This window comes from Chlamydotis macqueenii, chromosome Z, assembly GCF_036417535.1.
Source record: "Chlamydotis macqueenii isolate bChlMac1 chromosome Z, bChlMac1.mat, whole genome shotgun sequence".
NCBI lineage: Eukaryota > Metazoa > Chordata > Aves > Otidiformes > Otididae > Chlamydotis > Chlamydotis macqueenii.
In genome coordinates, this window is record NC_141593.1 from 72,217,780 (window position 1) to 72,270,330 (window position 52,551).

General features: G+C 51.2%; 2 protein-coding genes across 2 annotated transcripts; one reads left to right on the plus strand and one right to left on the minus strand.

Annotated features, from left to right (window-relative positions):
- Positions 1 to 3,480: 3,480 nt before the first annotated feature.
- B4GALT1 (beta-1,4-galactosyltransferase 1) lies at positions 3,481 to 30,269 on the minus strand. The gene is made up of 6 exons (XM_086770615.1): positions 29,980 to 30,269; positions 17,835 to 18,070; positions 10,529 to 10,716; positions 9,028 to 9,150; positions 7,376 to 7,480; positions 3,481 to 6,812 (listed from the first exon to the last, which is right to left on the minus strand). Exons 1-6 carry the CDS (start codon positions 30,239 to 30,241, stop codon positions 6,677 to 6,679), a joined length of 1,050 nt encoding a protein of 349 aa, XP_086626741.1. The 5' UTR covers positions 30,242 to 30,269; the 3' UTR covers positions 3,481 to 6,676.
- A 12,488-nt stretch (positions 30,270 to 42,757) lies between these two features.
- SPINK4 (serine peptidase inhibitor Kazal type 4) lies at positions 42,758 to 45,776 on the plus strand. Its single transcript, XM_086771494.1, has 4 exons — positions 42,758 to 42,824; positions 43,776 to 43,810; positions 44,140 to 44,252; positions 45,722 to 45,776. Exons 1-4 carry the CDS (start codon positions 42,764 to 42,766, stop codon positions 45,774 to 45,776), a joined length of 264 nt encoding a protein of 87 aa, XP_086627620.1. The 5' UTR covers positions 42,758 to 42,763.
- The last annotated feature ends 6,775 nt before the right edge of the window (positions 45,777 to 52,551 follow it).

The window sequence follows — 52,551 nt, forward strand, 5'->3', positions numbered from 1 at the left end:
TGCTCTAAGAGTATTTCTGGAAATGGGGAGGACAACAGTCATGCTGCAAAGACATCTCCTTCCAGGCTGCCAGAGCATACCCTGCCCCTGGAATGATGCTCTGACCCCAGACCCCCTTCATTAGCTCCGCTCTTCCCTCTGAGGACTCAGTGCATTTCCCTTAGAACAGCCACTAAATCCCATGGGAAAGAGATATGGTGATGATGACTTTTTTTTAAAAAATTTTTATTTTGTTTCAAAGGGGATTTTTTTTCTGTTCCAGATTGTGGTTTGGAAAAAGAAAGCTGGGGCACTTGATTGGTGGGGTACTGCTGGAGGGATGACTTTTCAGCCTGTCTCTGTTTCACATGGGAGTCTGCCAATCTTGTGCTTTTTTTTTTTGGCCCAAGCTGTTTCTCTGCCTCTCAAGAGAAAGTTGGAGGCTGTGAAAAAAACCCCAGTCAGTGAGCAATTGTTGCAATGCCCTATGTGCCAGCAGCCAGCACCTCCACGGACGCTGGGAAGAAATTCTCCCAGACATGGGCTCAGTGTCCCTCTGCCAGCTCTGGATGAGCTGGACCCAAGTGTGGAAAGCTTCATAGTTCTTCCCTTTCTCTCTTGCAGCTGGGCAAATGCTCACAGTGGTAAACACCACGCTGAGTTTTGGCTTTTGAAACACAGCACAAAGCGGGTTTGGAAAACACAGGCATATGTTTGGCTCCATGCTCTTTCCTTGCCAGTGCCCTGCAGGATTCTCCAGGCTTGCTGGCATCATCCATGGCCTTAGCTCCTGGCCACTGAAGCAGCAGTGTCCTTCTGCACAGGGACTGCGCTCTCCTGCTGCTCTGTTGGCTCTGACTTGGTGCTCCCCAGGGGCTGGTTTGTTGCTGCATCAGTCACACAGCTGGGAAAAGCTGATCGACCCTTGAAACCTCCCAATGATGGAGACCCTCCACCACCCCAGTATGCTGTCCCAGGGCTGCACCATCCTCCTGGGGAAGGGGTTTCTCATGGTATTCATCCTGAATGTCCCAAGCCTTCACTTCTGCAGGAAGACAGGGAATTTCAGTAGTCAAGTCCTACTTGACTGAAAATGGAGTTTCTTGCACTAAAATGCAAAAATAGATGCATGTAAGAATGGGAAATACAACAGACAGCAAAGTAATATAGTGAACATTGTTTACTTGAATACTTAGAGGTGGTATCAGGCAGGTCCAAGATCACCTACAGCCCGGACTGGTTCAGGTCATCAAGAGTAGTACAACAGGACTCTACAGGCATGCTAGAAGTTGGGGAAAATGCACGTCCACTGACAGATGGAGGAGACAGCCTGGTGCTGGACAATATGGAAAGGACTACAATGATCCACTTCCGTAGCATCTTCACAGGCAAAGCCTGCTCCCAAATCTCTGCATTCACCAGCATGATCTGGGAAGGAGATGGGAGGGCCAAACGTGGGGCTTTAGGACTGCGTAGAGAAGCTGGACATGGCACTCACCCGTAGGAGCTAACAGTGCTGGTTGATGTGAATGAAGCTGCTGTCAGTCACAGTGGAATATCATGGCAACTGAGACAGGGCTAGTGGAAAAGATTAATATTATGCCCACCTTTAAGAAGGGCAAGGCGAAGGATTTGGGAAACAGCAGTCTGTAAGCAATACCTCTATCCTTAGAAATATCATAGAGCAAGACTTCTTGGAGATCATTTTCCAGTGTGTAAAGGGCTGGAAGGTAACCAGGAAAAGTTTACAGGTCCAGGCTTTGGACTTCACTCCTGTCCTTGTTTTCCCCACTCAGCTCTTCACTGCAAGATCCAGTGCAGGCTTGAGAAGCCGATCATCTCTGACTCTGCAGAGATCTTGTCCCTGTGCGCTAACATCTGCGTTGCTGGTAGTAACCCTGGGAGCAGTGGACAGAAAAGGAAAACGGGCTCCAAAAGCAGGGCTGCTGCCTCGGGTAGACAGAAAACAGAGGCCTCATATGGGTGCATCGTCCTTGAGTGCATAGACATCCTGCAAACGGGTTGTAGGCAAATATGAACGGATCCAGTGTTCGCACGGCTGTGCTCAGACACAGAGCAAGAGCAAAGGGCAATCACACCCACTTCAGACTCCTTCCAAGGGGGTGAAAGGGGTCAGAAAATTCCAGCTTAGTCCTTTTCTTCCTTCTAACAACACCCTTTTTGTTGTTGTTTTTTTCCACATGGGCTGGAGAACAGGAAGGTGTAGCAGGGTAAACACATGGGATAAATGTCAGAGACCTCAGCTCACCCATCCCGGCCATTGGCAGGCAGGTGGAGCTGAAGGTGGGAAAGGAAGCTCTGCTAGAGCAAGTAGGGTCTCACAGCAAAAGAGTGAAGGGAGCCTTTAGAAGCCACATGCTGATCTGGTCCAGGGAAGCCTTTGTGATCAGTAGGGAGAAGGGTGAGCTCCTACTGACAGTTCTCAGCTGCTTCTCTCAGCCAAGGACAAAACTTCCATACAGGGCTTCTTCCAGCCATGGAGCTGTGTGACTCCTGCCCATTCCTCACCCCACCCCTGGAGCAGAAGAGGGGATGAACAGCCCAATACACTGCAAATGGAAGTAGGAGAAAGTGGAAGCTCCCTCTCAGACCATTTTTCTGCCCATAGATACCAAACTTTGCACCAGGAGAAGAGAACACCCACAACTGCTGTGGAACACCTTGCAGAATCCAAAAGCCAATGAAAGACACCAAACCTCCCCCACCATGTCTCTCTCCAAGCCCTCTACTGTGCCTCGGTCCACTGGCAACTTCCATACAATGGTGCTCCTGCACTGTCCCCAGTGCCCCAGTAGCCAGCCCTGGAGGGATGAAATAGGCAGGGGACAGTGCCCTCTCAATATGGTCTTCAGAACATGCCTTCAAGCAACTGTAAGGGCTTGAGCACATCATCCCAGTGTGCCAGCCTGGGCCCCAGAGGCTGGTAGCTGGTACCAGCTGGGAACAAGCCCACCTCTCCCTGGAGAGCGCTGAGGACTTCACGCCAGCTGCCTGGCTTTGCAGCCAGAAAGATCTCTTCCACGGAAACTCTTTTCATGAGAAAGTGCCAAGGAACACAGGCAAATGTTTGCATCAGTTTTCCAGGAATGACTTCTCCATTTTCACACTCTAGCCAAACCCACAAGCACCTGGGGAGTGAGCAATGGCCTGTTTCCCCCAAGAAGCCGACAGTGCCTGGGTGAGGGTTTTCATCCCCTGCCTGGTTTCAGAAAGGGTTTGCATGCTGTCCCCCTACCCACAGGTAAACAAACCACTCTACGTTTTTCTGGTGTCTTCTGGGGACTCGGATCAGTTCCTCTAATGCTGGTAAAAATTTTGCAGTGCAGAGATAGAGAAATTCACTTGGGGCAGGGGGGTGCAGCCAGAGGCGGGAAAAGCTGGAGAAAGTTAATGCAAGGAGGCTCAGGCACAGTCCAGTCCACCCCATCAGCCAGAAAGCCACCTAGCTGGAGAGGTAGTTCAGAATAATGCTGCCAGACGTTGTAACTGAAAATACTTTATTTGACATCAATAGTAAAGTAGGAACATTAGATTATATATCCATTGATATATAAATGACAAAAAATGCAAAAGCAAACCATCTATAGGAAACCCATAAGCAGTCCAGTACACAAGTGACAGTCTAGGGAAAAGCTGCATGCCAGGACCCTCCCTCATCCTCACATGCAAACAATAATCCCAAAGAAGCCAAGCATTCACGTTTCCTTTGCAGTTTGTTCTGGGTTTCAGCTGTTACACACAGTATCACTTTGAGTGTTGCTATCAGTACGGGAGAGGAAAAAACACCACCCACCACAGGTCACGGCCAGAATTCACTTCTGTGGAACACGGGCCTTTGTGGAAAAGGCCCCCAAAAATCCCCGGGAGAGAAATTTCATGGCCAGGTTGACTCATGAGCATTTTGTGAGTTTGATCGATACAGTTTACACAGGGACAATGAGATTTAGAAACCACAGGTCAGCACCAAAGGGTGAAACACGCAATGAAAGGCAGCCTCAGCTTTTACATAGCTTGTGGCTTTAGCAGTAAAAGAGAAATTAAGCAACAGTTTATTGCACCACTAGTGTCACTCTGCTGAAAATGACTTCCAGGTTTCCTGGTTTTCCAGTTTCCATTTCTCTCCTCTTTCAAGGCACATGTGTAGAAACCCTTGATTGCAACAGCCAGAAACAAGTGCTCAGACCACCTCCATGATATACAATGACTTCAGCATACAGGGAAGTGAGTCGTTACACTAACTTTTTCCTAATCTTCAGAGAATCTAAGGCAAGAGGAAAAAAAAAAAAAGCCAAAACGAACCACTGAATTACAACAGGTAGCCCCTTTGCATAGCCTGTTAGCAGACAGACACCACTGCAGCTGAAGGTCCCAGCTCTCCAACTTAGAAAAGGCTCAGTACAGAATGAAGGTGCTCTCTGCAGAGACCTGGGATTTTCAGTGGAGCCTCGCCAAGTTTTGGTGCTGACCTGCCACCTGTGGGAGCGAGGCCCTGCTTCTAAGGCACCTTTGAAAAAACAAAAAATAAAAATAAAGTCCTCGCCTGTGTCTCTGTTACTGGTGCAGACTAAAGCCACACTGATGTTTTACAAGTAGATGTTTGACCTGACTTTTGTAACACATCCTCTTCTTGCACCCCTTTATATCTGCAAGAGCTGGAGCCTGACCTGCCACAAAGGAGTCATGTTTTTAATGCAACAATAAGAACAAGAGAGCAGCTCTTATTAAACACAACCCTGCTTCTTCACGCTTCGCTCCTGCTCCATGCAAGTCCACCTTCTCTCACCTCCCAGCACGACCGAAGCAGCAATTCTGGCCAGCAACAGCTTTTAAGCGAAGGGAGTGAACACTTTTTCAAAGTGAGACTGAAAAGGCAGCTGGGTATCTCCCTGGTAATTACAGTCTCCGTGCATACTTTGAGCCACTGCCAGCTTAAGAAGCGCACTGTCCCTCGGCCCCTGCAGGATCCCACCCCTGCAGAGCAAGGGTTCGGCAAAACCTTCAGGTCTCAAAAAAAAAACCAAAAAAAAACAAAATAAAAAAAGGGGTAAAAAAAAAAAGAGGCAGTGCTGAAGATGATCCCCAATACAACGAGCATCCCTGATATCAACAGCCTTCAGCACAGGCCAAGGAAGTGCAAATTGCTGTGGTCAGAGCTGGTGGCAAAGCACGTGACATGCCAGAAGGAATTCAGTCCTCAGTTCTGGCTGACAGCTTAAAATCACTTAAACCAGCTCTGAGCGTGTCAGCGCTTGAGGCTTTCACACGGTGACGGGAAGGAAACGCGGGGTGTCTGTACAGGTGGTGCTCCGGTGCACTGACAGAAAGCAGTACTCCAAAACCCGCATGTCCCTCCAAGCCCGAGAACATCAGAAGGGAGCTTCCTGACAGAGGACACACACATTGCAACAGGCTTCAGGCGAAGAAAAAAAAATGACTGGATGTCAGCCCTGCCATGAGTATCTCAGCACCGCAGGAGATTTCACAGACAAATATGCAGAGCTAAGATAATGCATGGCTTATATATAATGACACACATGAAAAGCCTACTACTCTGAAGATAAAGGAGGCCTTGAATCATATCCTATTATGCTGCACCCTTGTTTAATCTGGTATTAAATATACTGCTTATGATATACAAATTACTTTTAAAAGTTACTAAAATGTTACAACAACAACCGAAGTAACAAGTGAATTCAAGTTTTATGCATGACCTTGCAAGAGAAAAATTTGGTTTTAGGAAGCTTCAGACAACATTTACATAGCATGGTAACTTTCTACCACCGTTAACAAATGTCAGCAAATTTTAAGGCCATAATTTCATAATGCAATCAAATTCATTCGTCTTTATTTCAGGGAAAAAAAAAAACCAAAACACTCCCCCCGGCATTCCCCCACCCAAATCCCCAGGTAGTGTTATGCTAAGGCAAAAAGTCACTACCACATCCAGAAGTAAGGTTGTCTGAAGCCAGCGGTTTTTGCCGATGCCATCTGCGTAGCTCCCACCTTATGCAGAGAGCTCACTGGCAAACTGTCTCAACTCGCTCAAAGCCTCCTTTGAGACTAACAGAAATAATGACATTCACTGCATCCAGACTTGATTGTTCAACACTTGCTCTGCACACAGAGAGAATGCTTGTTTTGGTCACTATGATAAAATATATGATATTGTCTCCATTAAAAAAATCCAATGCAAAGCGTAAACTTGTACAATTTTAGCAGCATTTTACAGTCCTTCATACAGTAAAACCAGGAATGAATTAAAAGGAATGTTTTCATCCACGTCATTTAAAATATCAAGGTATCATGGGCAGTATTTGCTGATGCATCACAGTTGTAATGGTTAAAATCTGTGTCCAGCAATTAACTCAGCATGAGGAGCACTGCAGCAAATAGATCAGATTCAACATTTTCTGGCAAAGTAAATATTTACAACTCTTATGTACAGCTTCTGGACTTATAAAACAATGGAGAGCTAGAAAGTTGTGTAAAGTCAAGTTTGGAATTAAAAAAAAAAAAAAAAAAATGCACTAGACCAACCAATTTGGAGACGCTTTGGCATGACGAAAGAGGCTTTTTTTTTGTTGTTGATTGCAACTGTTATAAAACCAGCAGATATAAGGCATCAGTGAAGCCAGATGTCCCGGGCAGCATAGGCAAGGTCTCTCTGGTGTCTGTGTTAGCTCTTCGGCGAGCCAATATCCACTGTGATCTTTGTATACAGAGGGTACTTGTCAGTTCTTAACACCTTGTAGGATAGTGTATTTAAACCGTCAGTGCTCATTGTCTCCCTTGTGTGAGCGATTCGGTCAAACCTGCGGAAGGAGGAACGGGGTTGGGGGTGGTGGGGGGGAACAACAAAGAAAGAAAAAAAAATTTGAACAACCCGAACTTCGCAGGACCTTTTTACAGCCTTTCAGGCGGCGTCTCCGGTGTTTTAAGAACAACTGGAGTACAGGTCCCCATAAAACTCCCAGATTTGGCCAGCCTGAGCAGTGGGTAAAGGCATTCCTATGGGGTCAAATTTTAGCCAGGAAAAAGCAGCCAAGCTTTTAAATCACACGGGTCCTTTTCCAGCTCTGCACTAGAGCACAGGTTTTATATGCCAAAGCAAGCTGGAAAGAATTGCTGCGAGCTTAATTTGCTGCGTTTAAGGGGAAAAAGAAAAAAGGCCAAGAGGCATTTGTACGATAGAGAAATCTTGGGGAAAAGATCTGTAGTAAGGTAAATAACTGGTGAGGGGAAGGGGGCAGCGTACAGCGCTGAGAACAGGGAGGTGAGCAAGGGAGGAGATGGCCACAGGCTTTCTGCCCTCGGATTTTTCAAAGAGAAAGCCAAGCAGCCCCCAGAATTCGCTGTGGGACAGGAGGAGACGCACCTCTCGGGGTTGGGTTCATTCTTGCGGTCTCGGGAATGCCGAATCATTCTGCACTTCCCAATGATGGCATCCGGACGGGATATCCCCATGCCTTTAAACACCAGCCTGTAAAAAGCAAGTACATTAAACACTCATGACAGGCGATGGATGTGGGATGCTTTGCCACACCTTCCACAAATAACCATTTGGTTTTGCCTTTTTTTTTCTTCTTCAAGGATGTCACTAGTGTCTTTGCAGGCTTGCTAACACCAAAAACAGGGAAAGCCAGTCCCTTTCTGCGCTGGCACATCTGCATGGGGAAAAGAGACATTCCTTTGCCAACACCAAGGATGTGCTAATTCACCGTACCCTCACCTGCACCACCAGCTCCTCCAAGGCCTACATTAACCTTGCTCCAGGCTGCAGACTGGGATTTGAATGGGAGGCACCTAGTTTTCAACCTATCTGGAAATGGGCCAGAAGAGCGTTCATTTTTGGAGATGTGAAGGCTGCAGCGCTGGTAGGAGCTGAAGTGAATGGTGGTGAAGCAGCATCGGAGGGGACATGCACGGTCAGAGCAACAGTGGTCCCAGCTGGGACCCACCAAGCAAGGGACAATCGGTCTTTGTTTGCATGCTCTCTGCAAGGCACCTGCAGTTTAGGGGCACCAATGCTGAAAAAGTACCTGGTTTCTTCCTCTTTGTGTCTCCCTTTTTATTTCTACATAGCATCTTCTGCTCCTCAAAACCTGAGTGCCCCAAAAAGGGAGGACTACCACCTTGCTCCAAATGCCTTGCCCCACTGGAAGGCTCTTCCTTGCTTGGTTTCTCAAAAAGAAGTGCTGAACTTCAGGAAGGTACAAGCACTTTTAGGAAGACCCTTCCTGAAGCACAGACGAACTTGGAAAGCTCAGAGAAAAGCCCACACAGAGTGGCTTTGCCATTGAGAAATGTGAAGAGGGCTTCCCAAATCCAAGCTCCCCACAATGATTTCTCACAGCAACCGCCCTAGGGATGTGAAGCCGTAAGGTAGCACAACCCCATGTCCAGCCTCTGCCCCAGTTTTCGGGAAGGGGTGGTCCCAGCCTGCCCTATGCAAACACCTTCCTCTTCTCCTGCAGTTCTCAGCCTTGTTTGGCTTCCTTCCGGGCAGGAAGTGATGGCTCAGGGTGTTATTTAGAGCCGCTTACAGCCTGACAAACAAAGCTCTCCTGGGAACAAAGGGACCTTCTACCAGGCTGCAGATCCAGCCAAGCCTTGGGCTATGTTGGGCTAGATGGGTCAAGGTTTTCTCCACCCCACTGTGCACCCAGAATCCCCTTCCTTCAGCCAGTGCAGGGAGATCCAGAAGCACGCTGCTACAACCCATGCACCGGCATGGATGCTTGCAAGGCTGCATGGCCAATGAGCGATGCCTGTGTAGGGGAGGGGTGGGATTTTTCCAGCCAGACCCACTCCCCAGAGCACCTTGGGAGCTGCAAAAAGGGGTGCTGGCACTCAGCAGGAACAGGCTGTCCACATGCTACCTCCGTCCTGCACCCAGAGAGGCGGGTCCCGAGATCAGGGTGGAAGGACACCCCACACCCCCCCCCCACATGAGTAAGAGCAGCAGGTCTGTGCTCATCCCCACGCCAGAGGCACTCTGGGTGCCAAGGCGAGGAGGTGTTTATTTACCTGTTATAAATGTCATCATCTTCGCCACCCCAGCCCCAGTAATTGTTTGGGAATCCGTTGATCTTTGTGAACTGCTCTTTGCTCAAGGCAGAGACGCCTCCAAAATACTGGTTGTAAGGTAACCTGGAAGCAGGGAGAAAAGGCCATTAGAGGAGGAAAGGTGCTAGCCAATGAGCAGCCCGCCTGCCCCAAAAGGGCTTGCTGCTGCCCTTTACCCCACCGCTTGCTGCAAGCGAGGAGCAGGGCATGTTTTAGTGCCCTGGACTCACCAGAGGCAGAGGAAGATGGAGGGCTTGGACCCAAATACAGCTGGGAAGTATTTTGCAACTGGCAACAGCTGCAGCCTTTCACTGAGAAGTCCCCTGTCCTCAAAGGACAGGCCGGTGAGATGCACGTCACCTTGCCAAAGGACAGACAGGTGACATGCATGCCCTGGGAGTGGCAAGAGCTCAGCGAAGCATCGGAGGTGACGCAGAGTCTCCTCTTCCTGCAGCTCCGCGGCTCGCCTCCACGCTCCCCAGTGCCCCAAAGAAAATCTTGCAGCCCAGAACTGAGCCAGTACTGTGACCTTGCATGCACAAAGCCAACCAACCAGCTCCCACTCAAAACGGGGGACGAGTCACCAGGGGATTGGGAACAGATGAAATCCAGACCCATAGGATCAGGAAAGGCACCCAAGAAACCCCCCCGGGGCTTGCCATTTCTGCTCTAAGCTTCACGTATCTGCAAGAAAAAACTGCAGCTGTCACACAGTGCCAGCGACAGTCCTGCTCCAAGTAGGGCTCGTGTCTGGAGCGGAGAAGTGCAAAGACTCTGCCACCAACACCACTGCTGTATCTTTAGCACTACCAGCCACCATGGGTCACGACCGGTTTTCACTTATAGACAAGCTTTTAAACTCCCCCTTGGGGATTTGGGATAGAAAAAAAAAAAGAAAGGAAAAGCAAGACACATTTTTATTTGCAGTAGCTTGCTGAACCCGAATGTATGCTGAAAGGCATTTCATTTTGTGTTGCTCTCAGATACCAAGGCAGGTCCCTCAGCGTCCCAAAAATCGAACAGCCAAAAATATTTCATTTAGCTCTTAAAATAGCATCTGATGCAGTCTTTTTAAAGCTGCATATAATTCTGACTGTGTGAGAGTGTCTCACTTTTCAGTCTGGGTGGAAACACTAGCTGTCTTCCAGCCTGAAACACAAGAAGGGATATGCGGGCATCTGCAGAACGACAGGGTCTTAAGTTTTTCCTCGCCCTACATTTCACTTTCCAGAAGCTGTGAATTTTAATAAACTGCTCAGCTGCATTTCTCCCCTTTCCTCCCCTCCAGCCCATCCTGCTCCCAGCCACCCGCTCCCCGCAGGGATGCACACGCCAAGACAGGCTTTTGCCAGAGACATTTTCCCATGCTTTCAATGGTGGGTGGGGATGTGTAATGCTGCACCCGGCCTGCTAGGCCAACGCCAGTATTAGGAACAAAATGCCTCTCCAAAAGGCATCTCACCGAAATCCGAATTTATCCATGGAGACAGAGAGGTGCCGTGGCTGGCTGTAACATTTGTAGGTGTTCCTGTCATCCATTGGGATGAGGTCTACGTCACTAAACACAAAGCAATCATAGTCATACTCTTTCAAAGCCTCTGCGAATCCTATATTCAGCAGTTTAGCACGGTTAAATTCCTCTTCTCCATCCTAATTTAAAAACAAATAAAAACAGTTAAGTGACTTAAATTTAACAGTTGACATGAGCAGTTTCTTACCTGTCGCCGGACGCCAGTGTTGTCGCACTGGGCTGGCGTGCCTGTGAGGGACTGCAATCAAGCCGGAGCACTCCCCTGCAGCACCCGTGGGATGTCTGCAATGAGCTCTGAGCCATGATGGCATCTGAGCCAGCTGCAAACCATGGGGACAGCCGAAATGGCTGAGGAGAGCCTGGACCCGGCTCAGCTTCCCTCTCTTGACGGGAGGCTCTGCTGAGCGGTGCCCCCATCCCACCCCACACACACTGAATTTTGTGATGAAGTTTACAGCCTGCTGGGGCAAGCACCTGGGGCTTCCTGGAGCAGAGGAGAAAAGCAAAGAGAGATGAGCTCCTCTGGAAGAAGGGACCCTTGCCACAGAGAGAAACCTTGCCAGTGCTTTGGCTTACAGCCAGAACAAAGACCATGGACCAAAACCTTTCTGTGGTAAGGATTTCGGCATTCTCTTCCTAAGCTCTGCCACTGCCACAAGATATCTGCGGGACCGTGGCACGGCCTCTGCTCAGCGGCACACGTGAGCCCGCACCAGACCCAATTTGCAAAGCACTAGGGTGGCACCAGGAGCTAGGGTCTGATGCTCTGCCACTCGCTCCCGCTCCTGTGCCAAGTCCTGGGCAGCTGTGCACACATGGGAGTAGGAAGCTCCCCGGTCCCCGTAAAGGGCACTGCTGCTTCGGCGTGTGGCTGTGACACACCACGCTGTTTACTGGATGGCAGCCTGGCATGAACTGCTTCCTGCAAGGGCTATGGCTCATGCGCCTGGATGTCACCGTCTGCTGCAATGCACAGTCCCTTCTCTGCCAGCCAGAGCATGGCATGACCTACCATCCATCCCGGAGGATTCGCTCGGGAAATGAAACCAGGATGGCTGTCACCATGATGGGAAGGACCTGCAAAGAGCTGACACCGCAGCAGGGCACGTTTATCCCAGGGCAAGCACAGTGAATGAAGGGACCTGCAGAGAGCGTGGCAGGAAACTCTCTGCTCTCCTCCCCGAGCAACGAGGCGCCTGAGGAGAAATCAGTTTGGGCTCTCTCAGGCAGAAATGTTTCAAAAGCACAGGTGGCTTTCAGCGCAAGTACAGGCTTGCAAATTGCTCGAGTACTTTTGAAATAAACAAGATCATACCCACAAAAGCGAGAATACCAGTAGTTTGAGAGTAAGGTTCTCAAATCCAGGACCCAACTTTGCAGCAGTAGCTTCGAACCCAAACCCTGTGCAAGGGAACAGAGCAGGAGGAAGAGAACACATAGGGCATCGCTGAAGTTTTTTGCCAGCCTGGAAACCAAGACTGCCAAATCCTTTATTTTCTACCACATCTCACCTTTCCTCCTTCCACACCGTCAGAGCAGTGTCAAGCCAATGGACTCCCCTGCCATGCTATCCCCCGCCTGCCCCGGCACCGGACGCAAATCAAGGATGGATAAAATACTGTGCCCAAGGAGCAGCAGCTTAAAACATCACCTCCTCCCAAATGGCTTTGCCTGGTTAATAAATAATCAGTTTGGAAACTGTTTAATCCAGGGTAGTTAACGGACCTAGGGCTGGAGAGCCAATGCAGGTTCTTGAAACACCCACAAATATCTTTCAAATGAAGGTTTTAACATGCAAGTGTCAAACCAAGGTTTTCAAAAGCATTCCTCACCTGCCTCGGGCATAAATGACTTCACAGAGAGAAGCGAGCTTTCACCGAGGAGGATCTGAGCAAATTTTCAGCATCCTCACCCGAAACAAAAGGGTTCACACAATAACTCAGGTGGTGGGAAGATGATCACCATCATGCATAAGCAAGGGCAGTGAAAACTTGAGTGCAGAAAATGAAGGAAAGTCGAACAAAGAGGTTGAGAAGAAGGAGAAACTGAGGCTGTGGTATCAGAGGGTTTTCTTCTCCTGGTGAAGGGGGCTGCCCAGCCCCAGCTGCCAAGTGCTCCTCAGGTCCCACGGCACCAAACCCAGGTCTGGCTTCATAGTCCCAAGGGAGACTTTTCCCAGTGCTGGTGCAAAGTGCAGTGTGCTCACATCTCAAAGCACCTGCAGGGTCGAGTCTAAGAGATTGTCTTCCTCTCACACTGCTCATTTCATAACGAAATTTCAAGGCAAAGGGCACTTCACACCAATTTTGCTACCAGCAGAGGCTCAGCCGTAATTAACGCACGCCTTCAGGTAGCCTCTAACGCGTCTGGGTGACACTTAGGGATTAACAATGCTATAAGGAGCTGTTTTTAAACCTCTCCCTGAAGAACCCCAGAGCACAGCGCAGTGACCAGACCAGGAGTGCGCAGGACACCCTCCTGCTGTCTCAACCACCGGACCCCAGCAGAGGCTATGCTGGGGTCCCACGCATGGAGATGCACCAGACACATGGCAAACACTTCACATGGCTCCTGCCAGATGGCCACACAGCTTCACACTGTGAAGAGGTTTTTTTTCCCTTTTTGTAGAAAGCTCTGTTTCTTTACCTAAGGCAATGTGAAAGCACTAGCATGCTTGCAGCATCTGAGACTCACATCTCCCAAAACTCAGAAGCATGCTGCAGGCTTCCATTTTTGACTGATCCTCAACTTAAAAAAAAAAAAAAAAAACAAAAAACCACAACGAAAAACCCCCCAAAAAACCCCAAAAAACCAGAGTTGGGAAATCTCCTTTCTATGCTGGTGCATCTTCCAGGTCAGCGCAGGGCACAATACCACAGGCGACCCTCAAGAGAGCAGATAAAGGAGAACTGAAGAAACCTGCAGCCCTCACCTCTACTTGGCAGCTCCTCATCCCATAGAGGCTCTCTGTTATTTCCCAAAAGGAAATGGATCAGTTTGGACTTGCTTGGACAGAGAAGCATCATCCTGAAGAGCTAGGCAGTGCAACAGACTGCTGTTGTAACAATGCAGTCAAGCTCTCGACATAGCCTCCACACTTATTTCCTGAGCTTTCAACGAGGAAAGATGTAGTTCAAGCATGTTTTTGCTATTTGTTTTTTCCCCTGACAATTTTTTCCCTATGTTATCTTGTCCTGAAACTTAACCCATGTCTGAGTTCAGTGCTGGTGCCGAGCACCTGTTTCTAGCTCCTGATTTTACTCCCTATGTCTCTCCTAACACGTCCAAGTTCATCCCCGTTCCCTGGTCCATGAGAGACTGGCTGAGGGCAGAGAACCTGCTGCCTCAGTCCTGCAGGATCTGATGCTGACTCCTTCTCACACCTGGACATGATCAGCCTGAGCAAAAGAACATCCAGGCTTTTTTACTTCACATCCCTTACCTTTGCTGAATCTGGTCTGCTCAGCCAAATCTACCAAATGATACTACCATTTTTTAGTGCCAGATGGATAAAATGGAGCTTTTTGGAACTATCACTCAAGCTAAAGAGCTTGCAAAGCAACAAGAAGCCATCTGTCCCAATTTGTCCTGCCTCCCACTTCCATGTAGGAGGCAGCTCTGAGATTCCTCCTGCAGACAGCACAGCCGAGCAGAGGACCTGTGGCTACCTCTTTCTCACCTGGACCCTAAACTCGCCTGGTCTCAGGGAGGTAATGGTGAGGATATGTGTTTCTGGCCAGCTCGGAGAGAGCCATCACCTCCAATGGCAGGTTGCTATCTAAGTCAGGGATCCCTCAAGACAGCCTGAACCACACGCACCACGTCCACGTAAAAGTCCACGCTCCAGTGGACTTGAGCAGGTAGAAACAAATTTCCAGGGCCATACAGAGACACCAGGAGACACTTAGCTGTTTCTCCATCACAGGGTGCTTTGAAGCCTCAGCACCATTATGTTGGGCAGCAGGACAGAGCAGCCGCAGGGGAAATTCACCTCCCCACCACTGCGAGGGTAAGCAGGAGCCAAGCACAATTCCCTCTTTTGCCCATGTACCTGGGGGGTCCTGACAGCCCCTGCAAAATAAGATGAATAAGTGCGATGCTCCAACCACTCTGCATTCACACGCGGACACACGCTCTCTGGAAACTGCTACCGAGCACACTGCAGGTAATGCCAGGGGCCAGTGGAAAACCGTAACAACTGCGTGGTTTTCAGTGAATTTGCTAAGTCGTCCCTTTCCCAAACTTTAGTCTGGCCACATGGCATTTGCACAGGCTGAACAGCAGTGAGAAAACTAATTTCTAGTCCTCAGTGCCCAGCTGAAGGTGCTGGAGAGCACAGGGGTAATGGTGGGAGTGAGCGGGACTGAGGGAGACACCACAAATTTGCCACTGCCTCCTCATTTGATGAAGTCAAGCTTGCATGGCATTGAATGGGTGCTACAAAAAGCATGCCCAGCTGCGTATCCTCATCTCAGATTTATCTGAAAGATCCTACAACTGTGACTCCACGCATTGGGTTTGGGTTTTGCCTGGAGTGGGGTGCAGAGGGTGATGCACAATACATATTTTCCACTGGCTCCTGTTAACACACCAGACATTTTACAAACATCATCCCCCTGACTTCAGCCAAGTCCTACTCTGAGGCATTCAAGCACGCAAGAACAGCATGGTGGAGACACAATGGACTCGTGATGGAAACACATTGCGCTGAAAGGAAGAAGTTTGACATTACCAGTGCAGCAGTAGCAGGGCTCAGCGCTCCTCTTTCTTTCTACGAGATGCAGAGCACAGAAGAGCATGTAGGCAGCGTGTAAGAACCAGATCACACAGTAATTCTCCTTGCTTCAGTGATTGCTTTGCTACAGACAGGATTAACAAGTAAAGGTAATATTTCCCCACTAGAAGGAAAAATAAAATAAAAAAAAAGGAGGGCAGATGCAAAGGGAAGGACAGACAAGAAAAAGAGAAAAGCAATTGTCAAGACAGCAGAGAAATAAGACCATATTCCTACTGTACTTCTGGCAGAATTAATACATTTTCTGCAACTCTCTCTATTCAACGTTTCCACTCAACCTCAAGAGACGCATCCAGTGGGTTTACTACCACTGACCACCCTGCCTCTTCCAGAGACAGCTTGTCAGAGGCATGCAGGAGGAGCATGTTTATTTAGGTTAGCAATTAAGAATACTTGCTAACGCAAGTCAAACTTGCTGAAGTCAGATGTAAACCTACATCTGACTGCTGGATGTATCCTGGACGTATATACCCCCATGTACCGGATGTCACTCCCACTCCAACTTTGGTCAAGGCATGCATCTCAAAAATGCATTTGCTTCAGTAATTTTTGTGAGGGTTAACTTTAGAGCACACAGACAGCCCGACAGCCCCAGCACTGGAGGACAGGACCAGAGAAGAGGAGGAGCCAGCAACGCAGGGCAATGCAAGCCAGCACGCACCATTGCAGCAGCAGCGGGAACTCCGACTGGGCTTTGGACACTGTCTGCCTTTACAGGCACCAGCACAGCTCCACGTGATCGAACCCATGCCTTTCCTTACCCTGGAACACCACTGATGGGGAAATACGAGCCCCAGCTGCACCGTCGGTTCTTTGTGATGGGAGATAGCCGCTTGCCCACCAGCGGTGCCCCCATATCGTGGGCAAGCAGCTCTCCCTGGGAGAGCAGCAGCCCCTGCCACAGCATCGCTGTGGGAAGCCGCACCGCACCCTCACTTCTGAGCCATGCTCAGAAAAGGGAGGTATGCTGCTCTGCCACCTGCACCAACCTGCACCTCAGTGACTGGTGGGGACCGTGGCTCGAGCAACCTTGTAGCACCAGTAACTTCCACAGGCAAATGCTGCACGTGCAAGGAAATGCGGCCTGAGGGATGAAGGGCTGGGACTGGCCCTGTGTTGCTAGACCGCAGCAGCATCAGCTGCTCTTTGTGTTACACGGGAAGGGTCACCTTACAGGGCTTAATTGTAGGGCATATCGTGCCAGTTTGCATGCTGCAGAAACGCCTTTGTGCCCTCAGCAACATGGCTGCTAGGCCACAAGCACAGTCGGCCGCAGACAAGGGAGCATCTCAGCTGATGTGCTTGGAAGCTACTGCTAATTGCCCACAAATCGCTTTTGCCCAGCTCTCTGGCACCCTAGAAATGAGCAAAGTAAGAGAAATAGTAGCAACAGAGTATTGGTTTTCCCTCTAGAAAAAGGTCTCCCCTTACTTTCAATTCTGTGAGGAAATTTATTGCTTGGGCGACCAATTTAAATATTTGTGGTGTCTGATATGCCCAAGCACATCGGCTGATCTGCAGACTTAAGGAGTTACATTTAAAGAAGCATGTTATTTTATCTCAGTTTTTACAGAGCTGAGAAAACAGGATATAACACAGAGAAACTGTGCTGTGCCCAGCCAGCCGTCTCTGCTGGGGCTCTCAGAACTCCATCTGCCCTTTCACGCTGCAGCCCATGCAAATGCCTACACATTTTAAGCTTTTCCAAGTGTGAACAACACCCACTTATTTAACCATCATTACAATATCAATTAAGACAGCTTGTCTGGAGTGAAACATGCCTTTTTTTTTTTTTAAAAGACAGGTCTAAGGCCACCAGATATCGAGGAAAAAAAAACCCAACATCCTTCTCTCCTCTGTCACTACTTGTTTCTTTTCTGTTCTATTCACCTGAAGACAATAACTCACCTGCTCCACTGCCACAGCTTTGCTTTCTGCATCCTGACGCTTTGTGCACTATTACTAACATGAACAGAAGCTGTTTGAGAAAGTAAGTGAAATCCTACAGCTTTATGTCACACCCAATGCCAGATCAAGCATTAACGCTACCTTGTCACCTTAAAGATCTCCATATGCAATTCCTGCAGCAGTTGGGAAAAACGAATATTTGAAAATAGAAATTAGATTGGGTTCTGCTATTAGGGATATTTTCCTTCCTCGCCAAGTGGTTTTGTTAAGCAGAAGCCCTTTAAAGTGAACAGTGCCTGACTGGAGGAGGAGACCCTAGGTTTTCCATTAAAATCATTGAAGTAAATTTTCTCGTGTTAATTTTCACCTTTTTTCTTGGTGCTACAGCCTTTTTTTTTTTTCTTTTTCTTAAAGCAACCTTATCCCTGCCTGCCAACCCACTGCCATTCAGGATAAAGCAACCACTCCGCTGTTTCAGGGCGCATTGGGACTGTAACGAGAGCATTATAAAACCCTACGGTTTTAGCATCTTACCTGGTTGATAACATATACTCCATAATCTAGTTGCTGCCTTTGGAGGATTGGGTGCAGGTAATAAAGCCAGTACTTCAGGTGCTCCTCTCGGTTCCTGAACGGTATGATTATTGCTACTTTCTGAAGTGCTATACAGTCCTTCGGAGCAAAACGACCTCCTGCTTTGACCTCTGGGTTTATTCTCGCCACTTCTTCCAGGTTCACAGGCTGGGAAAACTCCACACGTAGTGCACCAACTGGAAGAGAGGCACAGCACAAAGCGAGTCAGCACACACAACCTACTTCTCTGAGCACACACCCTTTACACACATTTGGGTTTTGTTTCTTTTTTTTTTTTTTTTTTTTAAATCAGAGGTTTATATCCAAACAAAATCCCAGCAATGCACAGAGGTGCTGAAGCTTGGAACAGCCATACCCAAAGTGACCACACGACACCGTTCAGAGCAAACGCGCAAAGGCGGGAGCGTCTTGCTATCAGACCCCAACCAAGTCGCTGATGCCAAATGAGTCTTGAAAATCCTCCTATTCGCGTGGCAAACAGACAGCTGCACTCCCACCGGCATGTGTGCCACAAAACCAGCCCAGAGGAGACCATTGCCCTCTGCGCTCTCACCCGCCTCGCACAGTGTCAGAGTTAAGCACTTCAAAAATAGTCCTGCTCTCCTACCAATGTAATTACTTACGCCAAGGCTAGCCACATGCAAAGTGAACAAAACCCCCTTTCTTGGTTTTTTTCTTACAAATACTTTCAGTGTTCTGTAGGGATGCCCCTTATTTATTAAAAGTCCTGTGTTAGAACTGCTAAAAAAAACATATCCAGATTTGCATGCAGGTTGGCAATTCCTGCACAGGGTTTCAACAGTGGCAGGTTTTGAAGCCGCCGAAATAATCTGTGGCAAAACTGGTGTGTAAAGCTGAGAAGTCCCTCTGCCTGGCACCAGAGAGAGGATGGCAGCCTCTGAGAGAGGGCAGTGACAGCCCCAGGCACTGACACGGACGAGACCGACTTTGCAAGACTTTGGCTCATATGTCTGTGCGAGTGCTCTTTGCTTGCCAGGATTTCTCTGCTGGGCCGTGCTGGCCCTGAAGCAGTCCCTCCCATACAGCTGCATGTGGGGCTGGGGCTCAGCGCGGCATCGCTCACCGCAGCCCTTTTGTGCATGCCCTCTCATAACATCCAGCCTGGCCTTCCTGCAGCATTTGCTTCCAGCCTCTCCAGCCCTGATGAACAGGCTTGCTGCAAAAACCTAACAAGCGTGGTGGTTGCCTGCAGAAGGACCTCTCTCGCAGCCACATCCTGCTCCCAGCAATGACAAGCAAAAAAAAAGAGGCTTTGTGTGCATGCTCAGCTCCCACCAAAATCTCTGCAGCGGGTGGGGATGCCAAGGCCCCTGTGCATAAAGCAGAAGGTCTTCACCATGAACAAGGCTGCAGATCGCTCCTTAAAAGATTTGGCTGCTGTACCCTCCCCACCATCTGGGTGTGGGATGCACACAGTCATGTCTTAGAGCTACCACCTCCTCTTTGCATTTGCCAAAGAGACCCCCCAGGCCTCTCCGAGGGCACGCACAGCCAAAATGTGTGCACATGCCCATGGTGGGTACACTGCACTCATGGAGCTCTTTGAGAAGGGGGCACAAGTGATTTTTAGAGCTCTAAAAGACAGCAGCCATCACAATCAACCTTATGCATACCCCAACATGTGACTACTGAAAAAGCAGAAATAAAGCTCCAAGGTCACGGCTCATTCCCTGATCATTCATTTAGAAGAAGCCACCCTAGTTCAGTTGTGCTGCTCCACCATCCCATGCTCAGTTGGGCTGGAGACAGCAAGACTGAGACTAGCTAAACAGGCAGAGGTGCTCAGTGTAAGCCTGTGGGCAGCTTTGCTGCCTGATTCACCACCCGCGCAGTGGACACAAGACCTCGCAGAAATCGGCACCAGGCAGGAGGCAAAGGCATCTCCCAGTCCCTGCATTTTGCACAGGCTGAACGGGCAAGTTTGCATGTTTCCAACTCACACAAGAAGACAGCAGCAATTTCTGAGAGCCCGGGCACGAGGATCAGTCTGCCCACGCTTTCGGCACTCCTGCACTTCCCAGCTGCATCCCCGATGAGCCTACCTGCTTCCCCACCCTCTCTGACCCACAGCACAAGCCGGGTCCTGCCCTGCAGCTGCATGGCTGGGGCCGAAGCCTCTCTGGACGAAAAGCGGCTCACAGCCAGAGCTGAAAGGGCAGCAGGAGGAAGAGGCAAGAATAGAAGGAACTGAGGCAGGAAGGAACACGCAGCAGCACAACCGGGACTGGGCCAAGCACAGCCACCCCTGTGCCGGTGGGACAGGTGCCAGAGCAGTGAGGGGAAGAGAGTGCATCGTTTCCTCCGAAATTGGCGATTGTTTCCCCGCCGTGGTGGCAAGCACTCTCCCAGCACAGCCTCTGGCCTCAACCTGCCTTCATGCCTGCTTCCCCCAGCATCACCTCCATTAGGAGACCAACACTCACAGTTAGGACGATGATACACTTTCCTGCATGTAAAACAGCAGAAGGCATTGCACTGGGCACAGCTCACCTAACTGGTCATGGCCAGTGAACACGATTACATGGGGCATCTGTACCCAGAGACGTTCTTTTCCTGCCTTGTCCGCACCCCACCGCCAGCAGCGGGACCAACCCAGCAGGACGCTGCAGGAAGCAGTGTGGCGGAAGCCGCACATCCCTTCGTGGGGCCCTGCCATCCCAGCTCACTCCCAGGCGCCGGACGGCTGCCGTCCCACCGAGTAACGAGCAAAACTCTTCCTGCCCGGGGCCGGCTGCGTGCATTCTCGTCTCCCAGTCGCGAGCCCCATCCGCCTGGGGGATGCTTTCTGGTTTAAGGAATAAAGGCTCTTTTAATGTCTCGCACTCACTCACGCAGCGTCAGGGAGGAGGAAATGAAAGTTTGCCATTTAGGCGGATTTACAGGGGAAATCTCCTGCTGGCGGCTTGTGAGCTCCAGCTGGGCAAGGACAGCCACAAGTGTATGGACACTGCAAGCAGGAATTTTTGGAGGCTGGTACCCACGAGGCCCCTGGGCCAAGTGCAGACCTCTCATCCCACCCAGCACTTGCTCTGGTTCGCCTTCAAGAGGCTGAAACACCAGCAGGAAAAGATGAGAGGGGAGAACACATTCATGACAAAAACCAGCAGCAGAAGACATAGAGATTTAACAGTTTCAGTCTTGAAGGACACTGGTGAGAAACAATCTGTACACTCCGGTTATTCAGATCGGTTTTAAAGGCTGCACACCTTCTCGCAAATGCTGCCCCAGGGAGGGAGCCAATGCGCAGCCGCTTCTGAGACAGGCCTGACGCAAATCACCCGCTTAATACATTCGCTGGCGTCAGTAAGAATACGAAAATGTAAAAAAACCTGAACAGGCAGTTTTCAAATACAGAACGGCTAAAACAAACTCAGCTTCGTCAAGCCATGAGGCTGACAAAAGCAACAGCAACATACCACCCGTTGTGAATCGATGCTTTCCGCTCACTTCCCAAGCAGGATCAGGCTAAAGCCAAATCTGCAAATGCAGGTTTTCCAACCGGTGACCAGAGCCATGGTTCCAATCGCTAATTTTTAATCACTTTGACTGAAATCTGACTACCTGGGTACTTACTGAGCAGGCTTTTGTCTCCGAAGGATGCTGACTCAGGACAAGATGTCCAAGAAGTGTGCAAAGTTTACTGCAAGTGCTGTCCCACCAGCCAGAACTGTGTCCCATCTGTGTTTAGTAGATAAACTTTCCAGCCTAATTCACTCCATCTCAATCTCTTTCTGCTTCTGTTCAAGGTGACTGCCTGACATAGGAGTCACTGTATACCGAGCCCCTGCTAAAACCAGACAGGCATGACAGAGCTATGAGGCCTTGCAGCTACGGTCATCCACGTGGCCTGGGATTTATAGGGAGATAAATTTTGGGTTCAGAGTTACAAACAAAGCTCCAACAGAGCAGCTTCACGAGCCTTCAACATACATTTTTAGCAAAAGAAAACCTCGAAAGATCAATAAGCAACTGCCGGAAGCTTGCAAAAGACACAAAAGCATCCAAATGCTTCCGAGACGGAAAAGTAGGTTTTAGCTGGCAGTGGTAGGGTAGAGAGAGACACAAAAACCAAAGCAACCCCCTGCCGCCCTCCATCTCTGACACTCAGAAGCGTTTTTGCTCAAAGGGAAGGTGCACAGGAAAAGTGTTGCACAGGCACATATGCCGGGGGGGCCGTCATGGCACACACAAAAACAGGAAGCAGCTTCTCTTGTGAAGCAAAAGGTGAGGCCTGCAAAAAGACAGCGGTCCCCGCAGCAGGGGGCTCAGGAACCCCCTTGCCCCCCAAGCTAAGCCCAGAACCCACTTGGCCTCATGGTGTAACAAATCTAGAGGCTGCTCTGGCCTCCCCGGACCATGGATAGGGAAAACACAAGCAGCGATGCCCCGCAGAGCCAGGTGCATCCCTAGGGGGGCTGCGAACAGGACGGCACCACGCTCCATCCAAGAGTGTGGTGGTGGGTGATATGACGTGGGCCAGCAGCTGCAAAGTGCAGCCCTGGGGGGTTCAGGTGGGACAGGGTGTGGGGGGGAACTCCTTCCCCAGGAGGGTGGTGCAGCCCCCGCAGAAGGAGAGGGGAAGGAGAGCAGCTGGGTTCACGGGCAGGTTTGGAGAGGTGGTCCATCAGACTGCCTTGTGTCCCAAGCACTTCACTGGGCAAATTGGCCAAATTCACCTGCGTGCTTCAAGCTAAGTGCACATCTCAGATATTTAATTTAGTGAGAATGAAAGCAAAAGTGCGCGGCATGAAGGTTGGAAAAAATCTCTCCCTGAACAGTGTGGAAAAGAATGTTTCCGTCGCCCTGTCCGGGAGCCAGGCACTGCTCTCCAACCGGCCAGCCACATGCTTACCCGCACTGCCACGCTCAGACAAACCTCAGGCAAAAGGAAAGCTGGAAAAGAGAAGCAGAACTTCCAGAAAGGCAAAAAAAACCCCTCATTTTGCAGGGGCCCAGTAGAAAAGGGAAGGGACTGTTGGCCACACCAAGTCTACCCTGTCTGGGAAAAACACAACCCGCTCCACTCCGGGAAATGTGGAGGCAAGTCCCCCCACCGCAGGCTGTGGAGCAGGGGTCGCTCCAGCCTCCAGACACACGTGGCAGCTCCAGGGGAGGCAGGTATCTGCATCCCACGGCTCAGCGAAGCAAGCGTTTCCTATTAAAGTCAGCCAAACTTCAGAGCTGTGCCAGCACCCACGCAGGCGGCACCAGCCAGGCTCAAACTGGGGTGGGGGGACGGGACTGGTAGAAGGCAGAGCTCCAGCACCCCTCGAGCAGCCCCACTCTGCTGACATGTAACCCACTGGCCAAAACGGCCATAGGGACATCTCTGCCTCCTTGCAAACTGGCTGGCAGCTGCTGCCCCTTGCTGCCTGCAGCTCTTGCTCCTCCATGAGCGTTTTTAAAAAAAAAACAACATCCTTGTGTCTGGCTAGAAATATCCTAGTGAGGAAAAGAAAGCCTTCCCGAGGACCGGGATACGTTTTCTTTGGCTGGTCTACACTTGTGAAGTTGCATCCCTTTACAGACGTCAACTACGCCAACGCAAGGCTTGAGCCTGCTACAGCAGCACATGCCCTGTCTTAGGCAGGCTTACACAGCATCTGGCAACAGCAACTGTGGACCCCAAAGGGAAACAGGCTGAAAAAAATGAGGATCACACACACTGGCCTCACTGGGTTTGCACGACAGCAGGTTTGCATGATCAACTGAGCGACTACAGCCAGAGAAAAAATATTCTTAATCCAACCCCAAATGCTGCTTATTCCAACACAAGGTCTCACACTAGCACACAGCATCTTTAAAAAAAAATAAAAGAGATTGTTGTTTCCACAAGAAGGTTCTTTTGGGAGAGAAGCAAAGTCCTCATCGGTGGCTCAGATCCAGCGCACGCTCACTGAAGCAGCTTTGAACCGCCTGCCTTTGAGCCGGGCAATCTGCATGCGATTAGCCCTGCTCACTGCCGCCGCAAAATTGAATTCCAGGCCCTCAAACAGCAAACTCAAAACAAACAAACAGAGAGGCCCAGATCAGAAAAAGGCTGAGCCGCCCCCTGTTGGGAACCCCCCACCCTGCTGTGGGATGGGATGGGATGGGATGGGATGGGATGGGATGGGATGGGATGGGATGGGATGGGATGGGATGGGATGAGCGGACAGGAGCTCTCCCGGGATGAGTGGCATCCTAATGACATGGTTTTGCCAGGGGCAGCCCCAAATCACAAGGCAGCCCCCAGGTCCCCTGCCATATCCCATCCCATCCTGCCGGTGGCGGCTGCACCTGGATCCCAGCGCTGCCCTGGGGCTGGGGTGCACTCCCCAGATAACGTGGGCGAGCACTGGATGCCAGGTGGGGCATAGGGTGCGTCTGTCTGGCTAAAACTCAGCCAGGGTTCATGCGCCCCCAAAAGCATGGGGTGTCACCGGCGGTGGGGAGTGCCGGATGGCGAGGACAGGAGCAGGGCACTGCAGGCCTGGGGAGATGGCAGCCAAAACCCCGCTGGCCCTGAGTTGCACAGGTTTGCGGAAACCCATCCCGTAAAGTCTTTACAAGGCCATTTCCAGCTTCAGCAAGACACGTTTGCAGCTAAGGGCCTTCAAAGCGAGTCCAGTGACACCCCAGCCTGGGGACTGGTGGTAGAGGAGTTGACAAAAGCCGCCCTCTTTCAGACAAACATCTGCAGGGGCTTGGGGACTGCCCCAAGCTCCTGCAGCTCAGCTGCAGCCGGGAGGCAGCTGGAAAGGTGGTTCGCTGTGCCCCAGCATCACTGGTGGCGACGGCCACTACTTGCCCGTCTGGAGATGCTAACCCATGCCTGGCTCACCAAGCACCCCTCCTTGCAGGCAGGGGTTCTAGGCACTGATTTGCACAAGGAATAACACTGTGCCAGTGGGGACAGGCTGAGCAGTGAGACCTTCTCCAACCCAGAGAGGCAAGGGCGAGCTCGGCACTGAAACTGCTCCATCCGCATCCCAGAAAAAACCCAGATCTTTGGCCCCAACACTGTAGCACTGGCTGTCTCTGTGCCCTGAACGTCCCAAGAGGAGAGGAGGTGAGCGGTGGAGTTCAGCAGCCCAGCACCTCGGGCTTGCTCAGAAGGCCACCTGACCCAGAGGACCTCCCTGCTGAGGACCGTGGATCCCCAGCACACTACCCTTTGGGGAGGTGGCCCTCAACACAGTGACAATGTCCTCCATCTGCCGAGCCAAGTCAGACTAAGGAGCTCCACATCAGAGGAGGAAAAGTTGAGAGCTTAACTGCATCCAAGTGCAGTTCAGGAAGCTGCAAGCGTCTGTCTCTTTCCAAACACAAACTTGGCCCACTTTCCAAAGAAACTAGCTGTTGCTTCAGATCAGTGCTGGCAGAGAAACAAGCACATTATAAAACACTCAATGCACGAGACGAAAAACTTTCCTTTTCTTCCCAGCACATCCTGTCTGTTGCGCTGTGTCCCTGAAAAAGCCACGCTCCAGGAAGGCACCGCACCTTTCCAAGTTAGTCTGCAAGCCCAATTAACAGCCCTTGACCTTCACTTGACCAGAGAAGAGGATGCTAGGGATGCTTTCACCACAGAGGCTGCTCTCTGCCCTCCAGTGCTTCAGAGGTGTGATGTGCTCCCCACCGCACGGGTAGCTGCAGAGCTGTCGGTGGCCTTGCCAGGATCGCACATCTGCTCCCTGCCAAACATCTTAAACATATTCTTTGGAGAAATTTAACATAGTTTCCCAACCTCTCTTTGGAGGCCAAGAAAGCCTAACTTAGAGCAAACTGGTCCACGTGTTAGCTCCCCCTCCCCCAGCCCTCTCCTTGCTCTTCTCTTTGAGTTTCTGTTTTACTTTTTCGAAACAAGGCAGTGAAGGGACGCAGCACAACCCCAGCCTGGAGCCCAGAGCAAAGTGACGCCTGTAGCACCCGAGTTGTGGGGGGAGGCGGGAGCGAGTGGAGACAGCGGCTGCATTGGAAAGATTTGAAAAAAAACATAAACAAAAAAAGCAAAGCAGACAACAGCAATTTCAGATGAGAGGAGGGGGAGATGCTCCGTGTAAAGCAAATGCTTTCTCCACCACATGGTATTCTCCACCCCAGCTTCTGAGGCACAAACCCCCCAACACGGGGAGATGAGAGCCCGTGACCGCAGGTGGGCAGCATGACAGGAACCAGACCCCATGCATGCCAAACCTACCAAACCCCTCTGTCATGGTCACCACCAGAAATCTTCTTAGAAAATAGTGTTTTCAGCACCTCTTAGGTTTTCACTCTCTCGCCACAGATTACGCCCCGCTAGGATTCTGCCACTGCTAAAGCATCCTCTACCCCTGGCCGTGCAAAGTCCACACATACAGGAGCCTCAAAGTAGATTATTTGTGAATCCACTCACCCCTCAGGCACATAAGCTCTAAAAACTTCTGTAATACAGTGACTAAGCATCACCACCGATTTGACAGGCTACCTCTGTCTCCTCTCATCACTTACCTACAGTTTAGAGTGGCTGCTCGCACTGAATACACAGGCATCAGAAGTGGTGCACCAAAGAGAAAACCCATGCCACAGGTCCTTCCCCCTCGAACCAAGTGACGGCTGCTCACCCACACCCACAAGCTGGCCAAAGGAGGTCCTTTCTGTCAACCCTCATTTTTTTAAACATGCCTTGCTAATAGTGGGAAGCATCAGTTTCTGTCCAGGACTCTGGCACCTTGAAGAAACAGTTGTTTTGCTTGCATGCCCCAGATCTCCCAGCAAATAGCCATTTGGAAACTGTATTCCTTTTTAAGCATCAGTGAAAATTAGTGCATCTTTGGTGGTTTGTGCTTTGGACAGTTCACTGGTTCATGGATTAACCTCATTTTTTTGTTTGTTTTATCAATATCACTCAATCATTAGGGTTTGGAGTCGTCAGTTATCTAACCTTAAACCTGGGAATGAAAAGCTCTTGAGCCAGGCACCTGAGTGCAACAAGATTAGTGCACTTGGGTTGTCTTTGCCCCGAAAAGCTCACGGGGCTGAGGGTGAGAACACATCTCTCCGGTTTGCCGTCCCTTACCAGCCACACCTGGCATCTCAGCGAGGGTCAAAAATGGCTAAGGAGACAGCTGTATTCTAAAATAACCTCCACAAACAGCAAGTGCTCTCGGTCAGGCAGGACTTGAAAATGACATGCCTGAAACATCCCTGAAACATAGATAAGCCTGTCCATTAAATTCTGCTTCTGGCACCGAAAGATAAGCGCTGCTTTAAGATGAGCACTCCTGGAGAGGGATCTTTGCACCAAAGAACCTGCCCTCTCCCACACCCTCTCCTAAAAACAGCAGGCACGTAACTACCCCATCAGCAAAACACAAAGACCTCATGGAAAAGCTAGGAAAAAAGCATTTGACTGTTTTGAAAGCACTTTTTAGGCCAATATATATACTATTTCTATAGAGCAACTTTTAAACTTTTTTTTAAAAAAAACACACAAACAAACAAAACTATTCTAAGGCTCCTAAAGAACTTAACAGTTTGGGGAACAGACACCTGCAGGATATATCTGGATCTGGTTGCTTTTGAGCTTCTCAGAGGCTGAAATTTCACCACAGGAAGCGGGCTCGGCTTCTCGATACCCCATTTAAGATATTCACTGGCACGCAGCTCTCGACTGGAGCATAAATCCAGAATGCTTATATTACCTTGTATTAGAGATTTTTATAGCTATTAAGGACTTTTAATTCAAAGTTGAATTATGGTAATATTTCTCTAGCCTTGAATAATGCTTTTAAATTATAAATAAAGGCAAGTGAACCATAAAAGCATTTTAAATTTGGCAGCTTCTTGTAGGGATTAAACCTCATTCAGCTAATGCATTTGCTGCAGAGCCAGACAGCAGGGATTGTAAACTACTCTCTTTAAATATCGCTAGAAAGAAAACTCTGGGTCTCTGAAACGAGTACCTGACTATTTGACCGTTCTAAAAGCCCGAGCAGCTCAGTCACACATATCCTGCGTGATTCATCACATGCTTCCCAATGACGGGGGCAGGGCGGGAGGAGGGAAGCAGAAAATAATAAGAAAAAGGATGAGATGCAAGGATGAGATGCATTTAAGTTTATGCTGACGGAGTGGGGCTGTTGGAGCTACCTGTTCCCATCAGAGCACTTCTGCATGGCTTTGGGAAGGTGGGAATCACAGGAAGGTCCTTGCTGGTTCCTGCTTGTTATGTTCATACTGATAAGGAGCTTCGTGCACAGAAGGTTTTTTTTTTAATTCTAGGTGGGTGAATTAAGTGTTAGAAATGCCTGCAGAGTGCACACCTTTCCATCCCTCACAGTGGCCTTAGAGACACATGAGATGTTCATCCAGCCAAACTCAGCCCTGACCAACATGCGAGGCACGACAGGATTGTTTTACAAACACTGTTTGCTACCAAAACCTGCAAAGAGCAGGAGAAAATTAAACACCCGCCAGGTTTCTCACTCATATGCTGGCTAGAAACCTTGAAGCCATGACAGTGCCAGCCTGCATCTGACTGCGCTGCCCCGCAAGCACTGAAGGCAATGCAGCTAGGAACCATTTCCCTACCGCGTTGCAAAGAGCTACTTTCTACACGACCCTGTAGCTCTCTCAACATCTGTAACCACTTCCAACAGCCTCAGCTGGCCTTTGGCGGATTCTGGAAATGGCACTGAAGATGTTACAAAGACAGTACAGATCCTTCAGTGACTTAACTCCAATAACGCTTTGAATCTTGGGGACGCTAAGAGCATTTCTCTAAACTCCAGGCATTTCAAAAGCACATGACTCACTCCTGAGAGGATCAGGGTAACTGGAGACCATGTAAAGCAAAGCCCATATTCATAAAGCGCTCCCACATCCACTCCGCGAGGACAGGCCTGCACAGCCACTTTCAACTTAAAGCGATCTAGGGGAAAAAAAAAAAGTGAAAGATACGAATCAAAAACAACAACAACAAAACAGCACAGTTCCTTTTAGTGACCTCAAAACCGCCTTCCTAAAATAACAAACCAGTCATTTGTCATTCAGACGCATCGATCCATAAACAGCTGACCAGCGAGCACCCAGAGAAACTATGAATTTCTGTGTCGGTTTCGTAAACTGAAAACCACAGGTAGTTCCTCAGAAGTCTCTTCCCCCCTTGTCATCTCTGGTAAGAAAGGTGCCTGTGCTAACGTGGCGCACTGATGAAGAGGGAGATGATCCCCGGGCCCCAGGCCCCAAAATAGCTTGTGGCCAGGTCCCCACCAACTGAGATGGCAGCAGGTCAGGGTAAGGAACTGGACCTACAGCACAAGATGGGTAAGAGCCTCGCAAGGGGAGGAAAACAAGCTGAAAACCACCTCGCCCCCACCTCCAAAGCCTGCGGATCAAAACAAGCTACAGGTGACCGGTGTCAAAACCGAACCCGACAGCAGCCCCCGCAGGGAAGGGCCAGTGGGGAGCACAGCCCCAGCCCCGATAAAACTCAGGCCGGGCTGCCACGTATCAGGATGCCGCACCGCGGGAAGCGCGGCCGGGATGCTCCACACGTTGGTATCCCCGACCCGGGCCGGCAACGCTTTTCCCAAAACCCCCGCCGCTCACCGAACCGGTCCGCGCACAACAAAAGACCGCGACGGTCCCGCACGGCACGAACCGGCCCGCCCGAGCCTCCCCGCGAGATTGCGCAAGGAGAGTATTTTGGGTAGAGTTCCCAGAGGAAATTACCCAACCGCTCCGGCAACCAGAAAGAAACCTAGCCGGGCGGGCAGGCAGCGCTCCCCGAAAGCCCCGGGGCTTCCCTGTGCGAGCACTCGTGTCGGTCCCCCCCGCCAAAAAAAACTCCACTGGCTCCCCGGGGATTCTCCCACAATCCCCCTCCGCTGGGCGCCGTGAGGCTGCGTGGGGGCAGCCGCTCCGCTGTCACCCCCGCGGGTGGGAGAGACACCCACCCACGGGGGACAGACACCCACGTGGGACACCGGCACCGAGCGTGCGGCGGGGGGACGCTGCCGTCGGGGGGCGGGGGAGGGGGGCGGTGAGGAGAGGATGGGAGCCCCCCATCCCCCCAAAACCCCGACGGGGCTGCACTCACCGAGCAGTGGGGAGGGCTCGGGGCAGGGCCCCGGCGGCTCGGCAGGCGGGGGCCGGGACCGGACGGCGGGCGGCGGGCGGGAGAGCGGCGGTGGGAGGTCGGCGGGGGGCGGGCGGCGCGGCGGCTCGGGGCTGCCCGGCGGCCGCAGGGCGCTGCCGGCCAGGTAGTAGAGCAGCGTGGCCGAGAGGTGGAGGGCGCAGAAGGCGACGAGGAGGCGGCAGGCCCGCTGCAGCGAGGTGCCGGGCAGCGACGGCTCCTTCATGCCGCTGCGCTGGCGGGGAGCGCCGCCCGCCCCGCACCGCGCCGCCGACGGGGGACGGGGACGGGGGCGGGGGCGGTGGCGGCTCCGCCTGACGGGGAGGGGGTGGGGGGGGTGGCCGCGAGCCCCGCCCCCTCGCCCGCAGCCTCCCGCCCCCCGCCATCGCGGGGAGCGACGGCGGGAGCCCTTAGCGGCATTTCTCCCCACCTCGGCATTTCCCCCCCCGCCTCCTCGCATCCCGCCCAGCATCCCTCCCGCCTCTGGCATCGCGCCCGGCACCCCACTCCCCCATGCCGGCATCTTGCTCAGCTTTCCCCCTCCGGCATCCCCGCCCCAGGGCATCCCACTCGGCATCCCCCCTCCGCCCCCCGACATCATCCCCCCCCGACATCCTGCCCGGCATCGCCTTGCCCTGACAACCCCCCCGCCCAAGCATCCCGTCCCCCAGCATCCTCCACCCCCCCCCCCCACCCCCGCCCCAACATCCTGCCCAGCATCCTCCCCGCCATTCCCTCCCGCCGACTCACAGCATCCCGGCCCGGCATCCCCCCCGCCCCCGCATCTCACTGGCCTCCGCGGCGTCTCCCCGCGCAGCCCCCGTGGCGGGGCTGGGCCCTGGGCCCTCACCCCTCTTCTCTCTCGAGCTCGGTACCCGGTACCGCCGTGTAGGAACCGTGGCTGCAGGTTCTTGCGGGTCGCTGTAGCAGCGTGCAAAAACGCTGGGCTGCAGCAACGGGCCCGAGGCAGCTGTGAGGCGCTGCGGGGTAGCACAGGTTGCATTTGGGTTCCTGCCCCTTGGAGGGGTGCAGGTAGTCTTCACTTGGCACGATTAAGCATAAACTGTAGTTTTCCATCAGTTCGGTGGAGCTTGTTTCAACGCGTTTTCTGCAAAGCAAAAAAGGCCAGGACCACCTTTTTGTTGAACAAATTGTGGGACGCCAGCAGTGCTGGTGGTGGGGTCTTCTGGAGGTCTCCAGCCAAATGTTCTGCTTGGAGCAAGACAGCAAGGCAGCCAGCAGCAGGTGAAGTCCGCTGTGGTTTTGTCCCGCTGAGCCTTGAAAACCGCCTAGCCCTGGGATCTCCACCTCTGTGGTGCCCTGTCCCAGAGCTGTCCCACATTCCTGAGGAAGGAGTTCCCTTATGTCCATCATCAAGCCAGAAGTGCCTGGGCAAGCAGGTCCGGGCACCATCCAACGTCCCACAAAATTGCATATGTTTCTTAGAAGTGGTGAGTCCATGAGCTGGGAAAGAAACCTCCATGGAGCTGCCCCGTAACCCCATCCCAGCCAGTAGCGGTGATGGTGGGACGGTTCAGCGCTGCCCTTCAGTAAGAGCAGGGGCAGTCAGGAAGCCAGCACTAACCTTGCGCTGCTCCCAGGCACTGCAGGCACCTTGCTTGCGGCTGACTGCAGAGGGGTCAGTGGGCCTCGGTGCTGACGGGGTAAGCGAGGCTGACAGCTGACCAGGCAAAATCCTGCTGGCGGTCTGGCAGACGTGCATCTATCTGGTGAGCCCCGTGAGCCTCAGAGTGCTTCACGGACACCGGGTGACACTCAAGTGGTTTTCAACTGCCGGTAGTCCTTAATGCTACTATTTAATGTTACTGTTTATTTTGTCTCATGAAAGCAAAGTCACTACAAGAAGTGAATCTATGTTCTTCTCATTGGTTAAAACTACTTCCCAGCAGACGCACACACCACTCCCACTTCCCCCAGCCCTCGTGGTCTGCTGATTTCAGCAGCCTCCAGTGCTGCTTGGTGGGCTGCCAAAGTGCTGGTCTGTGGAGCTGGGCTCTTGTCCAACATCTTTGGATGCTCCTTCAATGTTCATTCCATGACTGCTCGCAGGTACTCTTCCTGCTTAATAAGCCGCCTGTGGTCTTTGAAGAAGTGTACCGTGTCCCATCCTCTGACCTCCAACAACACCACTGTTTCCTAGTCTGAAGACTGGCACTCTTCTGTGAGATCAGACGCTGCATGTGGCTATTTCCTTTGGTTTGTGTTGGGGTTTGGACCGGCTAGACCTCGATATTTTGTCATCTGATCCCACGGACTATAGCTGTTCAATGCTGCACAGAAGCAAGCACACACAGAATCATAGAACAGTTTGGGTAGGAAGGGACCTTTGCTTTTTTATTACTGGCCGTGGTGAAAACCAGCAGGGCATGGTCTTAGTTTGTGATGCTGTGCTGAGAGAGCAGAAACAGGAAGAGAAAGCCCAGGAAGTGAGAGACTGCGCTCGTCTTTAAAAACTGAAATGGTCAGCGATCTCCCAGAGCAATCCTGAATCTGGACAAGTCTACCTTGCTCTGGGACAAAGGAGTTTATTTTTTTCTGGCAGGACAAGGAGCCAACTTCAGGTCTCTTTGCCCTTCCCAAGTGGCTTCCGCTAGCCACCTGGAAGCTCCATTGGAAGATGGGCATCGTTTTTGCTATGAGGAAGCTCAAGGAGAAAATTATCCTGCAGTCAAGGTGCATGACCAGAGATGTCTGCTTCCTCTTTTCTGTCCACTTACACATTTCTCCATTCTTTCTGACCCCTTTTGCAAGTCAGTCCAATAATGACCTTTTGCTTTGGTTAAACCTGATGTTCTGAGCATCACGACGACAACGCTGCTCTCCATGACACTAATGCCGTCACTGCTGATAAAGAACATTCAAGTAAGGATCAGCTCGTAAATTGCCTTCTTCAACGAGCAAACCCAGGTTTCAAAGCCTCCAGGCTCTCCAGACATCTTTTATGGATCAGTTGGCAAAAGGCAACCCAGCAATGTGACTCTCAGCAGACAATCCATTCTTCAGGACTTGCAGGTTGATCCAGAGTTTCTGTGTTTCACTGCTGTCAGCAAATATCTGGACTTGTGCTATCAAATTCATCTTTTCTCTCTTTGAGCTTTGAACTGGGCTCTTGTAGGGAAAGTTCCCTGACTCACGTTGAGAGTCACACCCCAATTGTCACTCAAAGTAGAGTCAATTTGATTTCCTGTGACACTATTAAGTATGTCACAAGCAGTAGCAAAAGAAGTTACAGCACAATGTTTAGTCTGAACATCAGAGGGTTAGGAAGTGTCGAACACTTTTTTCCACAGGTCTGTTGTAGTGCCCTGCCATGAATGCCTGCTATGTTTTGTGTGTTATGAAAATACTGCCATTTTTGCCACGGGACCACTGTCTTGCTCTCACTCAACACGGCTCTGGTAGAGCAGGGCTTTGTGATGAAAGAAGCCTCTCTTGCAGCTGGGATCATTTGCGGTCTGCATATACGCAAGCGTGCAATCATGTGTGTATGAGTAAATAAAGGTATATAAATCTAAGTACACAACAGCACACCTATTTTTTGTCTTATGGAACCCGTGAACAAGGAAATAGAAATACAAGCCTTAAGGAAAAAAGCATACGTCATACCCTTAGGCAAGGTCCGGCTGTGCACATTGCACGTCAACCCCCTCCAGCTTTTCTCCATTGCAATCTCCACCCCAGCCCAACCTGTGAAGAGTCCTTGGAGATCTCACCTTACCAGTCATACTGGAATCAACGTCGAGCTGCCCGGCTTCGTTGTGGTGGTGATGTTCTTTTTTGGTGAAGTTAATTTTTGGCCTTTTTCTCCCTAAAATTAACTGCTGTGTGACTATACTGCTTCGCTGCACGTGAATTCATCTGTCCATTCACCATGCCTAATGACTTGTAGGTCTGATTTTAATCAAACTTGGCAGTTGGACAAGATCATAAACATCCAAAATACTTGCTGAAACAAGCCATCAGGGTGCAACAGAGTGAAAGATCACTGGTAATGTGGCAAGACATTTGTAGCTAGCATCAAAGTATGAGGGGGAAGAGGGAGGTTTCTTAGAATAAAAGCAAAGTTCTCAAGGAGCATGGCAGAATCCAGGAAAGGAGAATATGCACCAAATAGGGGGTTTATGAATTCTGCAGCTCACAGAAGGATTTGTTTTGTGTGATCTAGCTGACATCAGCATTTTAGCCATAGGGGTAGCACCAGCTGCTGCCACAGGGCACCCACTCCTTACCCGCGGGGCAGCATGTGGTAACCACCAGCTGCACAGGGCTGTGTCCACACGGACATGCCCTGCCCCTGGCCCACAGCAAAATGTGGCCCCTCTGAGTGCATGGCCCTGTGGAGTTGAAGGTGGCTGGGACAAGAGGGGTGCAGGAGCTGGTCTAGCCCTTCTGAGTGTCCCTGTGTCAAGCCTCACAAGCCCTTTTCTGTCCAGGGAAGGGACAGAGAAGCACAGCCTATGCAGCAGCTCTCCGACCAGCTTACCCCAAGCTCAGCATGCATCACACTGTCGGCTTCTCATGAGAGTTTGGGCTCACATAAGCTTTTGGAGGTCATTGCTTCCTTTAAGCCACACAAAACCTCAGGGACATCCCCAGTGCTGGTCTCTCTTCTCCTGTCTCACCCTCACTCTAGAGCATGTTAAGCAGGTGAGTGGGTGAGCAGCGCTGCACCAGGCAGGCACATTCGTCTTTTTTTTTCCAGTGTCATCATCGTGGCAGCAGTGTGGAGCTGTGCATTTCCACAGGGCAGAGGCCAGAAGCAAGGCCATGGCTCCATCCTGCCTGCAGGTCACCTTGCTGCAGAGCCATGAGGCTGAGTGTCCCAGCATGGCCTCCTGCTCTCGGGCTGTAGCTCTGTGAGGCCACCGCATGCCACTGTGTGGGCTGCAGAGCTCTTCTGCCAAGGCACTGGTTTAAGAGGAGGGTTGGGAAGAGCTGATTTCAGCTGGAGGGACAGCTAGCAGGCAAAGCAGGGAGATAGCAGAGGAACAAGTGAAGAGAGGCACAAATCTCTGGAGATCCAACAGCAACATCCATCTGCCCTTTGCTGAAAGCCCGGAAGAGTCAAATCAGGGACAGCACTGCCTCCATGGAAAGAAGTCTCATAAGCGGCCATACAACAAGCTTTGTCTACCTAAAATTTACAGTGCTCACTACTTGAAATAAAGGCTTGAAACTGGTCCAGCTTGCAGAGTGCGAGACTCACATCTGACATAAAATTTACAAACCTGAAGGTCTTTTTGCACAGTTCCCCTTCAAGTTCTGCTGCCAACAGTGAATCAGTTTTGTTGGGTGGTTTTGCACAGTGTAAAGGTGCCAAGCAGCCCCGAAACAGCAGGTGCTGCCATAGACCATCCTATGACAAATGCCTGTGTGTCTCTTTAACTGGATGGCGCTAAGCTGTGTCTCATGTCTCAAGTCCCGTTTTGTGTGCTCTCCTTGGCAAGGGAGTGAGGATCATCCTCTGCAAAAGACAGCCAGCCAGGCCTGTCAGAGTACAGGGAGGTGCCTGCAAAGCTTTGTTTGTGTGTGGGTTGAGGAGTAAAAGATAAAAAAAAACCAACTTAAACTGCACAGAAACTCATTGCCAGGGAAGAAGCCATATTCTACCTGCAGTTGCACACATCTACATGAAGAAGAACTTCCACCTTTTCTTAGTTACACTCTTTGGCATTTTTAACCTGAATAATTCCTTTATCTCTTTCGGGGGGGGAGGGGGCCATGTAGCCATCGTGGCCCAGCCCAAAGTATGGTGCCATACACATCCCATTCTAGCCACCAAAACAAGGTTAAATGGGCCTTGCCAAAATCTGTTTCCAAAGCCAGCTCAGGTTGGGTCACTGATGCACCTGCCGAGTCCTTTCCAATGTTCATCTTCTCTTGGTTTAGGTGGCTTCTGCTGTAGTACCTCCTATAACACACAGCCCGGATCATGTGTTACAGCAATTTAAACTTAAATCCATGACAACGGTGCTCAGGTTTTGTGCTTGTCATTATCAGCAGTGCAGTTCCTTATGGACTGCTTTGCCTTCTGGGACAGACAGCAGCAAGAATAGCATCTGTCCAGAGATGCCAGGACCTGTCTGGGCCCTTGCACAGTGTATTTTCCAGAGCAGAATCTGGGATGAAGGTTAAGCAGAAAGATGTGGTTTGGTGCCACTGTTGAGGTCATTTTGCCTGACAGGCTCACAAAGGAGAAACTCCATGTTAGCATCTGGCTAATCAAAAGTAATCTGCTTGCAATGCTTCTAGTTCTGCTCTGATTTGCCAGGACAGATGTAGATGGCCATAGCATGAGAGTAAAAAATAAAGCAAGGATGTGAGTTAACTGAGGATATCACTATCTCAACATAAACGAGATGTCCCAGAGAGAACTTTGCTCTGCAAACTGCAAAGTTTACTCTGCAGCTTTTAAGAACAACAAAGCCCAAAAGCTGCAGGACTGTGCCGGAAGAAACAGGGTGGGTTTCACTGGGGGTGACAGGGCCCTTCTGTTCCATGATATTTGTTGTGGCTCCCTCCTGGTGTCAGTTTGTACTTACACAAGTAGTTAACAGGTCATTTGGAAAAAATGATACCTGCACAGCAGGTGGGCTCTGAAGTCAGAAATAGCAGGCAACCTCAAGGACACACGGTTATGCTTTTTAGTATCTATGTGTAAGACCTCCTTCTTCCTTCTCTGGCAATTTAGCTAAAAGGCAAGCGTGGAGCAGTGTGTGTGCCTGCACATTCACTGTACAATCAGCGCACTGGAGTGCGTCTCATGCCTTGAATTTTCCTCAGGGGGATGCTGCACCCCTGGACGTGCAGAAGAAAGTGGAGATAAGCATGAATCATAGAGTCATAGAATGGTTAGAGTTGGAAGAGACCTTCAAAGGTCATCTAGTCCAACCCCCCTGCAAGGAGCAGGGACATCCCTGACTAGATCAGGTTGCTCAGAGCCTCATCCAGCCTGGCCTTGAATGTTTCCAGGGATGGGGCATCCACCACCTCTCTGGGCAACCTGGGCCAGTGTTCTACAACTCACATTGTAAAAATTTTTTTCCTAATATCCAATCTAAATCTACCTCCCTCTATTTTAAAACCATTACCCCTCGTCCTGTCACAACAGGCCCTACTGAACAGCCTCTCCCCGTCTTTCTTGTAGGCCCCCTTGAGGTACTGGAAGACCACTATCAGGTCTCCCTGAAGCCTCCTCTTCTCCAGGCTGAACAGCCCCAACTCTCTCAGCCTGAACTCATAGGAAAGGTACTCCAGCCCTCTGATCATCTTCATGGCCTCCTCTGGACCTTCTCCAGATGGTCCATGTCCTTCTTATGTTGGGGGCTCCAGAACTGGACACAGTATTCCAGGTGGGGTTTCACCAGGGCAGAGTAGAGGGGGAGAATCACCTCCCTCAATCTGCTGGCCACGCTCCTCTTGATGCAGCCCAGGATGCGGTTGGCCTTCTGGGCCGCAAGGGCACATTGCCGGCTCATGTTGAGCTTCTCGTCCACCAGCACTCCCAAGTCCTTCTCCTCAGGGCTGCTCTCAATCCATTCCCTGCCCAGCCTGTATTTGTGCCTGGGATTGCCCTGACCCAGGTGCAGGACCTTGCACTTGGCCTGGTTGAACTTCATGAGGTTGGCACAGGCCCACCTCTCCAGCCTGTCAAGGTCCCTCTGGATGGCATCCCTCCCTTCCAGCATGTCGACGGCACCACACAGCTTGGTGTCATTGGCGAACTTGCTGAATGCTACCAGAAAGATGGCCAGCTATGACTGGGTGACTCTGCTGCCAAAGATCCATGCAGTGTCACTGAACAACCTCCCCTCAATGCTCGTAGAAACAAAAAGACTTCTCTGATTCTCTTACATTGCACCCCTCTTTACATTAATTCACCCTGGGGTAGCTTCAGAGGATTTATCTACTGGAAGACTGGGAGGTTCAGGCCTTTCCTGCAAAAGCCAAGGGACCTCCTCCACAAATACTTGCCAAGAGCAGCTGTCACTCTGATGGGGAGAGCTGGCGTATGTGCCACTCGTTTTCCTCCAGCATGGTGCTAAATGCAGAATGATGACAGCATTCAGTCCCACACAAGACAGAATTAACAACACTGAGAAGGAAGAAGTTATAAAAAGATTGAGGCTCAGCACAGGTTTGTTCATCCGGAAAAAAAAACTCTAGGGAGAAAGAGACTCCGAAATCTTTTTTTTTTTTTTGTAAATTACAGTGGGTCCCAGTTCCCAGATAATCGGTATGCTTGGGACAGCTGATATGCCTACCACTGCTGCCAGCATCCAGGTTAACGGTGTTGGCTCAGAGCTGGAGGGCACAGTCCCGCAGCGGTCTCAGCCCGGCTAGCTCAGAGCTCTGCCCGTCCAGACCAGGCACACACCTCATCCCCTCCCTTATGTAGCTTACCCCATGCTGAGCATTTACTGGAGAAAAAGTAAATCCACGGTTTTCTGCTGTTTTATCTACTGCACTGAGGATTTGGACAGCTGTTCCTCATGTGAGACCCCCTACGAAAAGGAAGGCCAACACCATCCTTAAGCTGCCAAGGGCATTTGTGGACTGCAAGTGCATTCAGAGTGCGTCTTGCAGTGCAGAAGCTCAAAGATGCAAGAGGCAAACCCAAGGGAGAGGAGAGGCATGCGTCCTTGGATTAGGGTGAGCTGCCCAGCTACAGCTATTCCAGCTGGCAGCTGAAGCGGGGGAAAAGGGTGTGCAATGGATGCTCCCCTTAGCCTGCTGCACCCCCAAGGTCCAGCACACAGCCTGGCTTGGTGGGAAGCTCTGACCTTCTCCAGAGCGATGCCACCTTGGCCCTGTCCCCTCTGCTAATGGGAGTGTTGGCAGGCAGGATGACTCGTCCCTGTATTCACCCTGACTTGCGCTATCGCAGCTGAAGGTGGAAATTTTTGAATCATCAAATAAATAATGAGCGTTACTCACTGCCTGCCACGTGGGAGTATTTACCTGCAGTAATAGAGAGGAGGAAATTAGCTGAAGGTGTTGTCTGAATCCAGAAAATGTGGCAAAATTGCCAGGAAGTGGTGATGACTGATCTCTGCCCCAGTTACGCAAGGAGACATCATCAGATGTGAGGTTTTGGCTCCCCTGTATATCCAAAGGAAAACCTGCATCTCCACTTTTTTTTTTTTTTTGGAGAAGAACAAATCGGTCCTTCTCCCTGCTACTCATGGGGAGATCTCAGGGTGAGCAAAGAGACGGAATGGAGACTCATCATCTCTGTAAAACCCATCTGGAGGCAGGGAGGGAGCTAAGGATGAAAATGACTGTGGTACTTCTCCTCTCCTTTTTGACTTACCCCCTCGTGCAATGAGAGGATGGAGTGCAGGCTCTGGGCTTGGGCTGCAGGAGCAAGGCAGTGCTCTGTTCCTGCGTTTGTGGGTCCCCGGCATTTGCTGGCATGCAAAAGCCCTGGAAGGAGCAGCAAAACAGGAGTTAAAATATCAGTGCGAGCACAGAAAGCTGAGAACAGCTGTGAAATCCAGGAAAGGCAACAGATAACAGCAAGGAATGGCAGGTGCTGGGTGGAGCGGTGACGACACCAAGGCCACGCCACAGATAAGGCCACCAGGCAGACGTGGAGCAAGAGTGATGTGATGCAATTCGGCCTGGCCTCCTTCCACCGGTGCCCAGCCAGATGGAAAGCCTGCAAACAGCGCGATGGTCGCCCGGGAAGCAAAGGTGTGATAAGGGATCACGGTGCAACGAGTGATCCTGGCCGGGTGGCATGGACACGGGTGGGTGGGTGCTGGTGAGCATTTGGGAACAAGTGCAAAGGCAGGGGCCATGCCATGAGGGAATGAGCATGAGATTGGTTTTGGAAGTAGAAGTCTCCCCTATGTGCTGCAGTACCGCAGGAAGCCCAGGACCCATCAGGGACAGCTGAAGAGTGCACCTCTTTGTGATACCTGCAACAGGGAGGAGAAAATGCCCAAGCTCAAATGCATGACTGTCTCAGACGAAGCTGGAGCTGCGTGGCCAACATGAGGGCGAGCAGCCACCGGAAAACCTCCTGTCCCACCTGAGGAAGAACTTCCCCACCTCTTCTTCGAAGTGGACAGTAGGCAGGACTTCCGTCAGGGGTGGCAAGCCTGTGCTTGAGAGAAAAGCAGGAAAAGACAAAACCAGTTTGCAAGAGGTGATTTCCCCCTTGTCATCTCTTAGCATGTTATTTTAATTTGCTCTGTGAAGGCAGCAGCATTTGAATACTACTGAGGAACCAGGTGGAGGAAGATCAAGCCTCATGTCAGCCAGCAGCTTTTCCTCAGCACCGCATGACCTGCCACCTCTGGCACAGAGGGGACACAGATGTTTTCTGCCACCCTCCATCCGAGGAGAGCAATCTGGAGCTCACAACACGTTCCAGCGGCATGGCCACAGCCTGTCGCTCCTGCACTGCTGCCAGCATGACCTGAAGAGCCAGGCCATGCTCAGGACCAGCAGCACAGTTCTCTGTTCTCTGCAGCGGCAGCACTGGAGGCATTATGGGCGGGTTTTTTTTGTAGGAAAAATTCTCAGGAAGATTGTAAAGGCCCATGATAGCCCTCATCCAGGGCTGTGTTGAGTGTTGGTGTGGAAGCAGCTTGCAGGAGGTGGTCCCATGATGTCTGCATAGTTGAGTGTTGGCTGGGACCAGATTTACAAGGTGGACGCCTAAGGAAATAAATCTGCACGTGCCGGAGAGCGAGAGCTGCTGTATCACCAGGACCCAGGGTGCTGGTGGCAGGGCCCTCCAGGGCTCACCCACCAAACCCCACACAGCACAGCTTGGTCAGAGCATCTGTGGCTTTGTACATGGCCCACCGAGGATGGAGATCTCCCGTCTCCCTGGGTTGCTTACCCTCTGGGGTAAGATTTCTTTCCTAACTCCTGACTTGAACATCTCAGGACTGCAATTTGTCTCTGTTGCTTTTTATTCTGTCATCTGGCACTACCAAGAAGAAGTTGGCTCCATCAGCTGCCCTTCCAGCCGTTGTAGGCTGCTATCAGATCCCCTTGGCCTCCCCTGTACTAGACTAAACAAGCCCAACAGGCCCCCATGTGCCTCAGGAACAACTGCTAATGCGGTTAAATATTTACTTTAGTTGAGGGATTTCCAAAGTGGAATAATAATAAAAGCCAAAGGTTATGGAACTGTGTAAACTCCATGAAGAGGGAATATAAAACGTGCACAGCTGCCTCAGCGGATTGGAGGAATGGTTCTGCAAGGGTAACCCTGAATCGATCACCTTCCCCCTTCCCAAAACCCAATTACAGCCCTGCTGAGTTGGGTGGAAGGACCACCAAAGGGCAAGGATGGAAGCAGCCCTGTGCAGGGCCCGCAGCACTCTGGCCACGGGGGATGCTCACCAAGCCATTCCCTCTTGTCTCAGCCGGCTGGGGCCAGTGTGTACCTTTCTAAGCCTCAGGTAAGACTGTAGGGAAGAAATGTCCTGAGCATGGTCATGGTCAGCTCCTCCATGAGTGCACACATGTGTGCTGTGGGTGTCCGGAGCTCTCCCAGCCTGCTGTGGTGGTTTCTGTAGGACACCTACCCCGCAGCTGCCCCTTGCACCCACAGCACCTCCTGTCCACTCCCAGGGTGAAGGAGGCCCTCTGGCACTTCTGGCCCAGACTTCATCTTGGCAAGTCTGTCCCAGAGGAGTTTTTGGTCAACACTGGTCTTCAGCTACAACACTAACTTTCCACCCAGTTCTCCTGCTTTCCTTCCTTCGCCCTTCACCGATTTATTTTGATTCACCAGAGAAAGGTGGGGATGGATGTGAAAAAGTCAGCTTCTCAGAAAGAGGTGGTGAGGATGCTCACACAGAAAGACTTGTAGGCAAAGTAGCTGGCATCTTCTTGGGTGGTGATGCTTGCTGAAAAGTCCTTTACTGAAGAGCTGGCGTCTCTTGCCACTGAGGATTATGCACACAGCCCCCTTCCATCACGCTGAGTCTTATGATACAGTAATTTCGCTCTACCGATCTCAGCTGCAACCATTACCATGACCAACTGGTGAGTGGAGCAAGGTACTAAACAGCCCATGATGATGGGTAGAGGAGCACAGACAGCGGCTGCACCTGCAGCTCCCTGCTCCCACTCAGCTGAATTTCATTCACTCCAGCCCCTCTGCACCCCCAGCCTGCCCCATCCCACCCAGCAGTGGGGTGGGCTTGCCACCATGACAGCAGGCCTCCTGTGTATTTGGGATCCCCCTCCTGGGGTCGTGCCAAGCGCATCAGGCAGCTGAGGATCTGCCTGGCTGAATCCCATGGGATAACACTCAGACCACAGCGCAGCCACCCAAATCAGCCTGGATTTCCTGGCTGTTCCATGTGCAGTCTCCGAACCCAAACAGCAATACCTGCCAGGCATTAAGAGCAGCAGCTGCAAAGCTGGAGGGTTGGTTCTGGACAGATGCGCCCAGAAGTAAGCTGACTGCGTGCAGTGGAGAAAAGCAGCATTGCCCAACCCAGCCTACACCGCAGAGGGGTTGTAAAGCAGCCTCCTGTGCCAGCACCTGGCGCTGGCAGACGGCACTGGGGTGGTTTATCGGTTGCATGTATCCAAGTGATCCCTCTTGTGTGCACAGTCCAGCTCTTCCCGGCCTGGATCAAACTCTGCTCAAGATGCTGCTTTTCCCAGCGCCGCTGAGATAAGCTGGTGCCCTCTCCTATAAAGGCAGCCGTGAGAGGAGCAAGGTGCACGAGCACAAGAACCCGAGCCAGCCATGCCTGTGAGGGAGCTGGTGGTGGTGGCAGCGGCACTGGTGACTCTCATCGCTGCCAGCGGTAAGTCCGCTCTGCCACCGGCAGCCGGCTCTTGGGTGGCAGGTTGAGAACCACTGAAGGAACCACCAAAAAATGGGTGGGAGGGCAGAAAGACCCAGAAATTCTGGTTTGGAGAGGAGGTGAGGAGGGCAAGCAAACACAGCGGCAGCTTGGCGCGGAAGAATGACTGAAGCAAACACACCACACCTTATTAGCAGTTTGGGGCAAGAGCTATGGGCTGGTTCATTGGCAATATTGCCCTTGGGAGTGGGATGGGGGACAGCCTGTGATGGGAACTGGGGTCTGGTAGGGACAGTACGTACACTGGGGTGGCAGCTACTGTTGTTCCTGGTTTCATGAAAACCTGCAGACCTTTGCAAAAGCACGATGTGCTCAGCAGATTCAGCTGGGAAGCAACTGATTGTAGGCTCTAGGTGCCCACAGTGGTGGTCCTGTAGCAGCCTGCCGTAGTCCTTGCTCCCGGGACATTCGGCCACCACACAGACAGGCTGGGAACTGCTGCTACTGCTCCGCTGACTGCAGAAAAGGAGTCCACCGAGTGCAGCTCTCCCTGCGGATGACCGTTGTCCAACTGGACAGTGTCACCCAGGCTCAGCCCTCTGCAGATACCCAAAGTCCTCATGCAGCACAGCATGGATTCATGTTTTCTGGGATGTGTTGGATGCTCTATGGAGCTCCTGGTCCAGAGACTGGGAGAGTGTGCTGTCAGCAGAGGGATTCCTAGGGAACAGGCATTCCCAGCCAGCTCAGCTGTGGACAGAAGCTGTGCACTGTGCTGCTGGGAGGATGGGAGGTGACACACAGCAAACTGATCCTCCCTCACAAAACCCACACAGCTCATCCGGGTCCTGAGTGGGCCCTGCACAACCCTGCCTTGCCTTTGGTTTGGACATGACCCTCTATCGATGCCTCATGTTCCTCCCACACTCATGGGTCTCTGCTCTGTTCCAGGGACAGAGCTGAATGAAGGGAATGGCCTGAGAAGGGTAAGAGTTTTTTGTTTTCTCTTGTTCATGGCTTGAGATGGGATTTAGTGCCTGGCATGCCTGGGAGAAAGGCTGTTCCTAACCACCATCCCCAGCCTCATGGGTACTGGTGCTCCAGCGTCACACCTGCATCAAAGCCCAGGCTGTGAGTCCTGCTGAGGGATGCAGTGTCCTCTCTTCCCTGCTTCCCTGCTCTGTGTGCACACCCTGCCCTGCCTGGGGCAGAGGGATCCAGATCGCCAGTGGCACTTGCCCCTGCCCGGGTGCTGTGGGAGGAAGAGATGGGTGCTGCTGGCACTGAAATGGGTACTGTGGTTTCTCCTTTCCAGCCGGTGTGTGGAGACATGGTTGAACTGCAGGCTTGCCCACTCCTGCATTTGCCTGTCTGTGGGACCGACGGGAACACCTATGCCAACGAATGCCAGCTCTGTGTGCAGCAAATGTAAGCTCATACTCTTGGCAGAGACCTCCAGGAGTCTAATTTAGGCTGTCTGAAACTGGGCGCCTGTGAAGCACCGTCATTCAGGATCCCCCATCCCTGGGGAAAGCCATGGCAGACAGGAAACATATGTGCTCCCTCTAGCAAAGTGGAGGAGGACTTTTCACATCAGATGAGCCGGGCACTGGGCTGTGAAGCCTGTGAGCTTCACATTCCTGCACTGGCAGTGCCCGTGGATAGGTGCAGGCATGCCTCCAGCCCTTGCCTGCAGGTTCCTGCCCCATTCTTGGCACCATGTTTGGTGACTACTGTGCAGTTGCAGGTTGAGGGGTGTAGCTCATTGTGTTGGCAGGGGACTGGTCGCACAGAAAAGCTGAATATCTGTCCGTTGGATCAGCTCGCTTAGTCAGACCACCCTGCGGCTGCATGATCAGCAGATCCAAAAGGTGAGCTCAGGAGCCCATGGCAGGAGACCCTCTAAGACGAGTGCCTGCAAGCTGGCAACAAACCAGACGCTCCACAGAGGATGGGAGAAGGTCCCACCATCTGTGCTGCCTGCCGTTAGAGAAGCAAGAGTCCAACTTAGATGGACAAAAAAGTCAACTAGGCATCTAGTCTGGACAATCAAATAGAACCACTAAGTCTGTCAAAGGGACCTCTGGCAATGCAGGTGCCCAGTTATGTGCCTCATGGCTCTTTTGGCAGAACTTCAAACCAAAGGTACCACCATAAACTTGAGGACTGCGGCAACAGGGACCTCATGAGAAGCACAGGAGTTGCTCTGGGGCAGTGATTTTATCCAGGTTGGGAAGTGACTGTCTGAGCAGGGGTTCCTGCTAGAAAGGGACCGAGGGTGAAGATCAGGTTGAACACAGGTCGGCAGTGCACTTGCACGGCAAATAACACAAACTGCGCTGGGCTGCAGGAGGAGGAGGATGACCAGCTTGTCAAGGGAAGCTGCAAGGAGGTGCATAGGATCTGCATCCAGATAGTCTGGGGAAGGGGAGGCTTGGGGGGGATCTAGCAGCATCCTACGGTTGCAAATGGGATGGAGTCACACTCTTCTTGGTGGCAGCAGGTGATGCAACATGGGGCAACACCCCCAGAGGGTATGGGTTCGACACAGGGGAAACCCCTTCCCCAAGCAGGTGGTGCACCAGGGAGGTAGAAAGGGGCTCCATCCTTTGTAGGGGGGTGGTAAGGGTTCAGACAGAGCCATGGCCACTGTAACTTCATGCTGGGGACAGCCCTGCGATGAGCAGGTTTGGCTGGAGACCCACCATCTATGCTGCACACCTGGGGAGGGGACATCTGTGGGCCAGGATTGCTTGTAGTCACCTCAGCTTTTTAAACAGGAAAATGAGCGAGACAGTTTTATAAGTCAGCTCTGTTCCGTGGGCTGGATAGGAGCCAAAGTATGACTCGGGAAGTATTTTTTTGACCTCTTACTCTTTTTTCCTATGTTATTCTAGGAAAACCAGGCAAGACATCCGGATTTTGAAAGACGGGGAGTGTCAAGATATCTGAGCTTTCTGGTAGCTTTTCCGAGCCTAGAAACAGGTGATTAATTGATCCTGTGTGCTCTGTGCTGACTGCACATTTAAGTTAGCAATGGCAAATAATAAAATGACATGCACAATCTTATTTCAACAGCACTTTTTTTTATGCAAGGCTGAGGGAAAACAGCACAAGCCAGTTCCCACAAAGGGCTACTAAAAGCATACAGTCAAAACATTCATTGCAAATCCACATCACATACCAGGCCCCTGCACTGTGAGTATTATTTCACCCACGTTCCTGTGAGACAGGCCATGTGGGAGTAGTAAGAAATAGAGAGACCTCGGTGAAGAAGGTGCTGAACAAGTGCAGTTTTTTTTTCTGTAGGAGGCAATTTAGCGAAGGAAAAGTAAAGTTTCTTCAGCGTGGGAGAAGACAGCTCCTTGGCTCCCTAATAAACACAACCACTTTCAGAGCTGATGTAAATTGAAGACAGCATAACACCTGCATGTCTCGTATTAGATGTTATTCAGCTTTTTATGCAAGAGTCTTTCACAACAGGAATCCACCCACATAACACATGGGAGCACCAGAAGAGCCTGAGTGGAGACCCTGACTGCAAGGGACCTCGGATCTCTGCTCCAGCACTTGAGAGCAACCTCCAAGCAGAACTAATTGCCCAGAAAAGCTCTCTGGGAACTGAGAGTTTTCAGCCAGCTGCCAAATTTCGGGCCGAGGTTGCTTCTGGTGTCAGGGCCATCTTTGGGACTGTGGCAGAGCGCCATCAAACCAAGTTAATGGTGTAAGTGTGCATCATCAGTGCGCACTTGGGGCTCCCTCTTCTCTTTCATCTCCCACTTCTACCAGATGGGAGACAACTCATCTTTCATGAAACACACAACACAAAAAAGGTTGTACAACTTAGAATCATATAATCATAGAATGGTTAGATTTGAAAGGGACCTTCAAAGGTCATCTAGTCCAACCCCCCCTGCAAGAAGCAGGGACATCGCCAACTAGATCAGGTTGCTCAGAGCCTCATCCAGCCTGGCCTTGAACGTTTCCAGGGATGGGGCCTCCACCACCTCTCTGGGCAACCTGGGCCAGTGTTCTACAACTCACATTGTAAAAAATTTTTTTCCTAATATCCAATCTAAATCTACCTCCCTCTATTTTAAAACCATTACCCCTCGTCCTATCACAACAGGCCCTGCTAAAGAGTTTCTCCCCATCTTTCTTGTAGGCCCCCTTGAGGTACTGGAAGACTGCTATCAGGTCTCCCCGGAGCCTCCTCTTCTCCAGGCTGAACAGCCCCAACTCTCTCAGCCTGTCCTCATAGGAAAGGTGCTCCAGCTCTCTTATCATCTTCATGGCCTCCTCTGGACTCGCTCCAACTGGCCCAGGTCCTTCTTTTGTTGGGGGCTCCAGAACTGGACACAGTACTCCAGGTGGGGTCTCACCAGGGCAGAGTAGAGGGGGAGAATCACCTCCTTCGACCTGCTGGCCACGTTTCTCTTGATGCAGCCCAGGATGCGGTTGGCCTTCTGGGCCACAAGAGCGCATTGCCTGCTCATGTTGAGCTTCTCATCCACCAGCACTCCCAAGTCCTTCTCCTCAGGGCTGCTCTCGATCCAATCCCCGCCCAGCCTGTATTTGTGCCTGGGATTGCCATGACCCAGGTGCAGGACCTTGCACTTGGCCTGGTTGAACTTCATGAGGTTGGCCTCACCTCAGAGCTGGATGAGGCTCTGAGCAACCTGATCTAGTTGGGGATGTCCCTGCTCCTTGCAGGGGGGTTGGACTAGATGACCTTTGAAGGTCCCTTCCAACCCTAACCATTCTATGATTCTATGATTCTATGATTCTTCAGCCTGTCAAGGTCCCTCTGGATGGCATCCCTCCCTTCTAGTGTGTTGACGGCTCCACACAGCTTAGTGTCATCGGTGAACTTGCTGAGGGTGCACTCTATCCCACTGTCCATGTCACCAACAAAGATGTTGAACAGGACCGGCCCCAACACGGACCCCTGAGGGACGCCACTTGTGACAGGTCTCCACTTGAATATCGAGCCGTTGACCACCACTCTCTGAGTTTGGCCATCCAGCCAGCTCCTTATCCACTGAGTGGTCCGTCCATCAAACCCTTGGGTATGCAAGGGGCTCACTTTGCTTGCAGTGGCAGAAATTGGAAGGCACTGGTTAATCCAAGACTTGCCTCCTGAATTAAGTTCAGTCCTACACCAGATATTGTATTTCTACAGAATGACTGGTTGAGATTTCTGATCAGCATTAGCAAAACACTGGGTTGCCTTGAAAAGCACTTCAGTGTGCATTGAAACTCCAAGGACAGGTCCATGCTCACCCTCAGGAGATCATGCTACTCTGACCTGCTACTATACTCAGACAACCCATTTGCAGGCATCTGGGGAAGGATCTCGGGTGCATCATACAGCCAAGCAGGCTCCCTGAAGTCAGTGGCCCCCCTGCGAGTCTGCGAGCCAGCATCATGGGTGCTCTGCTTGGCCAGCTGGTCATGCAATCCATCCCCATGCACCTCTTCCACTTCTGCACCTTCCTGGAACCCCCAGGTGGGACACCGCAGCACCACAATGCACGGCAAAGCCATTGCTGATAGATTTAATGCTGCAGCTGGAAATAGTATTCAGTAGCATAAAACAGCCATTCTTAGTAAGAGGGAGATCCACCTGATTCAGCGTCCACTGTTTTCTGCCCAGAGGTGGCTACTGTCTCATTTTTTTTCATCAAAAGCTCTTCTCCTTGCTGAAGCTTAGAGTTGTCCAGAGCTTTGACCACCCCTGTTTTCCTTCCCCAGATCCTTTCCACTTTTGCAGAGGATGGGACACAGTTTGCCCACCTGTCCACAGCTGCTGCTATTACACCATCTGCTCACTTGTCTCTGGGCTCTGAAAGCCTGTTTCTCCCCTTCCAGTCCTCAGGAGAGGTGGTCTGGCTGCGCATCGCTCTCCGCGTTGCCAGTCCTGTGCAGACCTTCAGATGGCACCTCCCCTGCACCGTAGGGAAAAGCGTCGGGGGGGTTGTCACTCCCAAAACACTTCCATGGCAAATAACACAAATGCAGTGCTCATTTCATCCCATGGGCTTTTTCTGCTCCCGCTGCTGCCAAGCCAGTCGCAGGTGGGAGGTATTTGGGCATCTCTGCCCCAGCTCTCTGCCAGTGCTGAGGGGAAGGTTCTGCCCAGCATAGCATGGTGAGTAACTGGGACCCAGTTGGAGGTCCCAGCTGGGTGGGCACTGGCATCTCAGCCCCATGCAGCGGCTCAAGCCGTGCAGGCAGAGCGGCCGCAGCCCGTCACTGCGTGTCCCTTGAGAGCCATGTCTGTTTATTTGCAGAGGCTAGGAAAAAACAACATGGACAATTCGGGGGCTCTTCTGAAGAGGGGAACTGCATGCCTCCGGCACAACGTGGAGTGTTTATTCAGAAACTGCAGAGCTAAAGCACACACTCGCAGGCCAGACCTGCAAGGTCAAAGCATGGGCAGCCTCAGGACAGGGTCACTGTTGACTCTACAGACAGCGAAATCAGAGATAGCCATCCTCCCTGGGGACTGGTGGCTTCAGCTGTTTATTTCACATGGCTCAGGAGCGAGGGGAGGCGCAGGGAGTGATTTCATGCCGCCATGGATTTCAGGAGCCAGTGTGGGGTGGCTGGCCCCGGGCTTGTGCCGAGAGCCTGACCCTGAAGCCCAGCAGATCTGTGTTTGGCAAGGTCAGGCGAGACTCAGGAGCTGGTGAGCAGCAAAACAGCCGCAGTGCACTGGTCTGCGTCAGGGGCTACGCACACACATTTGCACTTTTGCACACAGTTTTGCCTGTTGAATTTATCCATCTGTTTCCCGTCTTTTCGTGCTTCAGTCAACACAGGGGGAGGAAGGGTTTATCTGCCTTCACAGGCGCCATCGTTCCTCACATTGAGCTGCTGCTCCCAGAGAAGAGTGTTGCTCCCAAGCCTGCCTGAAGTCAGGGAGTGAAGGACAAGCCCGAAAATTGCTTCTCTGTTGTTGTCATGTGAGACAAAACAGGAGGAAGTGCCCCTGACACCCTGCTAGACAGATAGCTGCCTGCCTCCCCCAGCTCCCGATCTTGATCCCCCAGGTAACCTTGGGTTCAGGGCTGCATCCTGAGGGACAGGCAGTTCTCTGCATGTTGCCTTGCAGCAGCAATGCCAGACGGGGAAAAAAACAACACTGAGGCTGGTAAACAGCTTTGACTTATACATAGATTCAAAGCCTGATGTTGCTGTATCTGCAGTGACAGCCGTCCCAACAGTGCTAGGAGACAGGCCTGATGGCAGCATCCAGCCCTAGGTCCAGCTGTCCCTTGGACAAAGCATTGCCAGGGCTTTTGGGTAATGAAAGTCGTGTGGGGGACCGGCACAGTGAAATGTACCTAAGGTTGGGGGTGTTCCCCTACCAAGCAGCTCTAGTGACAGTCGAGGATTCTGTTACACTAGAGCTGCTCAGGTTGCTGGACACTTGGATGAGCTCCTCCAGGTCCTCACCTAGGAAACTGGGTGCATCAGTGAAGGTGGTCCACAGATAGCTGAACTGAAATATGGAGAGAAAGGGGAGCAGCACCTGGCACACTGTAAAGTGTCCAACTGCAACAGTTCACTCAATCGAGACTGGCCAGAAAGTTTAACCTACTTACACAGATTCATCCATAGCAAAGGGGATGCAGCTTTGGCTACATCTGCTACAGAGCTTTGCTGGAGAAGAAGAGTCTGCTGTGTTGCTGGTGAGGGACAGGGAGGCCACAGCCAGCTCTAAAATGAGCCCAGTGTCCCTAGCATGGTGGGCAAGTCAGGTTTTAAAGACCATCTATTCCATAAAGCACCTCTAAAGACTCTGAGGGCACAGCAACTCTTTCTTTTACAAATGTTCTTTACAAATTTATTGGTTTCTGCCCAGCTAGAAGGTGTCTGGAACGGAGAAATATTCACAGTACCAGCTCTGCAGTGTCATATGGCAATGTTTTGCTGAGTCAAGAGTGATTTATCAGACCTCACCAGGCTTTGGAGTGACTGAGTAGGTGTGGGGTGTGAGAAACGGAGTTAGCCACAGCCTGAGCATGCGCCCAGTTCCCATGGAGCACTGAAACATCCAGGGATTTCCACCCTTTATTCTGTGTTTCATATCACCTGCAAGCAGCCGAGAATATGTCAAGCTCTTTGTAAGAGCGCTTCCAGATGTGATGTCCCTCTATGGCCAGGCATATAGAACCACAGAAAAGAATCATTTAGGTTGGAAAGGACCCTTAAGATCATTGAGACCAACTGCAAACCTAACACTGCCAAGTCCACCGCTAAACCATGTCCCTAAGCGCCACATCTACACATCTTTTCAATACCTCCTGGGATTGCGACTCCACCGCGTCCCTGGGCAGCCTGCTCCAGTGTTTGACAACCCTTTTGGTAAAGAAATTTTTCCAAATATTCAATCTAAACCTTCCCTGGCACAACTTGAGGACATTTCCTCTTCTCCTATCACTTGCTACTTGGGAGAAGATATCAACACCCACCTTGCTACAACCTCCTTTCAGGTAGTTGTAGAGGGTGATAAAGATCTCCCCTCAGCCTCCTCTTCTCCAGGCTAAACAGCTCCAGTTCCCTCAGCCACTTCTCAAAGGACTTGTTTTCTAGGCCCTTCATCAGTGTCTTGGTTTCAGCTGAGATGGAGCTAGTTTTCTTCTCAGTAGCTGCTGTGTTTTGGACTTACTATGGGAATTGGTATGTGAAGAATGTTGATAATACATTGACGTTATGAGTTGCTGCTAAAGAGACCAAAGACTTTTTCCAGCTTCCCAGGTTTCATCAATGCACAGATGCAAGAAGCTGGGAGAAGTATAGCCAGTAGAGTTGACTCAAACTGGCCAAAGAAAGTATTTCATACCACAGATGTAATGCTCAATATATAAGTAGGGGTTGGCCGGTGGACAGCTCTCTCTATCTCTTTCTCTCATTGCTCAGGATAATTCTGGAATCACTTTTTGGCTTCATTTGTGTGATTGCTGCTTGAAATGGGCTGTATTGGTCATCGGGTCATCAGGTGGCGAGAAATTCTGCATCGTTTGTTTGGTATATCTTATTATCCCTATATCTTGTTATTATTATAATCTTCCATTGCTCTCTTCATCTCAACCCATGAGTTTTCTTTTCTTCTTGATTCTTTCCCCAATACTGCTGGGAGGTTGAGGGTGAGTAAGTGGTTGCATGGTATTCGATTACCAACGGGTTAAACCAGGACAACCAGCTTTGTTGCTTCTTCGGACAAGGTCCAGCACCTCGATATCTTTGTTGTACTGAGGGGCCCAAAACTGAACACAGTATTTGAGGTGTGATATGTTTTCCTCCTCCTCAAGCACTATCTTTACATGATAAAGCATCCTGCAAGATACAGTTTTTAGGATGTCTGCATGAGGCAGGGTGACCCCAGGACTGTGCAGCATCACACAGTGCTGGAATATGAACACCCTCACCAGCATAGGACACCTTGCCTTCAGTGGTCACTGAGCTACAATAGACTCCCCTGTGAATAACTTGGAAGCCTCACATGTCTTTATGCCATCCAGACTCCTGGCCCACCCTCCCGTATCAGAGCCTTCACATATCTGCTCTGCTGCCACCACCCTGCTGCTTCTTTTGGGGCTGTTAAACCTGCCCCACCTCTCTGGAGGTACCATGTAATCTGCAGTGGACACAGGGGAGGAGCCCTCGAGCAAAGTGGTAACTCAAGGGATAAGCAGAAAGGCAGCAGAGATGACCATGG

Coding starts and splice junctions, on each gene's coding strand:
- SPINK4 (XM_086771494.1), top strand. CDS start 42,764: ATGCCTGTGAGGGAGCTGGTGGTGGTGGCAGCGGCACTGGTGACTCTC. Junction 42,825..43,775: donor GACTCTCATCGCTGCCAGCG/GTAAGTCCGCTC, acceptor GCTCTGTTCCAG/GGACAGAGCTGAATGAAGGG. Junction 44,253..45,721: donor CAGCTCTGTGTGCAGCAAAT/GTAAGCTCATAC, acceptor ATGTTATTCTAG/GAAAACCAGGCAAGACATCC.
- B4GALT1 (XM_086770615.1), bottom strand. CDS start 30,241: ATGAAGGAGCCGTCGCTGCCCGGCACCTCGCTGCAGCGGGCCTGCCGC. Junction 10,717..17,834: donor GAGTATATGTTATCAACCAG/GTAAGATGCTAA, acceptor TTTTTAAATTAG/GATGGAGAAGAGGAATTTAA. Junction 6,813..7,375: donor AATGAACCCAACCCCGAGAG/GTGCGTCTCCTC, acceptor CTCCTTCCGCAG/GTTTGACCGAATCGCTCACA.